The sequence below is a fragment of the Strongylocentrotus purpuratus genome, unplaced genomic scaffold (assembly GCF_000002235.5).
Source record: "Strongylocentrotus purpuratus isolate Spur 01 unplaced genomic scaffold, Spur_5.0 spur5_scaffold_6, whole genome shotgun sequence".
Lineage (NCBI taxonomy): Eukaryota > Metazoa > Echinodermata > Echinoidea > Camarodonta > Strongylocentrotidae > Strongylocentrotus > Strongylocentrotus purpuratus.
The window spans coordinates 47,802,516-47,874,604 of NW_022145612.1; the positions used below are offsets into that span (position 1 = coordinate 47,802,516).

A 72,089-nucleotide genomic window follows, 5' to 3' on the forward strand; every position below is an offset into this window, starting at 1 on the left:
ATCGAAAAGAGAGAGAGAAAGAGAAAGAGAGTAGACAATTTTTAGTTTGAGAAAAGCTTTTACGTGTTTTCCTCTTGTTTGTACATTTACAATCTACAGTCAATATTTTCACCCAAAAGAAAATCAAAATAAAGGCAATCACCGTATGATTTTTATCAAAAAATTCGTAAGTCCGCTTGAGAACAATCGTCAGAATATTTTTATTATTGTTTAGCAGTCACATGCACACACAGCCGTAATAACAACAATGGGCAAACTAAATAATATCACTCGTAGGACTACAGTGAATTACAGTGGCGTAACCGCCCTCCCTAGTCTATATAAAATAAGGCACATTTGTCGTTATCACGATAATAGTTGCCCAATAACACTCCCCAGCAACGGAACATGAACTGCCAAACTACCAAATTAACCAATCTGTTCCACACTCAACGTTAAGGTCAACCCATCTAAATATCCGTTCAAGTCATTGTTCATGAAATGAAGTCAGAAGATGTAAATTAGTCAATTCAACAGTCTAAATCTCTATTTCGTATATACATTTGGATCAGATTCAGTTATTTCTGAATATGAAAATGCCGGTTTTCCACTTTCATCTAACAAATCAATGCAACAATCGAAACACAATATTTTACCATTTTCCTACTGCAAGTCAAGAATTGATATCGCTTACCTTTTGTTTTTAATATCTCGAGATCATCAATAATATCGACACGAAGAAACACGACTCCGCCCAATTGTCACTATTAGAACTTGCGAGGTGACTGACTATATTGAACTAGTTTTACTAGCCAGCAGACACAACAGGCTGAACAATCTTATAATGGCGCCAAGTGTCACAGGAGAAATGATGATGGTTTCTGTCCTTGAATAAAGATGTGTTCCAATTATACTGGATTTTGTTCTCCTTCTTTTTGGCGACCTCGCTTCAGATCACGTGAAGGCCAAGAAACCGGTGCCCCGATCACAAATCGTTGCTCGTTTTGCCCCGCTTCATAATCTTCCAACTATGTCCTCACTAAAAAGTGACCATCCTCCACCGTCCACCGCCTTCTTGCCAATTTGATTCTCAGTCCGAAAAATCACTAATCAAAATTAAACTTATGAAAACTGTCACTCACGGAAGGTTGTCGAATTACAGAAAAAACTCGAACAGATATAGGGTGATATGGGCTAAGTTTGTCTGTGAACCACAGGAGGTGTCCGTTAGTTGTGTCATAGCTTTTATATTCCTATCCGATTGTGTGTGTGTATGTGTGTTCCTAGCTCTCAGGAAGGTATGTTGAATTCGAACGTGTGTGCGCCATTATCACCTTTACATTCACGCATTTTCAACCTTTCTCTCAACCCGTTCGAATTATACATTCACATTCGGTGGGTGAATTAAGACATTATTCTATTCTGCAATATTCCACAATCCTATATATTGACAATTTAAAACATGGAATGGAATAGATATAATGTTTACAGATTCAATCAGGCTATTATCTAATGGGAATGGTGATACCTTTCGAGCTTTTTATGAGTATTTTTTCAGACCATTTTGACATCATGCATTTAGACGGTGTATTGTGAAGGTGTTGATAGGTGCACTGGGGCAGCTAATCACATCAAAATGGTGCATTACCACCTTAGGGATGATCGCGCTAAAGGCCTCGCTCTCTCTCTCTCTCTCTCTCTCTCTCTCTTTAATTCTCCCTCTCTTTCACTCTCCTTCTTTCTTTATCTCTCTCTCTCTCTCTCTCTCTCTTCTCTCTCTCTCTTTCTCCATTTCCTCTGATTTCATTTTCTCCTTTTTTCCCCTCTTTCGCCCTTCTCCCTCTATTTCAATGTTCTTGTATTTTTTTCAAATATATATTTTGTTTTATTATTGTATGTCTGTCTCTGACTGTTTGTTTGCCTTTATGACACATTAATGCACATGAAAATGCTTGTTTAAAAAGATGATATAAAAATCAATAAATTAATTAATAATTATCGATGCCATTTCTTTCTCTCTGTCTCTCTGTCTCTCTCTCTTTCTCCATTTCCTCTTATTTTATTTTCTCCCTTTTCCCTCTCTCGCCCTTCTGCCTCTATCTCAATTTCCTTGTATTTTTTCAAATGTATATTTTGTTTTATTATTTTATGTCCGTCTCTGACTTTTTGTTTGCCTTTATGACACATTAATGCACATGAAAATGCCTGCTTGAAAAGATGATATACAAATTAATAAATCAATTAATAATTATCGATGCCATTTCTTTCTCTCTGTCTTTTAACAAAAATCTATTTACTCTCCCTCGCTTCCACTGCATGTCGTTGTCTTCCCGCCTCCCTGCCTGCCCCTTCCACCTCTCTAGTTCCCTCCTTCGCTGTTTCGCTCCCCCTCCCCCATCATTTTAACCCTCTCGCATATATTTTTTTTACATCCGCCCTGTCCATCTTTGAAGGTTGAATTATGAATATGTAGGCAAGGGGCGATTTCTTGGCGGGGGAGGGGGTCAATGCTATGCTGCGAGGAAGCGTATGGAGGCCGAGCGGAGAAGAGTGTCGACGCCCTTTTCTACATTCTAAGGATGGAGCGCAGTGACCGATAAGGGAGACACTTTGCAATTGAAAAGACTTGTTCTCACTCTCTCTCAATGTGTTGAAAGCTCACTATATATAGACAAATTTATAGCGAATTCCTAAAAAATTGGGTTGGGGACGAATCTCTTGGACAGTGTCAAGAAAGAGTGTTTCCCCATCCCCTTGCGATTACGCACTATGCATTTCAAAGTAATTGCAAGTTGCATTGTTTTAGTTGATAATTATTGTATAATCATTATCAAATCTACGCCTACATAATCATATTTTCTACAATATATATATATATATAATCATGTACCTGTCATTAGAAGGCGTGAAAGTGAGTATTTTACATTCTGGAATAATGAAAAATGTTCAAAAGACCACTTCAGAGCATTTTGGGCATTTTTCATTACTAAATATCACGAAGATAATGCCCCACCCCAGTGATCACTTTCATCATGATTTATTAGAGTATGATTCATTAGAGTTTGTATTATTATGCTTAATTCATTAACAATGTTCCTGCTGTCATGACACGTAGAAATAATTTGTTGTCGTCATGAAGATAGATAGATCGGAGATAGATGCAATTGTATTAACAGGGACTACACGAAATATATATTAGCTACTTTAAAGGGGGGGGGGTGATACTTTATGGATTGACATACGAATATCGACAGAAAATTCATTGCCGTCGAAAAATTCCATTGGAGCTCCATAAATCTCAAAGGCGAAGGTTGTCATAACATTGTAATAATTTAACATTGGTTCTCAGAAGGGTTGAAAAGGGAAATATGGACAAGATGAATTATGGAAAAATTTTCATCACTCAACAATAATTTGCCAACAATGTGAGGCATTGTAAATCTTTGCCAAATAGTAATTACCTTTGAAGTATGTGACGATCTTACCAGCTTCCTCTGAAAGACGGAGAGAGAGAGAGAGAGAGAGAGAGAAGGAAGGAGAGAAAGTGTGTGGGTGTGTGAGTGTGTGAGTAGGTGAGTGTGTGTGGGTGCGCGTTTGTGTTTGCGTGTGGATGTGGGAGTGTATTGTGTGTTGGAGAACTTGAGAGATGGAAAGGGAGTGGAGAAATGAGTATCGGATATAGAAAAAGATAGATGAATAGATGGATATAAAGATAGAAAGATGTATTGGGAGTTGTGGAGGAGTGAGCTAAAGAGTGAAAGAGTGAGAGGGGAAGAGAGAGAGAGACTGAGAGAGAGAGAGAGAGAGAGAGAGAGAATGCCATTGTTTATACAGAATACGACAACAGTTATTTTTTGCAAATACGAGAAGTACAGAGACCGGTACATGACCCCAATAATATTCTCTCAATCTTGCATAAGTTTTACTGCAATCTTTCGTAAATGTTTATCATGTACAAATAATTTTAATGTGCGAAATTCATCGTAAATCGTCAAAGTTTTGATTTGTTTATTCCTATCACATTCCTGAGGAAAAAACACTTACAATGCTTAAATTCACTCGTGCATCTTGTAAATAATCCAAGAGTGACTAAAACAATGAAAAATACACATCCCATAATGCTTTTCGAGGAGCTAAACGTCGATAGCAGATAAACGTTCCAAAGGCTTACAGCGTTGCTTGAGAAATGATTGGGGAAGAGGGCTACTGATCAACGCCCTCGTCTATACATCGCTAGCTGACGCGGTCCAGTTTGAAAATATTGCAACGCAATGACCAAGTTATTTGAGGAAGTTCTATATTTCAAGCTATTATAATTCCGAAATTGATAACACTATTCATTATTTTAAAAGTTTTGGATTAATATTCTATGCTAGCTACCAAGATAAACCGTATACTGATTGATTTTGGGTCACTTAAATCATTACCGTACACCTTTTCAATAGTTTCAAATGCTTTATTTCGCCCTTAATAGTAGATGTAAAAATAGCCAAGTTCAACCCACCTATAGGTTTTGATCATTTCATAGAAATACGGAGCCCCCCACCCCCCCCCCCCCCCCCCCTCTTCACTCCGCCCCATCAGATAATCGTTGATGAGAACGCGTAGATGGCGGAACTGACACCTATAAGTCGAGTTTATCGTAAAGACTAACGTGTCAACCAATCCAGATTGGCATTGTCGTAAAAGCTGTAGATGTAGTAAATCTTATATGGACGTAAACAGACCAGGTCAGTCGTATGCAATAGGTCTGCAGTTATAGGTGTGGGATATTCACACTGATGCTCTCATTACATAGGAGAGTAGACCCTTATTTCGATTTAAAAAATTGTTTTAAAAGCATAATAATTAGTGCAACAAATATATTCCGTGGAAAATGTGACCACCCCTTTTGGGCTTTTGAAGGGCTGGTGGTATTCTCACGGGAAAATAAACCCTATTCATGATATCAGTGTTTGAAGTCAAGAATCACGTTAAACTACAAATTTCACAATGATTGGTGTTAGTTCTTTCAAGTAAAACGGACCCCCCCCCCCCTTCAGTTAACTCTTACATCCATACTTCCGTGATCTGACCTTAGCAATAGCAATGGATGCACGTTTGAAGCACTATATTATTTAGCCATCATAGCCATTATCTTTTTTTCTCTCCAAACGACGAGCCATTGTATATGCTTATGAAAAAATGCCTATGCCCACTGCCCTCTGCACACCTAGATAGAATCTGGCCTATTTAATTTTGATCCCCACCACACCAACGCTACCTCCCCCTATACATACTTGCTACCAGCCGAAGATGGCGTGATAATTTAATTAATCAAGAACCGGCCAGATTCTGGACTACTAGATACCATACTGGTGCTCTGGATTCTGTTGTTTTTTTCCCTGTCTTGTTCAATTTAAAGTTCACTATCTAATTAAAATTATAAAATACACAGATAAAGATTTCTTTGCACGATGTTGTCGATAACACGACGAGAGAAGAACGAAACAGAACAGTGATTCAATAACAAAATGAATATTTTTTGAACAAAACAGAAATGAAAGCACGCAGTTATACATTCTTGTTGTTTCGCGTAGCATAATGTATAAACTATTCAAAAAATGCCATTATCTCTGATCCGTAGGATATTGCCATTGTTATCTTCCGACTTTGGAGAAGAAAAATGGAAGGAACGTCCAACAACATGAGGTAATGGCGTGCCCAATATTTGCCCGTAATGTGGGCGATTTCAATTTTAGCGTGCAAGCATGTCGATTGACAACACTGATGTGAAGCGTGTTTAGGTGAGCCGAAAGGGCACGAGCAGTTAGCAATAACCCATTTAAAGTCACATAATCAGAGCAGATTTGATGACTTGATAGCATTATGATTAGTCATGCATCTTGGGTTAAGTGTTCTGTTATCAATGAATCAAGAATTCCTGTTCTGATAATTTTACAAAAACGTTATTGCTAATTGCTTCTGAAAGAGCGAGATTCTTTTTATCGTTTTACCGCAAAATACTGATTTGAGTTTATGATTGTGCAATGATACATCATGTTTTATTTCAATTCTGTTTTTTTTTTTAATCACGTTATTATAATAATAGATTGGGCTTTATTAATTAGGATATCGCATACATGGATACAGAGGTCCTTGTCGACCTTTTTCAAGTTTGGATTCAGAACAATTTTTAATGGTTGAGGTCGAATTGCGACTGAGCAGAGAACTTTTGAGAAATTTCCCGTGTTGTGTTTGTGAGCCCCTCCCCGACAAAAGGAAAAGGTCCAAAGAGCACCTAAACACTGTAAAAGCCCAATTTTGTTTTGTTTGCTTGTTTTTAAAGAGATTTTTCTCATATTCAAGCCCCCTTCCCCCTCCATTTCTGCAAGAGAATCCCAGACCCGCTACTGATTGCCAATACCAAGATACCCTGAGCCGTCTGAACACATACATCGTCAGTCTTGGAGTTCGAATCCCATCACACGTATGTAATCCCTATCCTTTGATCCGCGATGATATACAAGCCAATCAGTGATAATGTTAGTCTAAACACCTTGCACTAATTGCGGATCCACCCGATCAGTCCCGATTTGTCATGAGCACTCCAAATATACACACGGTAATCTTGCGAATTCGACTGCCTACGCTAATTACAGTGGGATATCACGAGACAGGTACAAACAGCGACATCCCCCGCACCCCCCCCTCCCCCCCCCAAAAAAAAATAGCGAACGGCGAGGAGCAAAAAGTAGTGAAAAATTCGGGGGTAAATGAAGAAGTAACGAAATATAAAGAAATTAACCAAAAGGCAGCAGTGGAGAAGCAATTCAAAGTATGATACAAATTTATTCTTTAAAAAAAGGGCCCTTAAGGGTGGATTGAATTTTTTAAAATCATCGACAACAAGAGAATTTAGTAATCTAAGTAATATTCGTTGACGAATATTATTCTTAATGATCTTAAGATTTATTTCAATCATGAATATTGTAACTTTTATCTATAAGTTTTAACTGATGACATTGGTATTTAATTGCAAACGTTAAAACAGATAAGACTGCGGCTGAAAGCTTAAAACTAATTGACAATTGAAAGAAAGAGGAATAAAAGTAAAAAGAATATACTTGAAAAGGTGGAAATGGAGAAGGGTATAACTCTTGCGAGATCTTAGGAATTGCGTCATTGGGTATAGGTCAATAATATTACAAATTTCAGCATTCTATTTCCTTCCAAACACGGTGATAAATCCTATCTCTCCCTCTCTTTTATCAGGGAGTAACGATTTGTTATTTTTCGCACCTCCAAAACGACCCAATAAATCATGGTAACTTTTGATGTATCTCGACCATAAAGTTCACCGTAAATATATTCGTTTATACAGGTGCGCGGTGATCTTTTACAATCATGTAGCTCTTCCTTGCTTGATGATTTATGCTGCATGAAAAAGAAAAGGATCTCACGGCAGGTCGAAAAGTAGAGGCAGTGGTGTAGATGCGAGGGGGCGCGGGCCACTACCCCCCCCCCCCCCCCACGTAAGCTGAAGAAAAGAAAAAGGGAAAGTAAAAGGAGAGAGAGAGACACACAGAACGAGAGAGAGAGAGAGAGAGAGAGAGAGAGAGAGAGAGAGAGAGAGAGAGAGAGAGAAAGAGTTGAGGGGGAATGGAATATGGAAAATACGACAGGACCCCTCAAGCACCTCCTTTTAATTGGTGGCCATGTTTAATTTGCTTTTCTTCTGATTTATAGAAAAGGACACTTTAATCACTTTACTAACACAGTAGGCCCTATGTATATAAATAATTTATATTTGTCTCCACAATCTGTCAATTTTCAAGCAAACTAACATCATAATAATAATTTAGTCCGTCGGAGATATTTAGCATGCAGAAAATTAAATTAGTTGTTCGATCGACTGTCACAATAAATCTGCATTACTTTGAAATGTTCATTAAAATCTTCAATCGAATCAAATTGCACTTCCTTGGAAATTTGTCGTCCACGTGAACTTTTAATGCAGCATAATGACCATCCATGTTTTTCAAAGCTAATCGAGTTACATTTGTGCTTTACAATTACAGTTATTCAAATTTTGAAGGAAAAAATGGGACACAGAAAGTGATTTTAAATTCTATAAATAAAACTTGTTCACGTGTACACGTTTAAGAAAAACACCTACTATGAAACTGGCTGGCTTGTATTAGAATATTTATTAGATGTGCATCGATTTGGCCTTTAATTTTTGAACCCTCAATGCACATTAACCCACTTGACGTAAGGAGTGGTCATTGTGTCTCTTTTATCAAGACACTTCCCTTCAGGCTTGGCGCTTGAATTAATGACGTTGTATTTCGCACTGTCCCACTGTAGAAGAGGGGGAGGGGGTTGCTTTACATCATCGGTGTATAGGGGAGAGGGGTGAAATATATAGTAACAGAATACGCTTTAAAAAAAGGAAATGGCCCTGATTAAGGTGTTCAAAGCGAAAACTAACGGAAGAGATGTCTAAGATTTATGATAGGTATGATCATATTAGACATAGTCTGCAATAAACAACTTATTCACTATAAAATTCTTGATCATAGTAGGAAACAATCAAAACAGCAAACCAGATTAAAGAAAGGAGCGTAAACTGGTCCTTATGTCGTAGATAATTATGTGCAGTGCACACGCTTCTGCGCATTATTCTATTTAATTCGTTAACTATTCGTTGGCCAGCAATAGTTCCTGTTTATATCGTTATATTTAAATTTAAACGAGTATCTACGACATCTCCATTCAGCTAGGCGATAAAGACATTATTGACAATTCGATTCAGTGACACGTAATGCAAGAATGTTTTGAGAATACAGTCATGGGATTAGGTTATCTGCAAACTCATACAGATCATTAAAATGTATGTTTTATTTAGACACCCTGTAGTTACGTTCCACCGACAAAGTTCTCCTAAAGCAACTGCGGTATATTTCGAAGCATCCTCTCTACGTCAATATTTTGTCCCGGAACGTGCTCTAAGGCGCTGCATCCATGAGCATCTACCTCCTTTCAGCTTTCTTCTTCTTTTCCCGCCCAAAATATTTTAATGATGCATGTGTCTCGTCCGTTTCCTTTCCCGCACTCATCATTGGCGACATTTGGCCTTCGAGATATTGAATGAAGGCAGAAAACAATCGGAGATGTTCTATTTTGCAGGGCTGTGATTTCAATATTCATAATGTATTTCCGTTTGTAAACCTCTCTGTCTTCGTTACTTCTTTCTAGGGTAAGAAGGCGAGAGAATCCAATGTTGTCCTTACTAGGAGGTGTTAGAAGTTTAACCTGGACGATTACGATTCTGCAGTGATTTGAGCAGAGAGATACCCTTCGGATGTAGTGATAACCGCTTTTCCAAAATAAAATAGAGTGGGGGCTGCTCGTGAAAAAAACAAACACGATAGCTAGAGTAACGACTTGTACTTTTACCAATTAATATTTGTATATAAAATAAACACCGGTGATTTATTTCAATATCACAATCTCCTTTTTCAAAATTGTTTATTGCTTTCCTTGAATATGAATGGGGTGCATATTTGGACAGAGATATGGTTCAAATAGAAGGTCTGGTTTGAGGGCCTTTTATAAGGATTACTAGTATAGTCATCAGCGCCCTCTCTCGATCACAAAGAACGGGCTTTCGTGCTTGTAATGGAATGAAGAGCAGGACTCTGATTTTCAAACCATTAACAAAAATGTGTTTCAAAATTCTATTTAGAAAGTTGAGACTCGTTAAATGGTAGTTCTTACGTCAGTAGTAAGTTGTACAGAAACAATATTAGGGACTTTTAGATTTGCACAACGCAACGACAACGTGGATTGCTACGATCGACGCCCTTTTAATGCACTGCCTTTAATGGACGTCACACGTATCAGTCCACGCAAATCTAAAAGTTTCTATTACTGGGATGAGGAGAACTGACGCAGCCGGGAATGATGATTTATGCCTGGATACCACTTTCCGGTTTCTTATTTTGTAAGCAAAAACCCAACAGAAATAAGATTCCTTTGCTATGATATCAACGGTTGGCAAATGATGTAAACATTTGTAAAAGTATAATTAGCCTGCTTTCCGAAAGACAGGATATTCTCACACAGCCATCTTCCGACATAATTGAATAAAAGAAAATAAGAGGCACTTAATTACTTTCGATTCAACAATATTAAAACAGAAAGAAAATAAATTATCAAAATCTTTGGTTTGATTCAAACTAAATTCTCTGTTCAAGCATGGACCTAACATGGTTGAATGAAAGACAGTAAAATGCACATATTTTCGATACATCAATCAAAAAAAAAAAAGACGATGAATTATTAACAATTTCGTTTTGGACAGGCATTTTTTGGAGCCAGTCGCCTAAGTGGCTCCTCCCTGTAAACTCCCATTATGTAGCAATATAATGAAAAACACCTTACCCCACCCCAGTGGCAGTGAGCAAAGTGTGTGTGTGTGTGTGTGTGGGGGGGGGGGGGTGGCTAAACTATTTACGATCAGGTAGAGCAAAGATTTAGGCATTAAATTACGATCAGATGAACATCCAGGGACCCGCCTTAGGGCCCTCGGTGGGGTCTAGGGCACTGAGCCCCCGGAAGCTCAGGGGTTTCGGGCATTATTTTCATTACGGTTAGATGAGCAACCAGGGGGCAGAGGCTTCAGAAGCTCAGGGAACAATCATGCCCCCAGTATGTCAGTACGCCAGCCCATCCCGACCATCCACATCATCTCATCCTCAAATTCTCATTGCGGAGCTTGAAAATACAGAGAGAGAGAGAGAGGGAAAGAGAGAGAGAGAGAGAGAGAGAGAGAGAATGCGTATACTTTGCCCCTAGATGGCGCGATACTTTCAAAATAACCCACTGATCTATCCGATCCTTCTTGCATGCTCTCTTCAAATTATGTCAGTGTATTATTATATGCCAACTCTGAGAGTAAAGAGGAAATAATTCTGAATCGAAAATTGATAGGATGGGGAGAATAAGTTCATTTGTAGAAAGATTAATTCCAACATGTCGTCAATATCTACCTTTTCTCGATATCTATAATAAACATTGTATTCATAAATAACTAAGCTATATTTGAAAGTCTTTGTTCATACAAATTGAAGAAGACAAAAAAAAAAAAAAAAACTCTTTAAAAAACCCCGATTATTACATGTAAGTAAAATAACGATAATTGAACCTGCTAATCAATAGGCCTATGCGAGTATACATCAAAATGAATTCAGATAGACTCGCAGAGTGGCAAGTACCTATCGAGAAGAAGAGGGCGATCGAGAGAGGTGGAATATGGATAGCTGTTCTTGCATGAGCTCTGGTATGTGCATCACGCGCGTACACAGGGGGGGGGGGGGGGGGGGGGGGGGAGTTCCCCCCCTTTGGTATTTTTCTGTGTGTAAACCCCCCATAACCCCTAACCCCCCCCCCCCCCCTTTGGATTTTTTTTGTGAATAAAAGTGTCCTCTTATTCAGTGTAAGTTCATTGGATTCTGTGACAATTTGTTTTTGTATCATTACCAAAACTCAAGCTTATCTTTAAAGGTAAAGACCAGTTATGGTCATGCGATTGCACTGTGTATCGATCAGAAAAGGTTGATCATCTAGCATCTAGCATCTGCAAGGTTCTGGAATCATCAAAATGATAAGAAATTTGGCCCACTCTTCGTAAAGTTACAAGCACTATACACAGAAAGATGTATATGGGACTACCCTATATCTCTCACAGACCATGAGAGAAACAAATTTACCAAATATATGAATTAGTAGGCGGTTTCCCGGCAAATTTTGTATCATGTATTAGTATTTGTAGAAAGATTAATTCCAACATGTCGTCAATATCTACCTTTTCTCGATATCTATAATAAACATTGTATTCATAAATAACTAAGCTATATTTGAAAGTCTTTGTTCATACAAATTGAAGAAGACAAAAAAAAAAAAAAAAACTCTTTAAAAAAACCCCGATTATTACATGTAAGTAAAATAACGATAATTGAACCTGCTAATCAATAGGCCTATGCGAGTATACATCAAAATGAATTCAGATAGACTCGCAGAGTGGCAAGTACCTATCGAGAAGAAGAGGGCGATCGAGAGAGGTGGAATATGGATAGCTGTTCTTGCATGAGCTCTGGTATGTGCATCACGCGCGTACACAGGGGGGGGGGGGGGAGTTCCCCCCTTTGGTATTTTTCTGTGTGTAAACCCCCCATAACCCCTAACCCCCCCCCCCCTTTGGATTTTTTTTGTGAATAAAAGTGTCCTCTTATTCAGTGTAAGTTCATTGGATTCTGTGACAATTTGTTTTTGTATCATTACCAAAACTCAAGCTTATCTTTAAAGGTAAAGACCAGTTATGGTCATGCGATTGCACTGTGTATCGATCAGAAAAGGTTGATCATCTAGCATCTAGCATCTGCAAGGTTCTGGAATCATCAAAATGATAAGAAATTTGGCCCACTCTTCGTAAAGTTACAAGCACTATACACAGAAAGATGTATATGGGACTACCCTATATCTCTCACAGACCATGAGAGAAACAAATTTACCAAATATATGAATTAGTAGGCGGTTTCCCGGCAAATTTTGTATCATGTATTAGTCAAAACATATTCTTTCACATGATTGGTAATGAGAGCTTCCATTTCATTTTTTGAAATTGGGGCGTTTCCAATACTGGTCTTTACCTTTAAAAAGGCTTGGCACAGCACTTAAGGGTAAGGTCCAAGGAGAGAGAGAGATTTCAAGTTTTTTTTTTTTTTTTTTTTTGGGGGGGGGGGGGCAGCAGCTAAGAGAAAACATACTGATAAAGCGAGATCTTTATTGCATTTTCTTTTCTAATAAATGTCTTACTGACACAGTGTGCTGCTCCAAAATTTAGATTCGTCATCATGGTCTTACATTACAATACAGACCCAAATACAAGTCATGTACATGATGTAGGCGAATACGTCTACGCGTCTCCCCCGTCTTATCTTACTCAGTGCACGTTGTATGAAATGCAAGCAAAGAGCTAATACCCATTGTTTTTTCTTTGGGAATTCAATTCATGATGCTCTTTTGAAGGCCTACATGAATGTCAAATCCATCGATTTTGGAAGAATAGGGATCAGAAACAAGACACCATATACCCACGCACGCTTCACCCACCGAAATCACCAGCTATAAAGCCGGGAGAGCAGCGGGCTGGCGAGCACTCGTATATCCGTTCAGTAGTCATCATTTCCCGTTGTAGTATTCCTCGGTTTGATACTGTTCATGGCAAAAAAATTGCTCACAGCATCTCGAGTTATCATCACTTCGAACGTTGTACGTTCGATCAAATAAGATCATGTGAAAAAGTAGATTTTGTAGTAAAAAAAAAAAAAAGTGACATGAATTCCTGCAAGCCGAATCACGACCGCAGGAACTCGTGCACGCCAATTCAGTGGAGCATTTTCACACAGGTAGAATCCAAACAGCCAATATCAAGCGCCAGCAGAAAATTGAAGGAGACATTGTACCAGAAGTGGTACTCCAGATGAAAAAGAAGAGTATAAATGTAGAAATCAGTGTCAGGTAATGACGAAAATAGGGATAAAAATCCCCGGAAAAGGCGACAGAAAAGACCGTGGCCACTGCGTGAAAATGCTCCGCTGAAATAATCCACCAAAAAAATGTGGTGGAACAACGTGCGTATATAGCTAGCTAGCTGCCGTAGTTTAGAGATCAAGCGATCTATAGTTGCCAATCTAGTACATGTACACACCGCACTGTGAATAAACGCAAAGAGTGTATTATAATGATACTTTTCATATAATTTATCATATTTATATTTTTTAAAGTATTTTAAATACACTTAAATTATTTTTATATGAATAAAATTGGGATAATTTTTCAAAAATATGTTATATGCAAGCTATTGATGTATAATGAGAGCATAGTATCGAAACGCACAGCTAATTGGTTACTCCAAAAATATCTAGAGAATCGATCTAATTTTAGTTTTACAAAAGCGTTCGCGCGCTGTTGATGGCGCATCTAGTATAGTACTGAACTTGAACACTTCCTTATATGATTACCATCATTTGAAATACATGTGGGCTCACTATGAATGGGCATCGAATTACAAGAATATACACCCCCTATATTATGAATAAAATAAAAATCAGAATACAGGTAACACATGGAACACAGTGGCGGATCCAGGGGGGGTTGGGGGGGTTGCAACCCCCCCCCCCCCTTGGGCGGCCCAAAAAAAAAAAAAAAAAAAAAAAAAAAGGGAAAAAAAAGAAAAAAAGAAAGAAAAAAAGAAAGAAAAAAGAACGCACGCTGGATAGAAACCCTTTCAAGTGCAAATATTGTGAGAATATATTCAACTCATCTGGTAACTTAACCAAACACATGATAACTCTGGATATAACTATGTATTAAACTGTTACTTGATTTAAAAAGACGTTATCATGCACTGCTTTTTATGGTCTCCATTGTGTTAATAGATGCCAGGAAAACATCACTTACGGGGTTCAAATAAACACCCCCAAAAAAATCGGCTCGCCGCTTCGCGGCTCGTGGACGATGCTCCGCATCGTCATTATTTTGGTCAACCCCCCCCCTTAGCAAAAAGCTAGATCCGCCCCTGGAACAAACTCCCTGCGTTTCTAAGAAGCAGTGTACTTCACTCGACACTTCCACTTGACACATACAATTCTTACATTTTCCTTAGACTTAATTAGGAGCGGCGCCATAATTATATCCTTGATCTGGAAAAGGTGCTGGGAAAAGTTGCTATATAAAAAGAATTATTATTATTAAAAAAACATATACGGAGGAGTTCATGTTGAAATAGGGGCTTTATGTTCTATTTTTATTTTTGTAAAGTTTATTCATTATTTTTTTGTAGTGGGATCCAGATTAAAATAAAGTAGGCCCTACATGTTCGAATTTATTTTTTAGGGTATTTTTTAAATAAATAATAAACCAAAATTTTATATATCTGTAAAGCGCTTTGAGACGGCCTTCGGTCCTGAAAAGCGCTATATAAGAACCTAGCTATTTTTATTATTATTATAAAGTGGCATGGAAATAAACGTATGAATTTGTGATTTGTGTTTTTCCCCCTAGGCTGTTTTTTAACATATTTCTTTTTTACCTTTTTTCTTTTTTTTTAATTTTCAAAACAGGTACGAGAAAAATAATTCCCCGTGTTGGCCTTTCATATAACCTGGCTTACTTTTCAATATCTTATGATAAATTGATAGGTCCCATGTAACTAAAATTAGGTGAAAATAGGCACTGTCACGGTGCTCTTATGTGTGCGTTAGAGAAGGATGGGATATAGAACATGATTGAAAATTTACACCATTGTTTAACTGAAAATTACACCTTTGAACTAAAACTTCCTCTGGTCTTTGCTGGAAAAACAAAACAACAACAGAAAAAAAAGTTTAGGTTCCCCCCTCCTCCCCATCCACAAAAAAATTAAAAATCTCAAAACTGATTTTAAGATATGGGTTGATAACCTAAAGGTGTACCAGTAGTTAAGGAAAGAAAGTCTAAAAATATTGTATTTATATTGGCACGCCATGCATTAATTACACCGCGGATCTAGCTAGAATATTGTTTGGCTGTGAAGCAGAGCTAGGCGACTTCTTGTTTTACTTGATCAAAAACGAATATTTAGACCTTCAAAACCAAGTATCTAATTCGACCATGTTAAGACTAAAGAGAGAAACAAATACTGAAAACATCCCTGATAATGTTATCACAATGCAGGGGTATATACTCATAATAAAATAATAGTAAATAAACCTGCACTCACTCACTCACTCACTGTTTAAAAATGGTATAACAGTTTTTAAATGGTTTGTTTTCGCCTTCAGGTTTCCCTTTGTAGGTGCCACTTTTTCTTCTCCACATATTGCCCTTTTTGTTGGCGCCCCCCATTTTGGCGCCCCCCTACTTTGCAAGACGCTCCGCAAGATCTCACATTCGACATGGAAGGGGGATGGGGGGGGGGGGGGGGAGCCAGGATCACACATAATCACTTGACCTCGACGGCCCCTCGATAGGCACCTATGCCAGGGACCGAAAGCGCGCGTGCGCGACCCGATCAGCTGTGGACTAGATCAGCTGTTCATGATCAGCTGGACTTCACGGATGTCATTTCTGTAAAGCAAGATTGAAGATGTCGCGTCTTTTACTATTCTCATTGCTTTGCACCGTATTCAGTACGAATCAATGTCTTTCTGGTGAGTAATGTTCATAGGCAGATCTCAAATAGGAAATGTGTTGTAACTCCTAAATTATTTATAAATAGACAATTTTCGTAATACGTGCATGTGTATTATGAATATGAAATCTAGTTTTTAAGCATAGCCCCACTCTTATAATTGCACGTGTGTTCTTCTTCTTCTTGGTCTCCCTCCGCTTTTGTCGGAGATCAGCAACAGGATGTTGCAAGTAGATGTGTCTATAGGCACACTAATTCATTAATATTGAGAGGAAAGCGATGAGAGATGGAAAGAGATGATTTTGGGAGGCCAAGAATCTGTTTGAAAAGTTGCTGCTGTGCCTGGTTGAGTCTGTTAGACACCCTTTGCCTTTGGTGAGGTTTGTGACAGCTGCTCTATACTACACATAGGTGCATTACTATCCTGGCTGTGTATTAAAAGCTGTGCTATTGATTCTCAACATTTCAAACACCCCTGTACAAAACTCAACAGATTTCACTCAAAATCGGTACTTTAGTGACGATTGATGACACCTAATTAGCAGTAAAATATAATTTTTTCAACTCTCCGATGTTAGAAAGAATAATTGAAAAATTCAAATTGTGAGTCCACTGTTAAACTTGCCGATCAACCGCATCGGCACGATTGTGTGCATCCATGTGTTATGAGTGTATTGACTATTCATGTATTTAAATGCTGCCTATTAACACGTAGTGCAGTGCTAGAGGTCAATACCTATTAGCGTTGACTCTGCTTTGCTGGAGTGCTCCATACAGCATGCGAAGAACGCAGTGTACTCTCCATGCTGTGGAAGTAGCTTAAGTGTGTGCATTACTGCATATATTGGGATTCTGATTCTGTTCTGATCCTGGTCCTGATCCTCAAGAGGGATATATAGATGACCAATAAGAACGTTATCATTCTCGAGAGAGAGTGTTTGTTGCTTCTAGAACATTTTGTAATTGAGTCCCATCACATTGCAGTTGTGGGGAGGGACTATGATTATATTACCCCTTTGGATGGCTTCCTAGAGTCTGGTTTTGAAGGTTTCAACTGAGTCGCAGGCAACGATACTGGGAGGAAGTAAATTCCAGGCCTGTATGGTTCTTGGAAAGAAGGTGAGCCAATAAATATCCGTCTTGCATCTTATGTTAGAGAAGGAGAGATTATGATGTCCCTTGAGTATCTTCTGGGGTTGTGTGATGTATTCAGGTCTGGATATGGCTACTTGGTCTTTGATGGATTTGAAGAAGAGCGAGTGTCGAGCCACAAAACGTCGACTCTATAGCGGTTGCCATTTTAGATCACTTTTTAGGTCTGATACATGGACGTCTATTCCATATTTGCCAGTGACAAATCTAGCCCCTCTGTTGTGGACTCCCTCTAGTTTGTTTATATGTTTACTTAAGCAGGGATCTGCTAAGTATTAGAAATTTTAGGTGCTTTAAAGTTCAAGTAGATCAGTTTCATTGTCAGTTCAGTATAGGCTATATATCTATGACTATAAGCTAATGTGAAGTTTGCATTTATTGCATGAAGCTTTATGAAAGAATGACCCATACCAGACGTTCATTTCTGTATATGAAGAGGGGGATGACATACTGAAAGATGATGATAATAATTTAGTCAACAGAGTACAGTAAAGTTTAAATTTGCAGTTTAAACACGGGAGCTATGACTTTTAACTTTTTAAAGTTTATTTTGTGTTACTGTTAGTCCAGGTAGCTGTGACTGTTCCACAGTTCTCTGGTTGGGCCAAGCATTTAATGTTTATGAAATATTATTTTTGTTATTCAATGGGAATTTAGTATTTGATGTAAAAGTCAATCTATTTCTTTCAGTGATATGTTCAGCTGAGACTGTGCCTGCATGGCTTTAAAAGACAAAATATGTTGGAAAACTGCTCCGAGCAGACAGATTTTACACACCCAATTATTGTAGCATAATAAACTTAGTAAAATACATGTATTCATTTAAAGAAATTGAATTGTATATGGCTTATGTTTAGCAACATTAAAGAATGAAAGTTTGTTACCTTTATTAACTTAACTTCATTATTTATGTGGCAAAAGATTGATAAGCAATTGTAACTACAACTCCCTCAAAAAGCAGGTGTTAAAATGATCTTCAGAAACTAAACACAAGTTAGCTATAAAATATATACAGATGTTTGCCATGTCATTGATTTTTTCTTCTCTTGCTTTTTTTTTTTTTCTTTAATTAACAGATGATTCCCCCCAAGTGCAGATTAAAGACACCATATTAACAGGCACCAATCGTTATGTAGCAGCGGCCACAACTCCTGTGTATTCCTTCAGAGGGATATACTATGCTGAGCCTCCTGTAGGGGCTAGGCGGTTTTCTCCACCTGTTACTAAGAAGCTTCCCGGTGGCATATATGATGCGACCAAGTCTGGTCCATTCTGCCCTCAGAATCTTGAGACAACATCCATCGTGTTTCCACGACCATTTCCCTCACAGGAAATGAATGAGGACTGCCTGCATCTTGATGTCCACACACCCAGCCATAACCCCGGAGAGAACCTAGCAGTCATGGTGTACTTCCATGGAGGCGCCTATGTAAACGGTGCAGCGGGATACTATGATGGGTCTCCATATGCCCTGTTTCAGAATGTGGTGCTGGTGGCTGCGAACTATCGTTTAGGAGCTTTAGGTTACCTAAGTACAGGAGATGAAGCTGCTTTTGGTAACTTTGCTCTCCTAGACCAGCAGATGGCTCTTCAGTGGGTGCATAACCACATAAAGCTCTTTGGTGGTGACCCCAACCGAGTCACCATCTTTGGGGAATCTGCTGGAGCTGTCAATGTCATCCTCCACCTCCAGTCGCACTTATCACGAGGCTTCTTCCACCGAGCTATCTCGCAGAGCGGGGTGGCACACAGCCCTATCATGATGTCCAAGAATCCTCATCATGTTGCCCAGAGGCTGGCCAAGAAACTTCTTTGTCCCACTTCCAGCAACAAAGAGCTAGTGGAATGCCTGCGAACCAAGGCTGCTGATGATATCATCAAGGTCGACATGACAGACCCTGATATACCCACCTTACCTTTTGCACCTGTTGTGGATGGTTTCTTTATTGAGGAAGAGCCACTTGAAGCTCTGATGACAGGGAAGCTAACTGCTGGGCCTGAGCTGTTGATAGGTGTCAATAACCACGAGGGAGGATTCTCAAACTTAGCAAACAGGATGCATGCAAAGCTACTGACAGATTTTGATGTTCAGGCCTTCAGAAAGCTATTGCAGTTTGAGGTTAGAGTATTATCACCAGGCCACTTTCTAAACTTGTACTTTATTAATGCAGGGGGGGGGGGGGGTGATGGAGGGGAAGGGGTGATATTTCTTGATATACTTTTTACACTTAAAACAAAATAAATAGGTATTTAAGACTGTTCGGGTGTTATTCATTTACATATACTCCTATCTTTTTCACAAAATGTTTTCCCAATGATGATTTGGTCTTATCAATATTAATACTGCCCTTCCAAGCATTACCAGAAATTAAATACACCTGAGTTGAGAGGAACATGTGGACAAACCATTTCATCCAAGGATGTAAGAATTGAGCAAGAATTGAACCCAGACGTCTCATGTGAGAGTGAAGAACCTTAACCAATTGGCCTATACCACTGGGGTAATCTATATGTATTTTACGATGTATCACTAAAAATAGAGCTTTCCAGTCACATTTTGATATATCTCTCGATCGTGTACACTGTTTTATAATTGATTCTTTTTTTATTAACAGCTCCAGAAGTTCATACCAGGGGACCTGAGCGATTTGATACATAGTATTGAGCTCATGTATGGAGGCAAGCATGGTATGACTGACAAGGATGCCTTATATCAGCTTACAGAAGTCGTTGGAGATCTTATATACGTTGTGCCTGCTCTAGCTCTAGCCGAAAGTCGGACAGGTATGATCACGTAGACTTTTTTTTGGGGGGGGGGGTGAGTTGTTGGATGTTTTCTCAGCCCTGTTGAATTGTGTAGATCTTGACTGTTTTTATTGTTTTGAAAGTTTCAATCATAATATATATGTGAGTTTTAGGTTTAGACCACTTTTGGAAATGCCCCCCTCTCAAAAAATGAAATGGAAGCTCTTATTACCAATCATGTGAAAGAATATGTTTTGACTAATACGTGATGATACAAATTTTGCCAGGAAAATGCCTACTAATTTATGTATTTGGTAAACTATCATATCTATCCGGCCTAGATAGATACAGCATAGTCCCATATACATCTTCCTGTGTACAGTGCTTGTAACTTTACCAAGACTGGGCCAAATTTGTTATCATTATGATGAACCTTACAGTCCACACCAATACTTATAAGCTAGATGATCAACCTTTTCTGATTGATTCCACAATGTTTCTTTCACAATGCAATCACATGACCAGAACTGGTCTATACCTTTGATATTATGTCCTTGAGCAAGGCATTTTATCTACATTGCTTTTTTCCATGCACCCAGGTGCTCAATAGGTATCCAGTAGGATGCAAAGCTCAATGTGATTGGATTAGCATGTGCTCATTTGTAAACAAGGCAACTATAGCTAGAATGCACCCCAGGGACTAGAGAATCTGCTCTGTAAATTGAAATGTGCAGAATTGTAACTAGACCCAATGACAGGTAATGATGATACTTAGCAGTTTTGTTGGTTACTGGTAAATTGCTTTGTAAGAAACACATATATCATTGTTACTAATAAGTACTATTCATACACCTAGGCCCTGCCTGAAGGGTTTTGTTGGGGAGGGTTGTAAAATTTGTAATAATGTAGACGTAGCTGTACCTTCAAATTTTGTAATTTTGTAATTGGACTTCTGCCACATGTTAGTACATTACAAAGAGGGAAATAGATTCGGTCTAAAGCAAAGATTGATGCAGGTAGTAAAGCCTTCTGGTATGAGATAAGTTTTCATCATTTATAGTGAGAGAGAAAATTTGAATATTTGAAATGCCATTAGGTCTTAATGCATCAAAATTTAGAAATCAAATCGGCATTTTTTTCTTTGTTTCAAATTAATCATTGGCTTCATGATGATTGTTTTTTAAAATCTTTTACATCAAATATAATACTGTGAAATCCTCTAGACCTACCAATCAAATCCTTTTTTCTTTAATACACCAATGTTGCCATCATCAATTAGGCCCAACATTGTTTTATCTTGGGGCAATTCCACGGTAACGGAAGAACACTCAGACAAGATTTTTGAACTTCAGGTTCATACTAAAAGAAATGTTTTATTAGTATGTATTAAACTATGGGGAACAAAATGTGTTTCAGTCAAGTGGAAAGCTTCATCAACTTCACAAAGTTTGGATAAACACTAATTAACTGGAAAAACCATGTCCATTTTTATGTCCTTCCGTTACCGAGATAATTAATATGCACATTCTTAAACTACTTAACTATAATGACAATTTTTTGGGGGAGAATTAAAGGCACTTATATAGGTATTATAACTGTACTGTTTCACATCTTATACTAATAAAACAGTTCTTTTAGTATGAACCTGAAGTTCAAAAATCTTGTCTGAGTGTCCTTCCGTTACCGTGGAATTGCCCCTTGATCTCTGCAGCCGTGGGAGGTAAAGTGTACTTCTATGAATACCAGCACCGAATGTCATGTTCAAGAGCGCCATCTTGGGTGAGAGCTGATCATGGTGACGAGGAGGCCATCGTCGTTGGCTTTCCCTTCTTGGAGGAACATGAATTGGGACGGCTTCACTTCACCCCGGAGGAGAAAGACCTCAGTCACATCCTCATGACCTACTGGGCTAACTTTGCAAAGACTGGGTATGTATAATAATAATAATAATGATAATAGTAATGATGATGATGATAATGAAAATAAATGTTAGAATGATGATAATGACAGATTTACTCAATGATAATAATGAAAATTATATAATTAATAATGATAAAAATGATAATTAAAAAAATGATTAAAATAATGATAACGCTAATACAAAAATAGTAATGATGATAATGATGATGATGATGATTACAATGGTAGAAGTAGTAATGCTGATAATAAATAAATGATTGATTGAGATGTAATTTTTTTTCTTCTTTTCATTTAACTCTTTCCAGCAACCCCAATGGTGATGGCAATACCTCTGGTGTTACATACTGGCCAAGATACTCGGTACAGGACAAGGATTACATGAAACTGGATTTCATCCCAGAGGTTGCAAAGAACTTAAAACCAGAGAGAGTCAACTTCTGGCAACATCTCATGACCATTGCGTACAAGCAGGCAAGAAAGGATGAACTATAGAGGGAGGTAGATGGTAATGAGCATTGCTAGTAGACCAAAGATAGTCATGTCACTGAAAGTAACTCTCATTCATAGTACATATTCATGGAGCACTGAAGTAGATCCTTCCCATAGAGATCATATGTGTGATGGAATTATTTAGAGCTCCATGAATAGGCCTGTTTACTAATGTATTCACGGACCTTTAAATTTGCACACGGTTGTAAGCTCTGGCAAACAAACCGAGCGCAGTGTCTGCTACGGCCCTGCTACACACACTTTGTATACGGCGATGTGGGGAATGCGAGGAAAAAAAGGCTGATCATCGTCCTAATAAACTTCGTTTAAAACTGTTTGTTTTCCAACCTTAGGGTATATAATTAAAATAAATATAGTTTTTCTCAGTTGTACATGACAAATCTTCGATTTTATTTTCCGAAATCCGACGAAATATCGCAAAAATGGGAGGTAAGCATTGCTGTTACGGCACGTGTAACAGCGATTCACGGTACGCAGACAGACCCCATATGAATGGACTTCATTGAACTTCATTTGCTCCACATTCCCGTCAGCAAATAGACGATAGTCCTCAAACGATTTATATGCTTTGAGTTTCTTTCTGTCGTAGTCAGTTCTATTTACTATCAGGTAGTTGAAAATGTCGTATAATCCGAAATCTGGTATACTTTCAAAGTTCTCGGTGTAGCCGGTGATTTTCATTGGGTCGTCGAACGAGCACCCCGCACGCTCCAACTTCTCCCGCAGCGACCGTGCGGAGTCGAAGCTCGCAAGGTCCGGGTCTTGGGGCAAAGCGATATCGGCCACAGCAGTCGCAAGTTGAACTAGTTTCTGTTTGTTGTACCCTGATGTCGTAACTCCTCTCTTTCTTAAATAATCGGTGAGCTCCTTCACTGTCCACTGCGAAAACGGCTTGCTGGAACTACAACTCGATGTCGAAGGCGATGCCATTGTAGAAATTAGGGTGAAAAAACGTCGCGGTCGCTAGCAATGGCTTTGTATGTGTATAGCGTAGCAGGCATGGAAAAACAATGTGGCGACCGTGCCGCACCACGCAAAGCTTGCCCTACGTAGTAACAATCGCTAGGGTGCGAGGGATTATGACGTCACTCGCATATCATTAGTAAACAGGCCTATTGACCTCAGTTTATGCACACATGCGATTGTCACAACTATCTGTTTCTGTACACTATGATAGTGTAACAAACAATGATGTATGTTGCTTGTTGCATTAACAGTAATTGAATTTTTGTACTAGATAATGAGTAATGATTTATAAATATTTTATACAATATTTTTGCAATGATAATTTTATAATGTGATTTTTTCTATTCAGTGGATTATTCCAAAGATATGATTACGATATGTGTGTGATGGATAATACAACATAATGATACACTGCTTGTTACACCATTTGACATTGTGCAATCCTCCATGTTTTTATAAGCATTTGATTTTTTAGATGTTGTCAATCAAAAAGTGTGAAATGTTTTTCAAACCTCTAAAATTTTCCTTAGTATAAGGCTTTATCCATCTTCTTATGCACTTGATATGTATTTAGAAACATGGTACAGCAAACTAACTTGTATGGGAGTAAGTCAAATTCATGGAGCCCTGAAGTAGATCCATGCCATAAGAGATCTTCTGTGTGATGGAATTATTTAGAGCTCCATGAATTGACCTTAGAGCACACATTCCCTTGTCACAACTTTCTGTCTCAGTACACCATGATAGTGAGACAAATAACGATGTATGTTTCTTGTTGCATTAACAGGGATTTGATTTATTTATGAGATATTCATGATTTGTCAACCTTTTATACAATATATTTTTGCAATGATAATTTTATAATGTAATTTTTTTTATCCAGTAGATGATACCAAAGATATGTATGTGATGGATAATCTACAATGATACACTGTGTTTAACATTCTTCAACAATGTACATACCTTAATTTTTATAAACATTTGATTTTTTAGATGTCAATCAAAAAGTGTGAAATGTTTTTCAAACTTCTAAATTTTCATTAGCGAGTACAGCTTAATCCATCTTTATATGCACTTGATATGTATTCAGAAACAGGGTAGAGTAAAATACCATGTAAGAGAGTGTTTGTTTTCATGTAAACTTCAAGATGTTCATGCTGTGGATTATGTAATCATGTTTTGTTGTCCACTCAACGTTATACCTCACATCGCTTTTCTTTTCACTTTGTAATACCTCGCATCGTACAATGGACCTACTACATGGTCGTACCAGGGATGAGAGCTTAAACTCTCATCTCCCTGGTCGTACTAAGCAAGCCGCTAAATGGCGCGTCAAGTTGTGTTCCTCACAGTGTGAGATCCGTAATTCCACCGCGGGGGCTGATACCTCTTGCCTGAATATACTCGCTGCCCGGATATGAGGTGATGGTTGTCGGAATATAGGTACAGGTGTACTGACTAAAGCCACTCCCTCCCCCTCCCTCCCCCTCCCCCCGACGTGCCCACGGTGAGAACACAGGTTGCATTATGTGCACAGTATGATATATCACAATGTAATTGAACAACAAACTAACACTTCATTTTACTCTTTTACAGTGTCAGGTATCATTATGTGTTGAGAAATTAATCATTATATGGATGACGTGTATGAATATGAAAATGCTTTGTGTACATAGCCAAGTGCATGTATTATAAAGTTGCATGTGATATTAATCATATGCGTATTGGAATGACTTCATTGTAGCTTTAACTAAATGAAAGCTGTTTCTCACTAAACAATTGTAACTAAACAGCAGCTGACTAATCAATTCACCATCTTGAGGATTTACCATGCAATCAATCATGAAGGCATAATGTTTTCATGATTCATCTCTCACCATTTATTTTAAATAAATTGACATTTCCTTCCAAAAGTTTAAAGGTATTCATACTGCATATGATGTGAGCTTGATACATTGAAGTGCATCAAAGAAAATGTATTCCAATAATAATAATGATAATAAAAACAGTCCTTATAAAGCGCTTACCACCAAAGTCTCCAAATACTATTGAATAGTGCTTTCAGATTTTATATTGACCTCTCAGGAATATGAGTATTTTCTTATTTTAGAATATTTAATTCAGTACTAATTTACAAGATTAGTTTACCTATTGCATTTTTTTTCACATGTAAGATGTACAATGGAGTATATGGTAGAGAACAAAGTATTTAGTAAGCTGATTCATTTTCATTCCTGAATTAACCTTGGAATATGTGAATTGATGGTTAAAAAAATAAAAGTGTCATTGTGGATATATTACCAAACAGTGAATCATATGGTTTGCAGGTTAAGTTGCAGCCATGGCATTAATGTTCTTCGTCAAGAAAATTTGAAAATGGCAACTCTCCACCTTGGAGGTAATGGGTATCTGTGAGGATTGCCAAAAGCCAATGTGACTAATTTTTCAAAGGAAGTAGTGGAGATGGTGCACAATTGTGTGGGGGCTAGAAATCTGGTGACCAGGTGATTGTAGAGTGCATAGAATCATGTTATTCATGTTATAAATGTAATATATTTATCAATACATGTGTGAGTAAGAATTTTTAATTTAGCAAATTCCATACATATATATATATATTTAGTATGTAAATGTTTAAGCACTCATCTTGTCACAAAAGAAATATAATGTTGGTATTGATGTTGCAATAATGGGCATGGTATTTACCATTTTGTTAATGTACTGATTGGATTGCTATCTTTGTGATAAGGTATTTTATAGCACTATAATGCATGGAATAGTTCAATATTTAGACTTTAAAACATATGTGGATATTGTAGGTTCTTTGTGACATATGCTAACTACAAACTGGTCTGTTGAAAGAAACATTTCTAGTTTAGTTTTCTCTTTGAAACCATAATTAGCTAAAATTTCCTGTTGACAACCTTTATGGTTTTACTGCCAAATCAATTGCAAATTGGAACCTTCCTTGTCTCCTCTTTTTATGGTATAAGTTAACAAGTGAATGAAATTACCAGTGCTAGTATATATAAATGATATGTAGCAAAATATGTATGCTACATTTTCTCCCTTAAACAGACCAATCTATCAGAAGGTTGAACTAGAGTTAGAGTAAGAATTAATAACTCTTGTGCATGTGAATCATTCACTGGCCTCTTAAAAAGTTGTTAGCCAATTGATAAAGAAGCATCATTTTAATCTATGATTACTTTGCTATTAAGTATTAACCATCTGTTTGCTTGTTCCTAATATGGGAATGAATAAAGGGCGCTTAAGTGATTAAAAACGCCCCCATCCTTAACCTTTGTATAACCAATAGACTCCAAAGATAACTGGAGATTGATGTGTGATGTTGCACTGATATTTATTCTTATAAACTATGTCATTGTGATGTCTGAAATTGATATTTACCTTAGTATTTGTGAAAAAAATATGCACATTAGAATACATCAGAAATCTGATTGTATACTTTATGCAGAAAAATATGCGATTGATGATATCATAAAAGTGATATTGTTTAATCTCAGAAGATAATTGTGATTTATAAGACAATCAGTCTGTGCAATCTTTTACTATTAAAAGTCGAATTACTACTTGATGGTAAAATTACATATTTTAGTGTTATTTTATTCCAAATTTGGCCATACATTAAATGAATTTGAATTTGTGAATACATATACATGTATGTCAGTTTGTTGAAGTAAAGTAAATATTTTTTGTATATTAACGAGGGGGCAATGAATAATATTCTATTTGGCTTGTGCAGATCTAATACAGTGTGTAATGTGTTTTTAGAAAAATAGCGACTATTTTACAGAATGTCAAAATTATTGTATTTTTCTTTTGTTCATTCCACATGCATAAGAATGATTACGGAACATAGGCCTATGTGTATGCAAAATATATTGTTCTCGGTTGCATTTTTATGATCTTTTATTATAGCATAATCAAAGATCTAGTTCCAAACTAAAATGCTTGCATCAAGAAATATACTGATATATTTGTGGACTGGCTTGCAAATTGTTTTGTGTCATTGTGTCATTGACATCAAGTACTCCCATCTTTTCAGAACCCAACAAAGTATTTCACAATAGACCTGTTTACTTATTTTGTGCATACTTCTTGGAGACAGGTTTCCCTTCACAACTCAAAAGCTTGTCAGAGACTTGCCAGATATACGAACATTTAATGTATGCAGAGTGGATTCCATCTATAGAGATGCCATTAGGTCACTGGCGTACTGGTGGGGGGCTTGGGGGGGGGCGCCAGCCCCCCCCCCCCCCACCCAAATGAAATTCAATCATGACTTATTTTCAAAATTCCATACAAGTGATTTATAAAAGTTTGTGATATCACATGATTTTCAACAAAATGTGCGTTTCTCCATTTTTGTTGCAAACTGACACATTCCCAAATAGCCAGGAAGAGCATATGTTTGTTATAGTCACCAATGGGCCACTAACAGTAAACTAGTAGAAAATTACTTTCCAGAATCTACTGCGATATACCCACCACTCGGGCTGTGCATGCACAGATTTGCAAACGAACGTCTGATACATACATCATGTAACACTGCACGTGTACCGTTAAGGGGCGCAGTGGGGAAAATGAATTCAGACAAGGATTAAAAGTATGTACAACGAATCGTCTTCCTATCTAATAATTAATGAAACGGCAAAACTTCCGCACTTCGCGCGGGAGGGGGAGGGGGCAACTGAATTAAGACAAGGACACGAAACAAAGAAATGTCTTCTTGCTCTAATAATTTTAATGAAACGTGAAAGCTTGGAAATTGAATTCAGACAAGGACACGATACAACGAATCGTTTTCTTGCTCTAATAATTTTAATGAAACGTGAAAGCTTCCGCGCTTCGCGCGGGAGGGGGAAACTGAATTCAGACAAGGACACGAAACAATGAATCGTCTTCTTGCTCTAATAATTTTAATGAAACGTGAAAGTTTCCGCGCTTCGCGCGGGAGGGGGAAACTGAATTCAGACAAGGACACGATACAATGAATCGTCTTCTTGCTCTAATAATTTTAATGAAACGTGAAAGTTTCCGCGCTTCGCGCGGGAGGGGGAAACTGAATTCAGATAAGGACACGATACAATGAATCGTCTTCTTGCTCTAATAATTTTAATGAAACGTGAAAGTTTCCGCGCTTTGCGCGGGAGGGGGAAACTGAATTCAGACAAGGACACGATACAATGAATCGTCTTCTTGCTCTAATAATTTTAATGAAACGTGAAAGTTTCCGCGCTTCGCGCGGGAGGGGGAAACTGAATTCAGACAAGGACACGATACAATGAATTGTCTACTTTCTCTAGTAATTTAATGAAACATGAGAGGGATGGGGAAGAACTGAATTCAGACAAGGATTAAACGTCGAGAACGGTACAATATATCGTCTTTTTTCGCCAATTATTAAATGAAATGTCAAAGCTTCCGCGCGCGCGGGATGGGCGAAAACGATTTCAGACAAGGATTAGACTAGAGTAATAATTAAATGATACGTCAAAGCTTCCGTGCTTTGCGCGGGAGGGGGAAACTGAATTCAGACAAGGACACGATACAACTAATCGTCTTCTTTCTCTAATTATTAAATGAAACGTCATAGCTTCTGTGCTTGGCGCATGAGGGGCGAAACAAGAATTAAGAGTCAAGAACGTTACAACGGATCGTCTTCTTTATATAATAATTTAATGAAGTGTCTAAGCTTCTGCGCTTCGCGCGGGAGGGGGAAAACAGAAAAATAACTTAGTTCCTGGCCCAGGTTTATAGGGTTAAATTTGTAGACATTTGGACATTGCCATTAATATATTTTTCGGTAATTAATTGGTGGCTAGTTTTGTTGGTAATCGGTGGCTTCTACATTCCCCCTCCCCAACTGAAAAAGGTATGGCCACGCCCCTGATAACAACACAGTTTATACACTCAAGATAGTTTTTGCAAGTAGGCCTACTACTGGTATCGGACCACCGTCTTTGTGCATTATGCAGCAACGAAGCATATACAACGTCTCACGACGTGACATATCACTTTTCTCTAACTTCTGTGCCGGTGGACATAATGCGCCAAATGTGGTTCTCAAATTGCAAAAGATCCCTACTCTTGGAGGGGGTAGAAGAAAGCAATTTTACGTCAAATTACTCCAGGAAGTGTCTAAAATGCGTCTAATGTGGTTCTAAAATTACAAATGCTTCCTACTCTGGGAGGGGGTCAGAACCCCACCCAGACCCACCCCGGTTGGTCGCTCCGCTCCCTCACCACTGAAGCCTCGCTCTGTCGCTTCATCGTTTTACATATATTTCACCCCATGCCATGTTGTTCCCCCCCCCCCGGTAAGAAATTCCTAGATCCGCCACTGATTCCCATACCCCTTGAACTTCGGGAGCTCCACCCCTTGACCCCCTGTCGGGGCTTTGCCCCTAGACCCCACTTTGAAAAACGTTCAGCGGGGCCTGCATGTAAGAGTGGGGTGATGCGGATTTTTTTTTTTTTGTCAGCCCCCCCAAACGTTTTTGCTCATAAAAAGGGATATATTTATTAACGATATTTCTTTGTGAACAAACCACTACTCAAGCTTTCCAAGATGTTGGCGGCAGCGAAACTCGGACATCACAGGTATCAGTAGTTACAGCACACCTGTAGATTCTATTGTGCAACCTTAGAAAACGGCAGCTGCTTGAAATAATTTGTTGCCAGTTGGGACTCCAGCTCTTAAAACTCCTTCGTAACATACATGTATTTCCAAGTGACAGACAGGTTTCATGTGTACTTTTATGAGTAAAATATGTCATTAGTCATCGCTAGTCGCGTATTCTGGTAATAATTATAACCGATTGGTTAAAGTCCTATTTGAAACACCTCTCTCCCCCTCCCTTTGAATTAACATTTTTATCATGTTCCTTTAAATATTATTTGTAAACAGCAATCTGTTCGAGATTTAAAAAAAAATTATCTCTGTCTATTTTAAGCCACCACATAAAGAGTATACGTTCGGATTGCGATCGGATTTTGGAGAAACTGCAAGATAGAAAAATAAATAAATACATGTAGTACTTGTATTTGAAATATGTTAAATCGCCCTAATTTAAGTTCCTATTCATAAGTCACAACAGTCATTGTTAAATTATGGCTTATACATGTAGGAACCGCGACTAGGATTCTGAAAGATCCTACAAACACCATATAGTCTTTATCACACCTTATAATACAGTATATTCCGATCGCAGTCGGTTAATTGCTAATTTGTATGGGATTTAATGACATGTGTGTTAATATGGGCTTCAGAATAAGTATGTTTCCTTAAACCAACACTTTGTACATATTACTTTCCTGCTACCAGTTAGGAAACCAAAGATGAAGCTGACTTTTCAGCTTTGAGGATGGAGCCTCTTATCGTTGTCTTTCAAAAATCAATTGTTGGTTTGTATCTTTATATAACACGTTCAAGTTTCAAGGGGTACGTGTGCATACCTAACCAAAGTCCGCTGGGGAGATAGACTTTGCACTAATATTTGATCCAAAATATCTGATAACTGCCTGACCCGTCATGTTTGATTAAAAAAAATCGTACGTTCTGTGATTGAATCAAAGTCCGTTAGCTCTGAAAATCGAAAGATTAATTTTGAAACATCGTTAGTGAAGCTTCTTCGTCGTAATAGGTCTAGTTGATCAATTTATATAGTACTTTTCGTGACAACATGGCTGTTTCTAAGCCAATTGGAGATGTTATCACAGAAGAACTTGAATGCAGCATTTGTCTTGATAGACTCAAGTCTCCTCGCATGCTGACGTGTCTCCACAGTTTTTGTGAGCTTTGCCTAGAGGGGTTTGCTAACCTAAATTTGGATGGATTCATAAATTGTCCTACATGTCGCGAACGTACAATTGTTCCTAATGTTGGGATCACCGGGCTCAAGCCAGACTTTCGCGCTAACAAACTTCTAGAAGCACTAAACGAAGACAGAACAAGTAAGCCTGGGGCAACAATGCAACATAGTAACTGTTGTTCGTTGTGTAAAGCATCTAAAGCCTGTTTGTTCTGTGAAGAATGTGAATTAAAGATGTGCCGAGGGTGTGCCGAGTTTCATCTAAAGATGCCGATATGCCGAAATCACCAGACAGTTCCGTTGACGGATGTCTCCAGTGAAAGCGTGTCCGTAGAAAAGAGCGTAGTTATTCGCAAATGTCCTCGACATGATGAACGGTTCAAGTTTTATTGTAAGACATGCAAAACTTGCATTTGTGCCGACTGTACTGTTCTTGATCACTCCAAGGTTGATGGCCATGAATGCGTGTACTTGAAAGAAATCGTGCCACAACAACGTCGCGATGTAGCCAAACTGGTCACTCAGGTTGATGTGAAGGGCAAAGATCTGGATTCGTTTCTCACCAACATAGTTGCTACAAAGCAAGTACTTGATCAAAAAAGTAGAGATATTACCCAAGAAATCGAAATCGAAGTTGCTAAAATTAAGACAATGCTTCTTGAACGGGGCAAAAACTACATCGAAAAGAATCGAGACGATATCAATGATATCGAACAGAGAAACATATCAGCGAGAATAGCTGTCGAGGAGGTCGCAAGAGTTCTTCATCAGGTATCTTCATCAACAGATGACCTCGAGGTGGCTGAAATGCACCATGATCTCCTCGAGTCGGTTCGGAAGATGACGGGCATCGAATCAGACGCTACCACACTTGACAACTTACAAACTAAATTCAAGACCTTGACATTGAAGTGCACTCAAAACAGTTCTTCTCACCATTCGTCAATAAATCTTATCGAGGAAAAACTAGTTCTAGAGCAACAGAATGTACCACATGCAACAAAGTATTGTGCAGTAGGCAAGAAGGATGATGGTACTCTAAGTGTAGTCTATGCAAAGAGCAATGGGTATGTGCTTTGTCATAATGTCCAAAAGGAGTCAAGAACGGTTCCAATTAGAGGAAGAGGAGGTCGCTCCGCATTAAATATTTTTAATGTACGTTGCCCGTATAGTATTTTACCAAATGGACAAATATGCCGTTTAGAGGGAGATAAACTGTTCAAAGGGTCGACGTCGATTGCTCTCAATACTTCTCGTTATCCTCAACAGACTGAAGTCACAAGACACAATGACAAGATTCATCAAGGACACTCTATGGCTGTCAGCGCGAAAGGATATGTTTATGTTGCGACTGAAGTTTTGGATTGCTTGCTTCAAATAGCACCGAACAACGTTGTCTCGCCCAGCCATGGTCCCATTGGCCTCATGATTCCATTGGCGATCACAACCTGCAATACAAGCCCGTGCGAAACTATCCTCATCGCCAGCAAACCAGCTTCAGTCTCTCTCATTGACGGCCAACAGGATATTCGATGCATCTTCAGCGATAGGGAAGGAGTCGTCTGGGAGAACGCGGCATTAACATGTAGTCATGAAGGACGAGTTTACCTTCTTTCAAGTCAAGATTCCAAGATTACTCTGCGAATCTTGGACAAAGAAGGGAATCTTCATGAAACGATTTTCAGAGATAGGCCTTTGTCATCACAAAAGCCACCATCGCCAGAGCAAACCAACCGAATCAACTTCCCCCAAAACGGTGGATATTCAACTCCACAGCCACGAATGGACCCGTATCGGGACCCGTATTCGGCTCAATCTCAATTTCAATATGGCACTGGTTTCCCTAGTAGTGGATTTGGGTTCCGGTCACCTTATGATCTCCAACCAGAGGCAGCACCCGTCCATAGGCCACCTGCAACGCAATCAACAAGTCCAACTAGCTCTCCAGCAACCCAGCATACATTAGCACCCCGTTTGTCCATTGCTGTGGCGTCGAACGGAGACATTGCTGCAGTTCTAGATGAGAATGAACTTGTTCTGATCACTCTAGTGGAAATCGATGTTTGCAAGGCTTAAAAGTACTGTCATTTCTCAAAAGAAAACGTCATATATGCATTACGTAATAATAATAACAGGCATTTCTATAGCGCCATCTATCTAGATAATTATATTACGAGGCACATTTATTATTACCCCGGCTTTAGCCTAGCAGCCGTTTATACAGCGCTCCAGCATTTCAATTTCAATTTCAAGGAATTAATTCCTGCCAGGTACCCATTTACATCACCTGGGTTGAGTGTGGCAAATGTAGATCAATGTCTTGCCAAAGGACATTAGTGCCGCGGCGGGACTCGAACCGCAGACCTTGCGATCGACAGTCCGGCGACGTATCCACTCGACCACGACACCTCTTCAGTATAATTTTGCTAACTTAAAAAGGAAGATAGTGATAATTATTGTTGCCCATTTCATATATTTGTATATTATGTATATGTGGTGAATATCATTTAAACCTGTCATTTGCCATTACAGACTGTATATTCAAAAGACTGATATTTTTTCTTAAATATAAGTTAGGTTCAAAGACTCTCACTTGTTCATACCAACAGGATGTCATTCTTTCAATTTCCAAAGAGAACTCCCCATCAATTTTTTGGTATTGTTTGTACCCTGCATAATTAATATTTCAACAAGATTATTTTGCCAATTAAGTAACTTACACATATTTTATTTCTCAATTATTATAATATTTCAATTTATTGATTATATAAACAAAGAGTCTTGTGTCGGTTGATGGAAATTTGAGAAAATATTGACAATGGCTTATGGCCAAAAATTCGTGTAATTATGATCTTTCCCTCACGGGTGGTGGTTGTTTTTTTATTCTTACTTTTTATTACGTTTACTTTTGTATGTATCCTACTTTGAATTGTTTTAATTAACAAATATTTTATCAACAATTTCTTGTAGTGTTTCACTCCCGATTTACTGATACCGTCGTATGAGTTCTGCTTCCGATGAATTATCGAACTCCATTAAAAAAGATAATCGCATTATTATGATAAACTGTGTGTATAGGTAAAAATGAAAAGAGTATTGTGCTGAGATCTGTGAATTATGGCTACTCTTCGGTTGGCGATGGTTAAGCGGGAGGCTACAATTTGATTAAAAAGAATGTTCGTTCATGTCGTTGAAAACTGAATGTAAAAGAAAATATAAACTAAATAATTATAGCAGAGGTAGACTAAACTGGGACTGAAATTCGGTTTGGAAATTGTTATGCTGCTGTGATGTTTAGCTTACCTCTGACATATCAATTTATCAATCTAGGTATCAAATATGTTAAAGAAATCATGATACACTAAATTGTTCTTATTTGAATTAATTTATGTAGCAATTATTTCCGCATGCATTATACATATGATAACTTTGCCCATTTCTTTGAGTTCGGGAACATCAGCTTGTTTAACCAATCTTGTAACTTAGCTTCAATCTTTTATCATTTGTGTACTCTATCTTTCTATACATCTTCATTTTATTTCACCTGCGTGTACCGATTTCATCTTTATTTCTTCATTCTAATTATCAAACTAGAAACCTTCATAATTATCTTTGGTTTAGAAATCACTATCTCCATTATTCTTCTTGGGCTACCTACTTCGTTATTGTTGCAATAAACCTGTAAAATTATTTCTGTTTTAATCAAAACAAATGGCAATTGAGAATGAAACTTGTAAATCACATGTAAATATTCAAAATATTTGTTCGATTTTCAATATATTTTAAGGCGTTATCAATGTACTATTATGCCATGCACTTTTTACTCTGTAAAATGACCAACTTAAGTTCTTATTTGTATGTTCGATGATAAACCAAACCAAACCAATACCATACCGTGTCCGTATGAAATCATTATAATTGTTGAAACGATATTTTAGAGTTCCTTTTTATGACTCACATTGTATTCTATTTGAAGAATGTATTCATGAATTACTATACATTCATGCCAGTATATCAATTTCACATTCATCGACCTTTACTCTAAAATTAGTTTGATAGATTATTGACCCACTTGCACCTATATAGAGGCACAAAGTTAAACATTATAAATAGAATTATGCCCATTTGTTATTGGCTGTTAAAGGGTAATTAACCTCAAACCAAATGATTACTTCAGTTTTTAGGCCATTTAAAACATTATCTGAAAAATATATAACATCATAACATACATTTGTCGAAAGGGAGGACGTAACTCTTTTTCAGAATCCTTCGTCTTTCGCGGCTCGAGAATTTTCAGAACGTCGCCATTGTGTTCGCGCACGGCCCGTTCTATGGCGTATTGCATGGATTCGACTGCTATTGCGTACGTGCGTTTCTCTGCTGTAAAGTGTAAAATGATCATTGCAGATCACATCGTTTTTCCTTTTGTTTTAGAGGAACAATCAGAGGCGGCCCTCCCGGGGGGCAGGGGGGCACAGTGCCCCCCCCCACTTTTTCAGATACCCCAGAAGTGCCCCTTTTTACATAGGAAAAGTGCCCCTTTTATTTTGTAAGAAGTGGCCCCTTTTACATAAGACGGGTGCCCCTTTTACTTTGACAAGTGCCCCTATTACTTACTAAAAGTACCCCTTCCCCCTTTTCACCTCTGACGAGTGCCCTTTTTATTTTTGACACGTGCCCCTTTTCCTTCGACATGTTCCCATTTTCCTTTGTAATAAGTGTCCATTTTCCATTCTCATGAATCTTGAAATTATCTTGAATAAGTGCCCTTTTTAATCTCTAGTAAGTGCCTCTTTTCAGGCACGAGAAGTACCCCTTTTCATTTTTAATAAGTGCCCCCTTCACCTCTCATAATTGCCCTATTCAAAACTGAGAGATGCTCCTTTTACTTTGACAACTTCCCCTTCTTTCCTTTGCAAGAAGTGCCCCTTCTCCTTTTAATAACTACCCCTTTTTTAACTCGGATGAGCACACCTTTCATTTTAACATGTGCCCCTCTTATTTTCCTATAAGTGCCCCTTTTCCTTATGATAAGTGCCCCCATTAAAAACAAAAGAGCTCCTTCCCCTTCTCATAACTGCCCCTTTTAAAAATCTGAACGGTGCCCCCTTTCCATTCAACAAATGCACATTTTCCTTTATTATAAGTGCCCCTTTTACACTTTCATAAGTGCCCCTTTTCATATCTGGTCAGTGCTTCTTTTCAACTCTGATAATTCCCCTTTTAATAATGATACGTGCCCCTTTTCTTTTCTAATAAGGGACCTATCCCCTTTTCACCTCTTATAAATGCCCCTATCAAAATCTGATGGGTGCCCATTTTCCGTCAACAAATGCCTATTTCCCATTTTCGTAAACGCCTCTTTTTCATTACTGGTGTGTGCCTCTTTTCAGGTGAAAAAATGCTTCATTTTCACCTCTTAAAATTACCCTTTGTACTTTGACACGTGCTCCTTTTCTTTTCTAATAAGTGTCTTATCCCTTTCGATAATTGTCCCCTTTTCATGTAATCATTAAACGTGCCCCTTATTTAAAGCGACTGAGAGCAATTTCCCCCAAAGTGCGCTCGCTCGCATTTAAAGATGATTATGTTACTTATCAAAGGTCTTTTCAGTTTTCCGTTATGAGAATGTGCTTATAACCCCATCACGATTGGCTTTTTTCCTCTTTATAAGATTTAATTTTTCGCACTGCGACCTCACAGATCTTTAAAATTTTTCTCGCTCGCTTCGCTCGCTCGTAAATGCATATTCAGACATCACACCCAACTATAAAGTATGATGCTTAAGCGATATCTTGTATGATGTATGAAGAGAAACAAATATTGAAATCATCCCTGATAATGTAACACAATGTAGGGGTATATACCAATGTCTAAAAAATTGTATATTTTCGATTTCCCCCTGTAGGTGCCCTTTTTTCCAGAAAGTGCCCTTTTTTGTTGCTCCCCCCCCCCCCCCCCCCCCCCCACTTTGGAAGTCGCTCGGCCGCCCCTGGGAACAATTATTACAAACACTTGACTTGGCAGTACACGATGTTTGACGTGTATTGCATTTAACGCGAGCGCCGCGCGCTACATCAATTCTCATTGCGATACGTCATAACCCGGAAGTTCTGAAGGAAAATTTCGACAAAATGGCAGCTTCCTTGGGGAACAGACCACGTCGTAAATATTAGGAAATGGGATCTCTTTATTGTACTTGCAAGACGATATTATGTGGCCTTTTTATTATAAAGGTTTTTATATCAAATGAAACGTTGTTTTACTCTCTATTTTATGATAATGCTTCATAGTCAAGAGGTTAATTCCCCTTTAATGACACATGACCCTATCACCATTCAAATTGATTTTTAATATACCTCTTTATTAAATATTAGACCTATATATACATATATATATATATATACACATATTTCATTTTATATTTAAACTATAAATAATTATATGTATAATTAAAAGATGCAAACTTAATAGGCTTTTTCATTTTTGGTTTACTGTGCTTTTTGTGAATGCGACCTAGCTTTTCCATGATATTTTATACGTTGTTAGCTGTAGGGCCTTACTCTTTAACCTTCTGAAAGTGACAATTTATTCAGAATATCCCTGAAGAAAAAAAAAAAAACTTATACAAAATATTTTTTTTGTAAACCGCATCCGTTTCACAAAACTTGATATCGATAACAAGTTGCAATAAGCTACTAAAATCGTCGCATTGATTGGCTAAAAGAAAATTTGTCATGCAATTCTAGTATTTGTAACAAGTTGTAACAAAACAGATCCCATGTGCCTTTAATTTGGGAGGTTTAAAATTAGAAACTGAGGGGTATTAGCGCTACATTAAATGTATACTACATTCTTATGTTAGATTGGCTTCAGTAAAAGGGGGAGATGTGAGTTGGTCTAGCGGTGATGTCCGCGGTACTTCCGGTCAGATCTCAGTCACGTCTTTCGGACGGTCCCCAGACGTAACTAATCATTCTTATTATAAACGTCTGTAATTTTTTAGATGTCAATCAAAAAGTGTGATTTTTTTCTTCTTCAAACCTTTAAATCTTCATTAGCGAGTACAGCTCAATCCATCTTTATATGCACTTGATATGTATTCAGAGTAAAATAACTTATAAGAGAACATTTGTTCATATAAACTTGAAGATGGGCTACGACCATGCTGTGGATCATGTAATCAGTTTTTGTTGACCACTCTACGTTATACCTCACGTCGCTTTTCTTTTCACTTTTTAAAAACTCGCGTCGTACCATGGACCTATTACATGGTCGTACCAGTGATGAGAGTTTAATTCTCATCCCCCTGGTCGTACTAAGCAAGCCGCTATATGGCGCTTCAAGCCGTGTAATATCCATAGTTTCCACCACGGGGGGCTGATACCTCTTGCCTGAATATCCTCGCTGCCCGGATATGAGGTGATGGTTGTCGGAATATTGGTACAGGTGTATATTGAAAATTATCAGAAACTGAAGCCACTCCCTCCCCCTCCCTCCCCCTCCCCCCGACGTGCCCACGGTGAGAACACAGGTTGCATTATGTGCACAGTGTGATGTGTCACAATGTAATTGAACAACAAACTTACACTTCAATTAACTGTTTTACAGTGTCAGGTATCAGTGTGTGTTTAGAAATAAATCATTATGGATGACGTGTATGAATATGAAACCGATCATGTGTCGTTTTACTATGATGGTGTAAGGATATAGAGTGCTTTGTGTCCATAGCCAAGTGTATTATAAAGTAGCATGTGTTTACTTTGTAGCATTCTTTATTGCATTCATTCAGTATAAATGAAAAAAAATCATACATCTACATTGATATACAGTGCGTCCCAAAAAAAACTATACACTTTTGAAATGGCTGCTGAATAAATAATATATGATTCTGGGGGGAAAAGTTTTATATGTATGGAAAGCTCATAAACTCAACTTTTTTTTTGCATCTGTGACTTGAATAAAAACCTTCACCCCACATTTAAGTTATTGTAAGATTAGTTGAACATCTCATTGATTTACTTAATAACCAGATGGGGATTATGTAAATTGATTTTTCAAATACGGTTTGTTGACAAAAAGAATGTCACAGATAGTGTTGGCTACTTATTCTTCAGGTTAGATGGGTGATAGATTGAGTGATACATTGTTGATTAGATTGGTAGCTGAATGTTGATTATCTAATGAATTGTCAAGATATGCACAAGCACACCCAGTCAGAGAGAGAGAGAGAGAGAGAAAGAGAGGGGGCATACATGTCCTCTTGACCCTTATCCCATCTACCCAACAAAGTCCTACCCTACATTTCACCTCCCCTGCACCATGTACCATCACCCCGTCCTGACTTCCATGAACACACCACTGAGTCTACCATGGAAACTTACATTGTTATACGGTAATAACAAATGCAATTCCTGTTCACTCATGCATAAAATGTTAATCCCATAAACCACAAATTTCATTCAGCAATCCCAAACTCATCACAATTGATCATAAATTGGTCATATCATCCTCAATTCCGTAGGCTCCAAAGGATTTACCTCTCACAAATTGGAAGGCTACTTCCTGCACAACCTAATTTTCATACCCTTTGCAAAAGTGAGCAGTGTTCACCCAAGCATGAATTATTTTCGGACCTTTTGGTGTCATATAAAAGTTGAGTTTATGAGCTTTCCATACATATAAAACTTTTCCCCCCAGAATCATATATTATTTATTCAGCAGCCATTTCAAAAGTGTATAGTTTTTATTGGGACGCACTGTACATAACATATTAAAATGTAAAGAAAATTGTACAGCCCTGATATATACATAATATAGTTAAATACACAGTACATAATGTCTTCAAATTAATTATACTGAATGAATATCATAGATCGAAGCCTTCCCCTCCCCTCCCCCTCCCCCTGACAAACAACAAACATATTAATAATATATGAGTATTGAATTTGAGGTATTAATAAGGTAATAATTAATGTATTGTAGCTTTAACTAAATGAAAGCTGTTACTAACTAAACAATTGTAATTACTCAGCTGTCTAATCAATAATATTCACCGTCCAGTAGGATTTACCATTCAACCAATCAGACAGATATAAAAGTTTTCATGAAAAAATATCCCTCACCATTTATTCTATAAATTCACATTTCCCTCCAAATAATTGAAAGTCATCATACTGCATAGGATGTGAGCTTGATACGTTGAAGTGCATCAAAGAAAGTCTATTCCAAACACTAATGAATAGTGCTTTCATATTTTATATTGAATTCTCAGGAGTGTGAGTATTTTTTTATTTTAGAATCATTTCATTCAGTACTAATGTTATGATATTAGTTTCCGGAGTACTTTTTGTTCACATGTAAGATGTATAGGAAAAGATGGAGAATATGGTAGAAGACATAGTATTTAGTAAACTGATTAATTTTTATTTCTTGGTTTGCTTAAATTTGGTTGTTTAGAAGGACTCCCATAAGAAATAGCAGTGGACACCGCCTCAAAGCATTTGTATGTGCAGCGGTCATCTTTAACAAAATTAATATCAAATATCAAATAAAATGCCCTCCCCCCTCCACATTTTTGAAAAATTTACGAGAAACTTTTTAATTTTACACGGACTTGTGCATGCTTCTTTTTTCTTCTTCTCCGCAGACGTTTTATTCAATCTAGAATCTGATGGGCTGATGCGATGCGTTTCCACAACAAATCGTATGTTAGATTGGTCTCCATCCTAGTTTGGGCTACAGTGGGTACCCTGGTATACATCGCTCAGAATACAATTAACGAAGCATACAGAAGAGACAGGTGGGTGAACAACATTTCCCCCCATTAAAGTCATTTCTTTTCAAAGAATTAGCTAGCACTGTTTCTAATATTGAGATTCATCCAGTTATTGAGTTAAGGAGATTAACTTAAGGAGATTAACTTGCTAAAAACCAGACCACACCTCAAAGTAGTCCTAAATTATTCATAAAATTCACATGTCGCTCTAAAGAAAAATTGAAAGTACTTAAATGTTTCACATATTTCTATCAATTACAGTTGGAAATCAATGTCTAAGACACATCTACTGTTCATAGTGCAAATCTTATTTAAGCCTGTGCTATCAATTGGAGCTCTCCTGGCTAACTCCGCCTTGATTTTGGGCCAAGTATGGGTTGCCCCGCCCCTAGAGTCGAGTTATGTCAGAACCGCCGTGAAGAACCTCTGTCACTTTGAGTGTGATTATGAGAAATGCACTTAATGGGACCTCTCCATGATTCAATGATCGAATGAAGATTTTAAATGTTTTTGTGACATTTGCCAACTACAAGATGTTCTTCTGATTAGAAAATCTCATTAAAAGAAGGTTGGAGAGTTTTTTTTTTAATACTTTTTTTCTTTGTGAATAGTTTCATGAATTTTGTTGTGGACCTAATCATTTTTTTAACTGATTCAATTTTGCAGATTTGCTGGTGATGACTTAGCTGAATCACACCAAGTTGTCTTAGAACGTGACCTTTTATTCCTGGGAAAAGAGCATCAATTGAATTATCCTTTTGATGTTCAGGAGCAGAAAACAAGACTGAAGCATCCTTATCCATTCATCACAATTGCTCCAAATAATTCAGAACTGTCTTTCAGGATAGATAAAAAGTTTAAATTTTCTGTAAGTACAAGTTTGGTTCGATATATCTCATAAATCAGAAATGGTATTCTTCTTTATATTGCTAATTTGCTATGATGATAAGTGAACGAATTCCTCTTTGTAGTATGAGATACAATATTTGGAAGTATTAAAGGATCAACCTCTTAATATATTATACTTTTCTTTTTATTTAAAAAACCCAAATATTGATGGCAAACGAAAGTCAATAACACCCGAATCTTTTAATACACTATTGCCCTGTATCAGAAGCCTTTTATAGAAGAGTTACGAGAACCCATGATTAGAAACCATTTATCTCCACTTTTGCACAACACTTCTGATGGAGTGTCATAAGCAACTGTGTGTTGTAAATGGAAAGCTACTGAACTCCCTTCAAAATGGGACGTCAATGTCAGAGTTCTGTCTATGAAGGGACTCTGCTTCATGTACACCATATCAGAAAACTACCAGAAAACAATGAACTTGCTAGAAGAAAAAAAATCTAGGTGATAGGAAAAGAAAAGCCCTCTTGTAATGTTTAGGGGAATTTATGTTGAGTTTTTTACCGGTATAGTGGAATTAACAGTTTTGTTCTTGAGATTTTATTGTGGGCTACCTTATAGTCTTATACAAGAAGAGTGTCTACGATGAACTCTTATTTGTCCATCCCTTTGATCATTTAACAGCATTCTTAACTCCAACCCTACACCTTTGACCAAATAAAGCCCAGAACAATAATCGCTGGAGTAAAAAGTCGTATCACTTCATAAGGTTGTGCTTATTGCAGGGGGGAGTTAATTATGTGCTGGATCTCGGAAGTATCGAGTTTCAACATTATTTTTCATCATGATTGCACGAATAAGCTCATTTAATATTTCATAAACCTCTGTTTCTTCAAACAGTCTTGTCCGTATTCGTTACAAGGCAAACTACAGGAGTCCCAATGGGCTTCCCAGTACTATCAACCAGCCGTAAAGATGATTATGACAGATGGCAATATTAATCAGGAAGAATACAAACGTTTGAAAACATACCATATGCCATTTGGATTCTTTGATGAAAATGAGCTCAAGTTTGAAGGTGAGAGTGCTGTGGGAGGGGGGGGGGGGACTGAACCGTGTAGTGATGTAAATATATGTAAAGAAAATGTTCTTAACAAAAAAAAACAAAAAAAAGCAAAAAAAAATTGCACTGGAAACTGAATTTAAATGGTTTTTAAAAACTTTTTTTGTTTACTGTTATTTCTTTATTACCAATTTACCCATGTAAAGATGTATCAGTCCAATGTATGTTTGTCCCATACGTCCTACCAATATCAAGGATAATATCAAGATACCTCTTCTAGTACTATATCTTAGATCAGACCAAATAACAAGGAAACTGGCACTTGTGATGTTAATATATTTATTCTCAATATTCTGGAACAGCAAATATTCAAATACCTGTGACTTGTACATTGATATCAGCTAAATTCTCTTATTCCAGCTTTGTAATGGGTTTTATGTCCGTACTTAAAATGATCATGGATAATGCTAAAAATAACCAAATTGTGCTGACAATGCTTTCAATTTTTATCTTTTTTCATCAGAGCTCTCCAAAACATTGAAACTGTTTTCGGAGGAGGAATCCGTTCTTGGTTTCGGGAATCATCAGAGACCTCGATGCGTGAGCTGTGCAATCGTGGGAAATGGAGGAATCCTGAATGGATCTGGCCTGGGCAAGGAAATAGACAACCATGACATGGTGTTCAGGTAAAAATCGTACCGGTGTCTCGATGTCAATGTTTTGTTTTGGAACGAAGTACATTTGGCTCATGTGAAATTAGCCTGTGTAAGAGGACTATTTCTATGAACTTTATTGCTGCTGGAAATGCATCTGATATGTTGTTAAAGGACTTTATTCTGCAGTGTTCAGATATACGGTGTTATAATTTAGAAAAGAGCTATTGAAATGTTTATAACCCATGAAATGTCCCTGTAAAACTACCGTTGATGAAGTATTACTATCTTATCATTAGCGTTCAGAAATTTATCCCTATAGCCTCATGATAGTCACTCATCAAGGTGCAATTTGTTGTTACCCTTTTCCCTTTATTTGTAGAGTGTTTCAAACAAACCCCCTCGTCTTACCCAACACTTGCAAAGATATTCTTTTGCACACAAAAAAGGGCAAAAGAATAGTATTAATAATAATAATAATAATAATAATCTAATAGTCCACTCCAAATTTTATTAAACCGAAACGGAAATTCTTTTTGCCCAATTGATTGTGAGCCCGGCAGCCACTGAGCAGCGCCAGATCGACGTTGGTCTATCCCTAAAAGAGGCGTGTTCCCCGCATTCCAGAGGGCGTTCAAAATACGTACCCGCTGGCGGACGGTGCTAGCTGCCTATTGACACCAACAGAATACGGCTCTTACGCAGATGGCATGTTCCGAATGCATACATGTGCCGAAGTAATGCCAATCGCAGTTCGGCTCTAAGATTCGGCTGCTGTTTCCGCCCACTTTCGTGACGTCGCGATCGTCAGCGATCAGCTGGCTTGGCGAAGGCAGGCCAGGCCGCCGCGCGTACTTTGATTGACAGCTGTATGCAAATTAGAAGTCAATCTTCGGAACCAAGATGGCGATGACTAGAGCAGCGATAACTACACTGGCGGGAACGTGCCACTTTAATGTTGAACACCAAACAAGGTAGCAACAACTCCCATCTTTTAACGTCTTTTGGTATGACGCGGCCGGGGTTCGAACCCACGACCTCCCGGTTGTGAGGCGGACGCTCTACTGACTGAGCCAACACTCCGGTGACTCCATTATTGTTGTCTATGATCATGTGCTTGATTTAACCTAAATCCGCGGTAACACAAGATATTTGTAGATGATGGATGCATTTAGGAAATTTAACACTTAGTTGTGATTTTCAAAAAATGTACAGGCATTCTTTACCTCACCATTAACTGAGTGTTTGTTACTTACCTTACTAGGTGTATCCAAATACTAGCGAATTCAAGATCTTTATCTAGTATGTTACCTTTGAATGAAATCTAGAACTGAAGTTGAAATTCCTCCATTTTATTTCAGAGTTAACCATTGTCACAGGAGAGGCTATGAGCATGATGTTGGTACTCGGACAACTCATTATGTATTCTTTGACAGATCCCTCATCCATATGCAACAGGCTGATATACCAACAGACAAGGTAGACAATTAGTTGAACGTCGATCACAAGCTCTGGCGACAATTATTGCTCCGCAAATAATGTCCTACTCTAAACTGAAACGTAACTTCAAACCTGGACCACACCCTTTTAGTAACCTTAGTAAGAAGCTGCATCTTTGATTAAGTTTGATAATTGACATTAGCATTTTTGCAATAAATGTTAACTTACATGTATTTTAATGGTCAATGTAAGTTCACCGAAATGTTTGTTTTGTTTTGTTTGTAGTATATTTCATATAATCATTGCTTTATTCTTACAGGGTATCAAGTGGGTCTTCCTGCCTTGTAGATTAAACGACTATCACTACATCTCAGAGGTCGTCAAGGGAACTAATCCTAAACAGAAGCTGAAAGCTCAAGCTGCAGACGTCAGACTACTGCACCCAGACTTTGTCAGATATGTTCACAAAGTGTGAGTACTCTTTCAGCCCTTAAAGGTATAGACCAGTTCTGGTCATGCGATTGCATTGTGAAAGAAACGCTGTGGAATCGATCAGAAAAGGTTGATCATCTAGCATATCAGTATTGGTGTGTACTGCAGGGTTTTGGAATCATCAACATGATAGGAAATTTGGCCCAGTCTTGAAAAAGTTACAAGCACCTGTACACAGAAAGATGTATATGGGACTACGCGATATCTATCCAGTTCGGATCGATATGATAATTTACCAAATATATCAATTAGTAGGCGGTTTCCCGAAAAAATTGTATCATCACGTATTAGTCAAAACATATTCTTTCACGTGATTGGTAATGAGAGCTTCCATTCCATTTTTTGAGAGGGGGGGGGGCGTTTCCGAAACTGGTCTATACCTTTAAGACAATGATTGATCAACATCAATCTATTGTTTCTCAGCACACTGCTAAACAAACCGGTTTTTGGCCATTTGAGGTTATGTATTCTTCTGTTTTGTCTATTTTTTTTTACCGGACTGTTAAGAAAGCATGTTTATGCTTGTAAGTAAGCAACCAGGGGACTGACAGCTTGAAATCCTCTCCGATGGACTTGGTAATGAGGATTTAATGCCTAACCAAAGGAAATTAGTTCATCGACTTGGTTTCAAATCCAGAACCTCCCAGTTACATGACCACTGCTCGACCATTGAGCCATCGCGCCTGATATGTTTTCAGTCTGATATTGGTCTCTTCGGTGCATTGACTAGGATAGTAATCATTATCAATCATGCTACTAGTCAGGACATAATTTTGTATATGATTTAAATATTGTACATACCATTTAAATACTGCAACTGTCTCTCGTACTCTCTGGAATTTACTTATAGAGGGGATATGATAAACTATTTGCATCAGTAGAAATATTTGTTATTGCTTTTTTCTTCTTGACTGTGAAGTAGAAGTTGTGGGTCCAAATCCTAATGGTACCAAGGTCCATAGACAAGGAATTTGATCTACTCACGTTTCAGTCAACTCATATGAAGTAAATGATTCTTTGCACATAATGCCCCCCTCCCCCTTCTCCCATCAGTGAAAAGGAAAAGAAATAATGAGAAAGAAATAGAGAGGTACAAGAGGAAATAACAGAAATAAAGAATATCATGATACAATCCCTCTTTTACACTCTCTTCAATCAATGGCCTAATAGTTCTCCCGCATTTATTAATTCAAGCAAAACCCATGCCAACAACCCCCCCCCCCCCCAAAAAAAAAAAAAAAAATGCCACTGTATATACATATCACCTATATACATGCTCCCCCTTCGTTTGATGTTTTCAGCTGGATGCGGACTGAGTCTTTCCGTCCAAGTACGGGTGCTGTGATGTTCATGACGGCTCTCCATTCTGGATGTGATTCTCTCAGTGTTTATGGCATGGGATTTAATCACAAGTACACATCGTACTACTACGATCAAACCTTCACTATTTACAAGAATTTGAAACAATGGCACGATTTTGCAAGAGAGATTGAGATCATGAAGAAATTGGACAAAGCTGGTATTATTAAGTGGTACAAGAGAGATGTGCCTGAATTTTATTCGTAGCCAATTGCTGGCAAGACGCACTGTTTTTGTCCCATGATACATTTTTCTCTATTTTTTAATGGAATTTGTATGAGCTGACTGAAATCCTACCAAAAGGAGATAAGATATTATGTTTGTGAATGTAGAAAGAAATTTTATTCTTTGGACATTTATTTGTCTCACAAGGTGGTAGGGAGACAACAATTCCCCACATGTATACAATTTGTATGTATTGTGAGAAAGATAGAAGTACTTTTTTATTACTTTTGATATATATTATGTACTGAATTTTAACATATTCACCTTCACCTAAAATCTAAATTGTACCAATCATAAGTACCATGAGCTGTACATAACCATACAGTATTTTGAACGGGGGGGGGGGGGGGGTGGTACTGTTATGAAATTGGTTCCTACTAATTCCATTTTTTTTAAACTATTCTTATTCATACCTCTTATATTGATGTCATCAATGGAATCATTGTAGAACCGAAGAGAGAAGAATGCCACATTCAAAGTCGCATTATGCCGTAGCAACATTGGAGTTGACAAAAACGCCACTTCTTTGACGATCAGCCATGCATGAAGTTTCCCGTCTTCTTTTGTGCATGGCCGATCGTCAACGAAATTGAGTTAAGTCTTTTATCAACTCTGTTTGTTGCTACGGCAGGCAGCTAGTGAAAACGAAATCGTTTAATAAAATGATGGAAATGCAACCATTACTTTAAAAAAAAAACAGAACTTTGTTATTCCTTGTAGGGATGAGTCATGTCGGGACTTTATAAACCGGGTCCCGACGGCCTCGCACCGATCGGGACCCGGTGTCCCGAAATCAGCTCGCAGGATTTGTCACTTGCCTCTATAAAAAGCGCATATCATCAGTATGTCCCTTAAAACTTCCTGGCTCATTTTTCCTGATTGAGGTGTCATCATTTTATGAAAGGGAGGAAACTGAACTTTCTAGAAATGTGATGTTCTCTTTGAAATTCAGATACCGTTCGCCAAATGACTTTTTGGTACCCTTTCTTCAAATTGTTTTTAATAACTCATGCGTGAAATATGCATCATTATGAGTTGCATCAAATGAAAGAGAAGGTTCTAAGCTTTACAAATATGTGTCATTTATTGATTCTAATTGTGATTAAGTTATGGTAAAACATCGATAGTTCTCGGTTTCGTTTTTTTTCTGGGACGCACTGTACATCTACATTTTATTTCACCGGCGTGTATAGATTTATGTCTATTTCTTCATTTTTTTAATTAAACTAGAAACCTTCATATCTTTGGTTTAGAAATCACTCAATTCGTCCTCGTGTGCTACCTACTCCGTCATTGTTGCAATAAACATGTAAATCATTCATTCTTAAATTTCTTTTTTTACTCAAACAAATGGCAATTTTATGTTGACAATGAAACTTGTAAATCGCATGTAAGTATTCAATATACATGTACTTATTCAGTTTTCAATATTATTGTTAAAGTCTATCGATGTACTTTTATGCCATGTACTTTTTACTCTGTAAATTGACCAACTTCAGCTCTTATCTGTATATTCGATGATTGAATTAATTTTAATAAACCAAACCAAGAATACCATGCATGTCCGTATTAAATCATTGTAATCAATAAAACAATATTTTGGAGTTGAATCTGGGTTACCTTTTTATGACTCACATTGTATTCTATTTTAAGAAACTGTTTAGGAATTACTATACACTAATATTTACATTATATCAATTTCACATCTATCGATCTTTATTATAAAATTAGTTTTTATAGTTTATTGACATACTTGCACCTGTAGGGCTATATACAGGCACTAGTTAAACATTAATAGAAGTAGGCATATTTGTTTTTGGCTCTTAATGACGAACTGGATTTTTAATCTATCTTTATTACAAATTAGACCTTTATATATTTCATTTGACTTCATTTAATATGAAATATAAATAAATATATATAAACATGTATTATAGGACGCAAACTCAATAGGCTCGTTTCATTTTTGTTGTACCGTGCTTTTTGTTAATGAGACCAGGCTTTGCCATGATTTTTGTCCATGTTGCTAGCTGTATGACCTTACTCTAAAACATTCTGAAAAAATGATAATTCAAGTTGAACTTGATAATTTATTCAGAATATCCCTGAAGAAAAAAAAACTTATACACAATGATAACAAAAAAACCCGGATCCGTTCCACAAAACTTGATATCAATAACAATTTGCAATAACTATTACAAGCTATTGAATTCGTTGCATTTGATTGGCTGAGAGAGAAATTGTCAAACAATTCTATTATTTGTAAGAAGTTTTAACAAAACAAATCACATGTGCCTACGAGCCCCTCTGCACTATTTATAGCTACTTGCGCCCTCTATATAGCAAACGATGCCTGAATCGGTGACCATTGATTCCCCATGATCTCCTTTTTCTTATGTTTATTGAGAGCTGATTTGATGAGATAACCACCTGCCATTAGCCCTGCAGGGAGGTCTAATCCCTTCTGGCTGCGTTCGATGGGCTTTAAATTTGGAAGGTCTAAAATTTGAAACCGAGGCCCATTATATTATAGCGCTAACGTTTTATTAGGGGAGATGTGAATTGGTCTAGCGGTGATGTCCAGACGTAAATCCCCAAACGTAAATATATAAACGTCTGTAAAAATCATAGTGACACACATTATCCCCCCCCCCCCGCCGCCCAACCAGCACCACCACATTCTGTCTACGATTGTACATGTAATGTGCAGTAAATCTGCATAACATACAGGGAACCCTGGCATATGAGTCCTTCTCCTTGCATGCAGGGGCGGCCGAGCGACTTCCAAAGTGGTGGGGGGCACCAACAAAAAGGGGCACTTTCTGGAGAAAAAGGGGCACCTACAATGGAAAATCTTAAAGTGAAAATATACAATTTTTTAGACATTGGTATGTACCCCTACATTGTGATTACTTTATCAGGGATGATTTCAATATTTGTTTCTCTTTATACATCATACAATATATTGCATTGTACTTTGCAGTTGGGTGTGATGTCTGAATATTCATTTGCGAGCGAGCGAGGAATTTTTTTAAAGATTTGTGAGGTCACACAGTGCGAAAAAGTACATCTTATAAAGAGGGAAAAACAATCCTGATGGGGTTATAAGCACATTCTCATAACGGAAGACTGAAATGACCTTTGATAAGTAACATAAATAAATAATTTATAAATGCGAGCGAATTTTGGGGGAAATTGCTCTTAGTCACTTTTAATTAGGGGCACGTTAAATGATGAGAGGAAAAGGGGACACTTATCGAAAGGGATAGATTAAGAAACTTATTAGAAAAGAAAAGGAGCACGTGTCAAAGTACAAAGGGTAATTATCAGAGGTGAAAATGAGGCACTTCTTACACCTGGAAAGAGGCACTCACCAGGGATGATAAAAGGTACTTCTGAGAATGGGAAATGGGCATTTGTTGACGGAAATAGAGCACCTATCAGATTTTGATAGGGGCATTTATAAGAGGTGAAAAGGGGATAGGTCCCTTATTAGAAAGGACAAGGGGCACGTATCATTGTTAAAAGGGATATTACCAGATGTGAACAGGGGCACTTATGAGAATAAAAAAGGGGCACTTATATTAAAGGAAAATTTGTATTTAACAAAAAAGGGGGGCACCGATCAGATTTTAATAAAGGCATTGGTCGGAGGTGTAATGGCGCTTTTATGAGAAGGGGAAGTAGCTTTAATTAAGTAGCTTTAAGAAAAATAGTCACATGTCAAAATAAACGGGGCACTTATCAGCGATGAAAAGGGGTAATTATGAGAAGGGGGGTGGCACTAATAAGAAGGAAAAAAGGCGTTTACTAGAAAGGAAAAGAGGCACATGTCAAAATAAAAGGGGCAGTTATTAGAGGTGAAAAGGGGCACTCATCAGAGATGAAAAGAGAAATTATCGGACGGTGAAGGGGGCACTTATCTGAAGTGAAAAGGAATAACTTCTCGTACCTGAAAAGAGTCATTTACCATAGGTGAAAAGGGGCATTTATGAGAAGGGGAAGGCGCTCTTTTTTAATTTAATGGGGGCACTTATCATAAGGAAAAGGGGCACGTGTTAAAATTAAAGGTGCGCTTATCTGAGTTAGAAAGGGGTAGTTATTAAAAGGGGAAGGGGCACTTGTCAAAGTAAAAGGGGCACCTCTCAGATTATTTTACAAGGGCAATTATCAGAGGTGAAGGGGGCACTTATCAAAAATGAAAAGGGCACTTCTCGTGCCTGAAACGGGGCATTTACTAGAGATTAATATAGGCACTTATGAGAATGGAAAAATGGACACTTATTGCAAAGGAAAAAGGCAAAAATTTTCGAAGAAAAAGGGGCACGTGTAAAAAAAAAGGGCACTTATCAGAGATGAAAAGGGGAGGGGCATTTTTATAATGAAATAGGGGCACTTTTCAAAGTAAAAGGGGCACTTTTCCCATGTAAAAAGGGGCACTTTTTCGTCTGTAAAAAGGGGCACTTTTGGGGTACTTGAAAAATGGGGGGGGGGGCACTGAGACTCCCTGCCCCCCGGCAGTGCCGCCCCTGCTTGCATGATCTAACTATAGAGCTCTATCCAGCTCTGTATATAAATCAAGGAGTCACTACCACTCCGGAACTCCTATATATATATATAGGGGTGGAACTTGTTCTGAGTACAGTGTCCTCCCACCTCAGTCTAGCTACGGTGGTACGCGCCCGCTAGCTAAGCTGATCTGATCTTGTGCAATGCAGCAAAGCATGGAGAGTCATAGACCGAATTTTCCGTCTCTTTCGTTCGTTAGCCTCTTTCTGGGGTAGGGTCGGCCGGCTCTCTCTTTAGAGACGGAAACCGTCTATACACATTCCCTTGATAACGCCACGGCCATTTCAGGTCGTAGCGTTTTGCCCCCAAAATCCCCAAATTATTGCATTGTACATGTTCCAAGCTGCATTCTACGTGTTTCAAAATTTCTATCTTTCGGTAATTGTATTGTTTTGACTACACACTCCCATTATTTAAGTTATTGCATTGTATTATGTTCCAAGCTGCATTCTATGTGTTCCAAAATTTCTATCTTTGGGTAATTGTATTGTTTTGCCTACACACTCCCATCATTCAAATTATTGCATTGTACATGTTCCAAGCTGCATTCTAGGTGTTCCAAAATTTCTATCTTTGGGTAATTGTATTGTTTTGCCTACACACTCCCATCATTGAGATTATTGCATTGTACATGTTTCAAGCTGCATTCTACGTGTTCCAAAATTTCTATCTTTAGGGGATAATATTGTTTTGCCTACACACTCCCATCATTCAAATTATTGTATTGTACCAGGGGCGGATCTAGCTTTTTGCTAAGGGGGGGGGGTTGACCAAAATAATGACGATGCGGAGCATCGTCCACGAGCCGCGAAGCGGCGATCCGATTTTTTTTGGGGTGTTTATTTGAACCCCGTAAGTGATGTTTTCCTGGCATCTATTAACACAATGGAGACCATAAAAAGCAGTGCATGATAACGTCTTTTTAAATCAAGTAACAGTTAAATACACAGTTATATCCAGAGTTATCATGTGTTTGGTTAAGTTACCAGATGAGTTGAAAATCTTCTCAAAATATTTGCACTTGAAAGGGTTTCTCTCCAGCGTGCGTTCTTTTTTCTTTCTTTTTTTTTCACTTCGGCGGTGGCCCGTGTCCTCAAAAAAGCTGATGGGGGGGGGGGGGGGGCAAGGGACTCTGTGACATTTGTTCGCCCAACCCCCCCCCCCCCCTCCCCCCAAAAAGAAATAATAATAATAATAATAATAATAATAATAATAATAATAATAATAATAAATGAAATAAATACATAGAAATAGAATAAAATAAAATTACAAGTTTAAAAAAAAAGATAAGATTTAAAAAAATGGTCCCCGGATTTTTTTTTTTTTTGGGGGGGGGTTGCAACCCCCCCAACCCCCCTCTAGATCCGCTTCTGTGTACATGTTCCAAGCTGCATTCTACGCGTTCTAAAATTTCTATCTTTAGGGGATAATATTGTTTTGCCTACACACTCCCATCATTCAAATTATTACATTGTACATGTTCCAAGCTGCATTCTAGGTGTTCCAAAATTTCTATCTTTGGGTAATTGTATTGTTTTGCCTATACACTCCCTCATTCAAATTATTGCATTGTACATGTTCCAAGCGGCATTCTACGTCTTCCAAATATATCTTTGGGTAGCCTATAATCTAGGCGGAGTGCCGAGCTTTTTTCTTTGCTGCTAGACTAACCTTAAGCAGAACGTCTGATACGGCGAGACTACGAACCGTGAGCCGCGAAGCGGCTCACGGTTACTCACGATTTGTAGTCTCGTCGTATCAGACGTTCTGCTTAGGGTTAGTCTAGCAGCAAAGAAAAAGCTCGGCACTCCGCCTAGATTATAGGCTAATCTTTGGGTAATTGTAATGTTTTGCCTACACACTCTCATCATTCAAATTATTGCATTGTACATGTTCCAAGCTGCATTCTACGTGTTCCAAAATTTCTATCTTTAGGGGATAATATTGTTTTGCCTACACACTCCCATCATTCAAATTATTGCAGTGTACATGTTCCAAGCTGCATTCTACGTGTTCCAAAATTTCTATCTTTGGGTAATTGTATTGTTTTGTCTACATACCACTCAGGCGCGGATCCAGGATTTTCCAATAGGGGGGGGGGGGGCCGGAAATTTAAAAATTGCGCAGACCGTTTTTGTCCAACTCAATATACCAATACTGACAAGGTCATAATAGAAGCACCATGCCGGTACATCGGGGGGGGGGGGGGCTACAGCCCCTTGCCCGAAAAAGTAATTTTCTGGTTTCACAATTCGGCTAGTGAGCGAAGCGAGCGACCAAAAATTTGAGCATAATATGTATTTTGTGAAAGTATTATTTGTCACCAAAATAAATGAGAAAAGATTTTTTTTTTAAATCATATTCGGGCAGCTAGCTGTTCCCCCCCCCCCCCCCCCATTACTGGCGAAGCGCATAAGCTTTGATGCTTCATTAAATTATGAGAGAAAGAAGATGATTCGTTGTTCCATTCTCGATTCTTAATCCTTGTTTGAATTCAGTTTTCTTTAAATTATTAGAGAAAGAAGACGATTCTTAGTACCATTCTCGTCTCTTAATCCTTGTTGAATTTAGCTTTCCCCCTTCAGCACGAGGCGTGGAAGCTTTGACGTTTTATTAAATTATTAGAGAAAGAAGATGATTCGTTGTTCCATTCTCGACTCTTAATCCTTGTTTGAATTTATTTTTCATAAAATTATTAGAGAAAAAGGTCTAGCGACGCCCCTGTGCGTACCCTAGATAACACTGAGCGGGTGGGGAAGAGAAAAGTCGGGTGAGAAAGGGGGAAAGAAAATGAAATGGCGCTAAGTGACAGTAACGACGAATAAGGGAAAACTGTAATCCGGAGATTTGGGGGTCATTCCTGAAGGCTTGGCAAACGTTATTGAATAGAGGGGGCCGGGCCGGCCGCATAAAATCTCGAGCCGCGGATTCAAAGTTAAACGTTAAAAACAGCCCCTGCGCTACAAAGGTCATCACTCTTTAGTGAGAAATTTGAAAAGGGCACAATATGTTGGATCTCTTTTAAATAGAAGCTATATACTCAACAGTCAGATTTTAAATAAACGGTAGGGCGCTTCACAACTCTTATTTTGCCCTTCATTTGGATTCAGCTCACAACCAACTCGCTTGTGTTTGTATTTGAACTCATGTTGGTAGTAATCATGGACAGGGGAGGCAATCCTGGATTCGATACGGGGACACGTCCCCCAGGAAATTTAGTAATATAGCTAGAAAGAAATCTAGCGGAAAGAACGTACATATTGAGCTTAGGGATTTTCTAGAATACATGATTTCAGCATTCAACATTGCAAAATCTCGCTTGGTCGCTACGTACACCCCGGTCCTCGCCCGATAACACAAAACTATGATATGACGCTCCCGGGCCGTGATTTATCCATGGTTGGTGTAATAGATCTGTTTTTTCTTTCATTTCTACTAACCTAATTATGTGCTATCACAATCATGATTGTTTCATTTCCCCTTTAAAGCAGGCGCGTAGCTAGGGGCGGTAGGGGCAGTAAGAGGACATAGGACAAAAAAGGAGCAGACAAAGCAACATTTTTGGAAATTCTGACAAGTCGAGAACGGTACAACGAATCGTCTCCTTTCTCTAATAATAAATGAAATGTCAAAGCTTCCGCGCTTCGCTCGCTCGGGGGCAACTGAATTCAGACAAGGATTGAGAGTCGAGAATGAAACAACGAATCGTCTTCTTTCACTAATAATTTAATGAAAACTAAATTCAAACAAGGATTAAGAGTCGAGAATGGAACAACGAATCATCTTCTTTCTCTAATAATTTAATAAAACGTCAAAGCTTCCACGCCTCGTGCTGAAGGGGGAAAGCTGAATTCAAACAAGGATTAAGAGACGAGAATGGAACAAAGAATCGTCTTCTTTCTCTAATGATTTAAAGAAAACTGAATTCAAACAAGGATTAAGAATCGAGAATGGAACAACGAATCATCTTCTTTCTCTCATAATTTAATGAAGCGTCAGAAGTTTACGCGCGGGCGGGGAAAATTGAATTTAGACAAGGATTGAGAGTCGAGAATGGAACAACGAATCATCTTCTATCTCTAATAATTTAATAAAACGTCAAAGCTTATGCGCTTCGCCAGTAATGGGAGGGAGGAACAGCGAGCTGCCCGAATATGATTTTTTTTTTTTTTTTTTTTATCTTTTCTCATTTATTTTGGTGACAAATAACACTTTCACAAAATACAATTTATGCTCAAATTTTTGCTCGCTCGCTTCGCTCTCTAGCCGAATTGTGAAACCAGAAAATTACTTTTTCGTGCAAGGGCTATATAGCCCCCCCCCCCCCGATGTTCCGGTATCGTGCTTCCATTATGACCTTGTCAGTATTGATATATTGAGTTGGACAAAAACGGTCCCCCCCCCCCCCTATTGGAAAATCCTGGATCCGCGCCTGAGTGATGTGTAGACAAAACAATACAATTACCCAAAGATAGAAATTTTGGAACACGTAGAATGCAGCTTGGAACATGTACATTGCAATAATTTGAATAATGGGAGTGTGTAGGCAAAACAATATTATCCCGTAAAGATAGACATTTTCGAACACGTAGAATGCAGCTTGGAACATGTACAATGCAATAATTTGAATGATGGGAGTGTGTAGGCAAAACAATATTATCCCCTAAAGATAGAAATTTTGGAACACGTAGAATGCAGCTTGGAACATGTACAATGCAATAATTTGAATGATGGGAGTGTGTAGGCAAAACATACAATTACCCAAAGATAGAAATTTTGGAACACGTAGAATGCAGCTTGGAACATGTACAATGCAATAATTTGAATATAATTCGAGATATATCTCACTAAAGGCTATTATACTCTCAAACAAATCTACACCATTAAACTTCAAGCTCACTCACACATGATAATGCGACACTTTCGAAGCTACTTATTATTTCGAGTTCATGTATATACAAACGGCAACAGTTTCAATATAAAATGTAAGTTCTTCTCACTTAAATCATTGGTCTGGAAACAATTATTTGCCCATTGTTGTATATTGTATAACATTTTCACTAACGATGAATTTACATTGTAATGCAATTTTCAAGTATCTTAGATTTATTTAGGAGAATAGAAGATTGATATTGTTTAAGTTGTTCGATAACATCACTAAATTTGATTTGATTGGAGATAATATCTCAGCAAAGGCTATAAAGTCTCAAACAAATCTACACCATTAAACTTCAAGCTCAATCACACATGATATATTGCGACACTTTCAAGGCTACTTATTATTTCAAGTTCATGTGTATACAAGCGGCAACAGCTTCAATATTAAATGAAGTTCTTCTCACTTAAATCATCGGTCTTGAAACAACAATATTTGCCCATTGTTGTATATTATACAACATTTTCCATAACGATGAATATACATAGTAATGTAATTTTCAGGAAGACCATACTTGTCACTTGTTATATTTGTTATATGATGCTAAAGCAAATCGTTACGCTTATCGATAGGATAATGTGAATAACGTGTCGAATAATAACATCATTACGTGCTATTATTAACCGGACTAGACATGTAAACAACAATTTAAACATGCATACACTTTTGCCAGCAAGCAAGTTTTTCAACGAAGAATACAAAATGTGAACAACGTTTTACATTTTAGTCAGGACAGATTAGAAGATGCTTTAATGTCCTATAGTTGAACTGTAACAATTGTCTTCTAAAGTCTTCCATATATAAATTTAAAGGAGGTCAATAATCATTATGAAGGTTGACACATCAATATATATTGTGCATACATGTAACAATTTGAAAATATTTTTTCTTTGGGGGGGGGGGGGGTGGGGTGTGGGCAATTCAGAAAGGGACCGATATGTGAAAAATTGGGTACTATAGGATTTCCCGGCCAAATTCGCGAGTTTGTCATTTAAATTCATTTGTCTTGCGTTCAAATTCGACGGTTTTAGTGCTGTCGGGTATATCTCGGGTTTATATTCCTTTTTCTAGATTTCAAATCTATGAAGTTTCCGTTAGAATCTATGTATGTTTCATTCCAATTAATGAACAAATTTCTTCTTTCGCTATTTGGTCATTCGATTTAGCGCAACACGATTTTCTGACATCGCGACGGTGTAGGCCTACTTTTAGCATTCTAATTCATTTGTAGCATTCAAATTAGCACTTTGTGCACTAAAATTAATGGTCAATATACATTTCTCGTTGTTTAAACACTTTTTATAGCTCATTCTTTTTCTTTCAAGATCGTTTTTTCATGTGTATTTCATCCTATTTTATTTTCTTGCATTCTCTTTATATACTTTTAGATTTATCAGATATTCATCAGCCTTTAAGTTTGATTGTTAAAAAAAAGACTTACTGTACATTTACGGACTTGATGGTCTCAATATTTGTGTAAATTTTCATGTAAGGAAGTTGTTTGTCTTGTGTTTCATCATAAATTTATCACAATTTCATTATGGAGGAAGGGTACAATATTGTGACTGGGGTAGGTGTTTTCGTGTCCCCACTTTTCCGGGGTATATGAACATGTCCGTTCAGAGATGCCATATCCCTTGTTTCGCCCCTTAGGAGTTATAGAATAAGATCTGTGGTACAAAAATGAATATTCAGCTTGCTCTTTTAAAAAGTCCCTTCCTGCCTACTTACTAACATTTACCTAATATATATTTACAACCCTTCGTAATGCACACTAGATACCGACAAAATAAAATTGAAGTGTGAAAAAAAGTATATTGCTTGTAATTTTTAAACTATAGTTTTGCTAAAGAATGTGATTTTGTAATACAACAAACCTGTGAGGGGGTAGCATAGAGCTATATAATAAGACTTATCATATAGCTCTATGGGGGTAGTCACTTCCGTCACCTCCTCCCCGTTCACTGGCGTACTGATGGGGGGGACCAGTAACCCCCCCCCCCCAATAAAATCAAACATGGTTTATTTCTAATTTGATACCAGCAATTTACAAATGCTGCTAAAATGGCATCATATTCCCCTGGAATCCCGGGGCTCTACCCCCTGGACCCTTCCGAGGGCCCTAAGGCGGCCCCTAGATGCTCATCCGTCTGATCGTAATTTCATGCCTTAAAACCCTGAGATTCTGGGGGCGCCGCCCCCTAGGCCTCACTCCAAATTAGTGACCTGCCAGTATCACAAATAAACCTTATCAAAATGCTCATCTGACCGTAATTAAATGCCTAAAGAACTCCTGAGCTTCATGGGGCTCCGCCCATGACTCCCGCCGGGGCTTTGCCCCTGGACCCCACGCCAATTTAAGCTTTTTGCTTCGCTCGCTTTGCTCTACCTGATCGTAAATACTTGAGCCCCCCCCCCCCCCACACACACACACCCAAACGTTTCTGCTCATTACGCCACTGGCCCCTCTTGCTCACTATGTTCCCTCGTCCCTCGCATTTCGTCCCCCCCCCCCGGTCATGAAAAGAAATCGCCGCCCCTGATTAAGATTGTAGAAGCCCTAATTGATTGGAGAGCCAGCCAGCTAGCTTAAATATATCCTCTTTTCTGTCGTCGTGTATTTCTTTGTTTTTCCTTTGATCTATCCTCTTCTCTTTCTTTATGGATTTCCCTGTTTTTCCTGCTTCATATCCTCTCCCCCGCGCCCCCCCCCCCCGCCCTCTCCGGGGTCGGAATGACCGCATGCGTGTTACCAAAATGTCCGGTAAAGGGGTACTTTTCACGCACCAAAGTCCGGCTCGTACATACACAAAATTGACTTTACACACCGGACTTAGGGGGTGTTTTCAAAAGGAGGGAACACGCATATTATGCGTACCCTAAATAACACTGAGTGGGGGGGGGGGGGGGTCCTCTCCGCTCTCCTTATGTATTTCTTTGTTTTCCCTTTTCTATTATCTTCAATTCCCTGGGTGTACGTGCTTTATACACATGTACCATATTGCTGCTGGTGATTGTAAGCGGTGTGCGTTGATGACTCTTTCACCAGAGTACTTCTAGGAATTTTTTCCGCAAAAATAGCCAAACAGTTGTGTAAAAAAAATATGCGCGTCCAGGCCGCGTCTTATTTTTTTGTACCACGGCGAGCCCAGATTCCAGTATGAACTCATTTTCATACATAACAAGCTGCGAAAGCTTGCAAAGAGGTCACAAACAATTGGACTATTATTGCTTTGCTTCACTATTTATAAAGGAAAACAAACTAAATAAACTGAGATTCCAACCTTTACGTCAACTCCAAAGTTCTATTAGTAACACGCTGTCTTTACCGATTGAAATGACGATGAGTTGATGACAGATTGATTTGTATAACTAGATTTGTAATACTTGTTTTGAACAAGTATAGGTGGGCTGTTTCAATTAAAATTTAAAGGGCACATTTGTAATAGCTTATTGTCTCAGCTTCAACATACTCGAAGCTCAGCAAAAATGAAGCTAAAACGACAAATATATTGCTCGCGAAAGACGGGAATGAAGAATCCAGTTTTGAGAAAAAGTCATGTCCCATAGAGAATACACGCAAAATGTGAAAAATTGACATGCCTCCTTTAATCGCAAAAATACGCCATGATGCCTTTGTCAAAATGAAGAATAATAGAACTGCATTTGTAGAAAATTGTCTCAGCTAGAACATATCAAAATTTGGAAGAAAATCAATCAATATTTACAGAGATACAATCAATTTTCCATAAATATGCTGACGTCATAATATGCAAATTGGAATTTTGAGTTCGGAGGCCATTTTGATGACGTCAGAAGTTAATTGAGGGTCCAATGGGACATGAAAAAATATCTCCGAATCATACTCTATTAAAATATGAAACAAAATTGGGGTCACCTTGCATCCTAAAGAGCTACAATGGATTTTGTATAGGCATGTTTTTGCCCATATATGCTATGTATTACAAGAGCTCGCGCGAACGGAATTTTTTGTTAAACGGTCGATCATTCCGTTATTAATAGTCATAAAGAGACAAACATGCGCCCACAGCCCACCTGATTAGTATCACCCTATTAACCACCTTACCGGATTCCACGTGCGCACGCGCTGGCTTCCTATGCGAATGCGCATTCGCCGGTTTCCCTCGCAAGCTCAATCTGGGCTCGCCTTGGTAAGAAAAATAAGACGCGTCCAGGCGTCCAGGGTCTTGTCTTTTTGTGCATGCTACGTGTCTTCAAAACAATTGTATCATCTAACTTGAAGTATAATATAATGACTGGGCTTTCTGAGAGCAAGTTTGACCTGGCCGGGCCGGGGGCGGGGGGGGGGGGGGGGGCGTAACATCTAGGCCACGGAAGGTCCATTCAACGCAAAAGTTTTACTGGATAATCACTTGCATTTAAATAATAGCGCTACAAATTTGCTACTCTTCTGAATTATAATTCATGCAAATTTGGTATTCTATTTTTAAATATTCATTGAGAGAGAGAGAGAGAGAGAGAGAGAGAGAGAGAGAGAGAGGGGGGTTGAGTACCGTATACGAGAGGAAAGTTAAAAGGTGAGGAGAAGCATGAAGGACAACCACCCCGATGACAATTACCCCCCCCCCCCCCGAAACTTACCACCCTTTTCATTATAGGGGAAGTCAGTCTCCACAAGACTCTTCACAAGTATACATGAAGTATTAGTGATAATCAATACTATGGAAAACAACATTACACAAAATAATTGTATGATACTTTAAATATGAATATTTTATATGAATTCGTGCATCCTGGAACATTAAGAAAAGCGAAAATTATGCACGCTAGATAATTATTAATATACATGTAAAGGGAGAGAGAGAGAGAAAGAGAGAGGGGGAGGGGGGAGGCGGTAAATAGAGAGTGGAACAAGGAAAACAAAAGTGGTGGGGGTAAACAGATGTGAGCACTGATACGAGAGGAAAGATAAAAGGTGAACAAAATAGAGTCGGTAGTGAGAACGAGAGAGAGAGAGAGAGAGAGAGAAGATAAAAAGAAAGAGAGAAAAGTAATGGTATACTGACATAAACATAGAGAAGGGAGAGCCCGAGAGGGATGAATTAAAAGATAGATGAAACTGGAGGAAGACCAGGGTTTGTGTGAGAGAGAGAGACTGGAGATATGCACACTTTAAGTCGATTTTTAAGTTGTAGAACGCATTTCGCCAGTGGACTGATTTCGCCGTGATATACACGGCGATATATGCGTCCGACCCAAGACACATATCGCCGAAGACGGACGTGGATCGCCAACCAATTTTCGGCGTTCTGTGTCTTAGGACACAGAACGTCACCCGGTCACTCTGGCCCCTGACACCGGTGAAACACCGAAGCGCCGTGAGCAACTTGTATGGTGGATATGTGCGCTATATAAATATCAAGTAGTATTATTATTAATATTATGTAATGCTATAGGATATGGAATAGCAATTTACTCTTTAGGGACTTTTGAAACATGTAGTTGATTTCACAGTTGATTTCACTTTGTTGTTTTCACTGTTGATTTCACATTGTTGTTTTCACTGTCCGCAGTGCCAACGGCTGTGTATTATTATACATGGACCTGGGAAGCGGGGGTGCTGGGGGTGCTGCAGCAACCCCGGAATTTCTCCAGGGGGGGGGGGCACAGCACCCCCTGCAATTTTTATTCAGCGGCTGGCTGAGTCGTTGCGAAAATAATTTCGCAGTTTATATATCTCAGCGGCCCCGGTGAAAAAAAAATCGTTCCCAGGGCCCTGTATTATTACTCATATCTCTTCATCGCCTCTACAAGGCTATTTGAATAAACAACAGCTTTAATTGTTAGTCTTCCTGGAATAAGTTTCAATTGATGTTTAGAAATTTCTGTTTGCACCCAGTAGACCCCGCTGGTTCGAGGACAAAAGAAAATTCTGACTTTTTCAATAACAAGATCGAAAACATGATAATAATTTACTGGGTGAAAAGTCATTAGTTTTTTTCACAGCAATAAACATCATAGTCGTGGTTAATTTTTGTACGTGGCACTACGTGGTAATGACATATCAGATAGTTTCATTAACACCAGGTTTACAATTTTAAAGAAAATTGAATTTAAATCCTTGACCATGATCTCTCATTCTTTCTCTCTCACTCTATTTCTCTCTCTCTTTCTCTTTCTCTCTCTCTCTCTTTCTTACAATACAATTCAGAAAATGCATGTGCCCTTTTGACCCCCCCTCCCCTCGGAGCTTCGTCACTGACTCTTTTTCCGGACCGTAAGTCTTACAATTTAACACGTTTAAATGTACAGGTAACCTTGCACAAGTCGAAACCTCTTAGGACCACATAAATATATTAGACTAATAAGAGGTAAACAACATATGTTTTGCATTATCTGGTTGAAAAAGTTATATCAATTTATTCAAGGTTAACTACAAAACAGATGTGTAGTATAAATTAGGAATAGGTTAAAGATGACTCCCCCCCCCCTCTAAAAATAAAAATAAGTGCCGTATGTAGACAAACCCCCAAAAATGTATAGACTCCTTATGAAAAAAAAGTTAGTGTGGAGCCCCGCACATATGCAGGATCCCAAACTATTTTGTTCATAGGCGGTCATGATTATAATTCTTTAGGGTTTGTATATGTTGAGGGCCTACGTTCAAATTTCAAAATTGTTGGGTTCAGAGCTCAATGTGGGGGCCATCTGTATAAGAATCTTTTTTTTAGAAGTCCTACATGACACCGGCCGCTTAAAATCTCGAGCCGCGGATTCAAAGTTAAACGTTAAGAACAGCCCCTGCGGTCATCACTCTTTAGTGAGAAATTTGAAAAAGGGCACAATATTTTGGATGTTTTACGGTAGGGCCGCTTCACAACTCTTAATTTTGCCCTTCATTTGGATTCAGCTCATACCAAATCGCTTGTGCTTGTATTTGAACTCATGTTGGTAGTAATCATGGACATGGACAGCGAGCTGCCCGAATATGAGTTTTTGATATCTTTTCTTGTTTATTTTGGTGATAAATAACACTTTCACAAAATACATATTACGCTCAAATTGTTGCTCGCTCACTAGCCGAATTGTGAAACCAGAAAATTACTTTTTCGGGCAAGAGGCTATACCCCCCCCCCCCCGCCCCCCCCCCCCCCCAGAGATAAAAATGTCAAAAATTGTACCGGTATGGTGCTTCTAAAATGACCTTGAATAAACGGTCTGCGCAATTTTCAAATTTCCGCCCCCCCCCCCCCCCCCCCCCCATTGGAAAATCCTGGATCCGCGCCTGAAACAATATAAAGGGGATATTTCTGAATAAATATAAGCATTATCACACTTTGAGACAGCCACAGATAAGTGAAGAATGGTTGATAAAGATTTGATTTCCATTTATTTGATGTAAATCACAAACATTTAGCAAAAAAATTGTCCCTCATACAAATGCATTTCCCCGCCAGTGAATGGTGTATTCCTGGCCTTAACAGCTGGATTGCCTCTTTGAAGAGTGTGCAGCTGCGCGATCATATTTTGAGAACCATTGTCGCGAATGAGTTAAGAGGCTATGCGCTATGCGCTAACGTTATAACGAACGAAAGAGACGGACAATTCGGTGTAAGAGAGTCAATGCTAACTGTTAGGAGTCAAGGAAGCACCAAGTCGGCAAATACAGCTTTAGTGCCGAAATTCGAATGTAAGCTCGATCGACATTCCGCCCCTCCCAGTTGTGGATCGCATCCATCATGCTTGTATCAGTTGATATCTGAGTTTGAACGTGCTATTACTGAATTGGACTTGAACTCTGTTGAAACTTGAAGGTCAGAATCCGACGTCAGTCCCGAATACTTCGTTTTGTGTTAGGGGAAATGGTTGGGTCTACAAAAAAAAAATCGATGTGTTTTTAAACAAGTTTGTATTCTGAGATCTATCCTTCATCAACAAATCAACATAGATCTAGTCTAGCTAGGCCTATAGCTGGCTATATCGTCATCCGAGTCACTGGGGACAAACTTGACCGTAGGCCTACCCTTTTTCCCAGCAATCTTTCTAAAGGATTCACGGTTGGGAGGTTGTCAAAAGAAATCAGATCTAGATCTATTGTAATTGTCCACGATGCGAAAAGGTGCGAAGTTCACACAGAACATTCCTACGTGGGGGATTTCTTTCCACCACACATAGGCCTATTTGAATTGATGCAAAAAATACTGGCTAGGACACTATTTCAAACGACATAAAATTCTGTATTCTTAGTCTCTTTTCTATCATTCAATATGATAAATAAAATGACTCAAAACACTATAAAACTGTCTAGATCTAGATCTATATAGACTATTCCTCGTGGTGTAAGTCCCCCTTACGTGTTAAGATCATCACATTTCTCATAGAGGGGGACTCGGATCACGAGGAGTATATTAGTCGTGGTGTAAGTCCCCTTCTATGGGAAATTTGATGATTTTAACACGTAAGGGGGACTTACACCACGAGGAATATATAGTCGGTTTTATAGTGTTTTTTAGTCGGATTCTTTTGATTTATTGATAAACTTTAACAGCGAATATTAATTTAACATCTCTAGGTAACTGTCTGAAAGTGGCAGTGTGGTCTTGAAGAGGAGGGAAATGAGAGGTAGATAATATCAACGGGTTAATTGCCGTCTTGTATTAATTTCGGAGGGGGGACTCGTATGTTTTTTATACATATTTTTTAATCCCAAACCTTTTACTGCAGAGTGCAGACCTGTAAAATCTTAAGTTGCTTAAATTTGGTTGTGTAGAAGGATTCCCATAATATAAGCACAGGGAGCCCGGCATCATAAAATTTGTATGTGCGGCGACTATCTTATCAAAATAACAATTATAAAATAACATGCCACATGGAACCCCTCCTCATTTAAAAAAAAAATTCAATTTTTGTTGTGGCCTTATGCTTGCTTCTTTTTATTTTTCTCTGTAGACGTTTTATTCAATCTGGAATCTGATGGGCTGATGCGATGCGTTTCCACAACAAAGCGTTTGTTAAACTGGTCTCCATCCTAGTTGGGGCTACAGTGGGTACTCTGGTATACATGGTTCAGAATACAGATAACGAAGCATACAGAAGAGACAGGTGGGTGAACAACATTTTCCCCCTTTAAATTCATTTTTATGCCTGAGTTACGAAGTAGCCAGAGGCATTATGTTTTCTGGTTGTCCGTCCGTCCGTCCGTCCATACGTCCATCCGTACGTCCCGTTCTTGTGATCGCGTTATCTCAAGAACCAATTGATGGATTCCTGCCAAAATTAGGTCATGTATGTATCTTGCAGAGCCAATGAATTGATTAGATTTTGAGGTCACGAGGTCAAAGGTCAAAGGTCACAGGGCTCATTATGTATGCATAAATAGCTGGTGATTACATCATTAAAACCCATGGACAGATTACCATCAGACACAGGACATGTATGTATCTTGCTGAGCTAATGAACTGATTAGATTTGGGGGTCATGAGGTCAAAGATTAAAGGGTCATACATGTATATAAAAAATAGCTTGTAATCTTGATATTCTGAGAACCTCTTTTTAATGGATTACTATTAAACTTGAATTTGAAAATTTGCTTCTGTTTTGGTATGTGAAATCGTAGTTGGCGGAGGCATCTTTTTCGACTGCGTGTAGTCGAAGTTTCATCTAGTTTCTCATAGAATTAGCACTGTTTCTAATATTGAGATTCATCCAGTTATAGAGTTAAGGAGATAAACTTCTATACATTACGGTCAGTTTTATTGTTTTATCTTGCCAATCAGTGTTTTCGAAAAGCCAGAAGGATGTTAACTCTATTCTAAGATATATTTGTGTTAAGGCCCGTCTGGCTTTCGGCAGACCCTGCTCTTGGAGGCACAAAGTACCAAAAGTCATGTCACTTGTTTGCAATTGTAAAAATTACTGATACAATTAGTGGATGTTAATATATCCACGAAAGTTATGTAATCCACATTCTTATATACACAGTCAATGCATTTCATGAAAACCAGGAGGTGAGATTATTCTTCAGTAGAGGTGAAAGGAAAGGAGTCTGGATGAATCGGGAGGAGGGTGAACTTGGCATTTCAGGGGTTATTAGGTTTCAAAAGTGCAAGTTGCTACAGACTAGACCTCAAAGTAGCCCTTAAAAGGCCTAAAAGTTTCGTAAAATTCACATCTCTAAATTTTGTGTGGGTAAAGTACTTAAATATTTTCATTAAATTGTTATCAAATAAAGTTGAAAAATAATGTCTAAGACACACATACATGTAGTGCAAAACTAATTTTAGTCTGTGCTATCAATTGGAGCTCTCCTGGCTAACTTTGCCTTGATTTTGGGCCAAGCATAAGTTGCCCCTAGATCCTCCATGAAGAACCTCACTTTGAGAGTGATTATGCACTTAGTGGGATCTCTCCATGATTCAATGATCTAATGAAGATTTTAGATGTTTTTGTGAAATTTGCCAACTACAAGATGTTCAACTAGAGGATTGGAGAGTTCATGTTTTTGTTTTCCTTTCTTTTTTCTTCCTTTCTTTTTTCTTCTTAATTTTCTTTTTGTGAATAGTTCCGTGGTTTCTTTTGTGGACCTAATCATTCTTTTGGTTTAATTTTGCAGATTTGCCAGTGATGAATTCGCTGAATCACACCAAGTTGACTTAGAACATGAGCTTTCATTCCTGGGAAAAGAGCATCAATTTAATCATCCTTTTGAGGTTCAGGAGCAGAAAACAAGACTGAATCATCCTCATCCATTCATCACAATTGCTCCAAATAATTTAGAACTGACTTTCAGGAAAGATGAACAGTTTAAATTTTCTGTAAGTACATGTTTGTTTTGACATTTCTCATTAGTCAGTAATGGTATCCTTCTTTGTTCTTTATATTACTAATTTGCTATGATGATAAGTGAATGAATTTCCCTTAGTAGTCTGAGATTTAAAAAAATTGGTATTAAAGGATCAACCTCATTATACCTTTTTTTAATTATTTTTTATAATTTCCAAAAAACAACAAAATATTGATAGCAATCGAAAGTCAACACCCAAGTCTTGTCATACACTATTACCCTGTATTAGAGTCCTTCATAGAAGAGTTACGAAAAACCCATGATTTGAACACCATTTTTTTCCACTTTTGCACAACATTTATGTTTGAGTGTCAGTAGCAACTGTGTATAGTACATGTATATTGATCTGCCTTCACAATGGGATGTCAGTGTCAGGATTCTGTCTATGAAGGGACTCTGCTTCATGTACACCAGGTTGATAAGCGCTCTGCCAAAAGATTACTCATACTACCAGAAAACTACCATACATGTACTTGCCCGAAAAAGGGTCCTATTTTATGCAACATTCAGGTAATAGTAGCCCCAGTGATAACTGGTGCTTATCTACTGTAGGTGATAGGAAAAGAAACGCCCTCGTGTAATGTTTAGGGGGAATTTATGTTAAGCTATGTACCGGTATATGGGAATAAACAATTTTGTTCTTGAGATTTTAATTTGGGCTACCTGTACATTGTTGCATGACTGAATGATAAACGCTTACTGAAGAATTAGCAAAACTACAGTGTACCACATTAGAGGTTGTACGACCAAACGTATGCAGCAACTGCTCAGAGGTTAGTTTCATACGTAACAGAATAAACCATCAACTCAACACTGTGCCTATCCTTAAACCTTGGCCCGAACCCAACCGGAAACTCGATCACACTTGTTTTTGTTCAATCATGAATGGTGCATTGATGTATGTCACAAGGCTGTGATTGGTGGAGGTAGAATAAGGCACTTGCAAGATGGCCACTTCTACATGACCAGGTAGGTGTTTCACAAAGATCCTAAGTCGAAATTATCTCTAAGTTGGACTTAAAAGTTATGGAAAGCCATTAGCATCCTTGAAAATATGTTGTAAAATCTATTTTAAAAGGCATAAAATGTTGATTCAAATCATTCATATTTTCCATTATCATGGGAGATTTCATGTTCTTGATGTGGAATTTATGGAAAGCCTAAAATACTTGATTTTTCGCTTTTGAATATATTTAATTTTAAGGCTATAAATGGCTCTCCATAACTTTTGAGTTCAACTTAGAGTTAAGTTCGACTTAGAATCTTTGTGAAACACTCCCCTGTGTCTATAATGAACTCTTATCTGTCCATCCATCTGATCATTCAACATGGTGGCAGCGGTGGGATAATGAATGTTATAAGATGATGACGTGGATCCTTATCAAATGATTGGTTGAAAGCGTACACGTGACCAGGCATTTATTTTGTCTAACGCCTAATTTGGATAATGACCGGTCATTATCAAAATCATGTTATAAAACAATTTTGATAAAACAAATAAAACATAATCTTATAAAACAAATAATACACATAATTTTGTTCGGGCATTAGTAAAAGTACCCATACTCGGTACCTTCAAAACAGTCCAAACGTACCTCGTGCGGGTAATTCTAATACTAATGTCCTCACTGCTGTCTGCTGTGTATTATTTGTATAATAACAAATATTCTCGAATGGGTTAATGATCTCAGTGGAAGCTCTTGATAGTTACATATTCAAGATAAAATACACGTAGCTCTCATATATAGGTCATAAATTGGTTCAATAACCAAATTGCAAGTTTGCAACTCTAGTTACCACTGCCATGCTAAAGATTGGTTTAACTGTCCATAACTCTGAAAATGACAGGATTTTGTTGTGTAATACACATGTACATGTATAAAGAGTGTTTTCCTTCTTCACATAAATGACAGGGTATGATAGAAATATTACATAAGTCTCAGATACATGTATGTTCATTGGTCAGATTTCATTTCTTTGACACGTGAAAACAGATGACAATGATTACAATGAAGATTAAGATTTTAACACTTTTTATGTACCGGTAGATAAAAAATGTGTAAAGTTTGAAAAAGCCACAATTAAGGTTAAGTCAGTAATGTTGACTCAAGTACTTTAGAACAGAACAGTTGTGTAAATGGTCAAAGGTTACATTTACATTAAATATGCACTCAGCAACACATACTATTAAAGGTAATACAAAGTTTTGGGAAATTTTGAAAATTGGGTGGATAGTGATTCTTTACAATTTTGATGTATTTGGATGCCCCTGTGGATGTATAATAAGCACTAGAAAATTTAGTCCCTAAAACACTTCTGATTTCGAGAAAAATGGAATATAAAAATTTACCGGTGCTCCCGGTAAATTTTGATCAATTTGAAATAGCGCCTACGGCCGTACAATGGTAGCTGCGACCGTGAAAATCTCAGAATATGTAGTTGAGATATATACTTTCCAACGGGAATAGCTAATTGGTAGATTTTAGGCAAGAAACAATATTTTATAGCTTAATTAATATCTTGACCTGGAGAGGGAGCTATACAACATAAAGAGCTTATTAGTTATAATCTCATAATTTTAGACTCGATTTCAACTGCGACAACGATTACTGAATATTGTAGGATCGCATATGCTTCCAATATGTTCATTTGAACCAAATTCATGACCCCATACCAAAACTTTGTATTACCTTTAAGTATTATATCTTTTGAACAATTTCTTCGAAGAAATTCTTCTTCTGTCTTGTTGAACATTTTAAGCATTGAGTCAATGTTTTAGTGGTAGCATTTCCAATATGTTTAGTGGCTAACAGGAAGGGTACATGTAGTTAATGCAAGCATTAGTAGTAGGGAGATGTTGTGGTACTATATTGATGGCATGAATGGTGTACTGATGCGTGTAAAAAGGCTGCGATTGGTGGAGGGGTTCCTGAATAAATCACTTTTAAGATGGCCACTTATACAAGAAGAGTGTCTACAATAAACTCCATTCCTTTGATCATTCAACAGCATCCCTTACTCCAACCCTATACCTTTCACCAAATAAAGCCCAGAGCAATTGTCGCTGGAACAAAGGTCGTATCAGGTCATAAGGTTGTGCATATTGCATGGGGAGAGTTAATTATGTGCTGGAACTTGGAAGTATCAAGTTTCAACATTATTTTTCATCATGATTGCATGAATAAGCTCATTTAATATTTCATATGTACTTCTGTTTCTTCAAACAGTCCTGTCCGTATTCATTGCAAGGCAAACTACAGGAGTCCCAATGGGCTTCCCAGTACTATCAACCAAACATAAAGATGATTATGACAGATGCCAATATCAACCAGGAAGAATACCAACGCTTAAAAGCATACAATATGCCATTTGGATTCTTTTATAAAAATGAGCTCAAGTTTGAAGGTGAGAGTGCTGTGGCCAAATGGAGAACGAAACGTGTAGTGGTTTGAATATATATAGAGAAAATTTTCTGTAACAAAAATTCAAAAAAATTGGCCAATTTGTACTGGAAACTGAATTTAAATGTTTGTTTAGCTTTTTTTCTTTCTTCCTGTTATTTATTTATTACCACTTTGCCCATGTAAAGTTTCATTAGTCGAAGGTATTTTTGTCTCATACATTCCTACCAACACCATCAAAGTGTGTAGTATATCAGATGAAACTATAAAGTTGATACCTCTTCTTGTACTATATATCAAATATCGGACCAAATGACAAGGAAAATAGAACTTGTTAATGTAAATATTTATTATTTTTCTTTATTCTCATTACCTGGGACAGGAAATATTGAAATACTTCTGACTTGTACATTGAATTCAGCTAAATTCTCTTATTCTAGCTTTGTAATTGCTTTTATGTCTGTACTTGAATTGAACATGGATAATGCTCAAATAACCAAATTGTCTTGACAATGCTTTTGACTTTGTCGTTATCTTCAGAGCTCTCCAGTACATTAAAACTATTTTCGGAGGAGGAATCTGTTCTAGGTTTCGGGAATCATCAGAGACCTCCATGCGTAAGCTGTGCTGTCGTAGGAAATGGAGGAATCCTGAATGGATCTGGCCTAGGCAGAGAAATAGACAACCATGGCATGGTGTTCAGGTAAAAATCATAACAGTGTCTGGATTTTAATGTTTTGTATATGCAATGAAGTACATTTAGTTCATGAAATTAGTCTGTGCAAGAGGAGTTATCTATGACCTTTATTGCTGCTGGAAATACATGTGATATGCTATACAGTAGTCTTGTGGGTGCACCATGTGAGAGAGAGAGAGAGAGAGAGAGGGTTGAGGAGTCCTCATGTAATATTTCTCCAATATTCACAGGTATTATGATTTAGAAAAGAAACTATTAAAATGTTTATAATGTATGAAATGCCTTTGATGAAGTATTACTATCTTAATTTCTTATCATCAAATGTATCTGAAGCCTTATATAATCACTCATGTAGGTGTAGTTTGTTGTTTCTTTCCCTCCCACCCCCCCCCCTTTATTTTAGAATATTTAAAACAAACCCTCTGGTATTACCCAACAAAGATATTCTTTTGCATTAAAAGGCAAAAAATAGT

At 38.0% G+C, this 72,089-nt stretch overlaps 3 protein-coding genes and 1 long non-coding RNA gene across 4 annotated transcripts in view; all 4 read left to right on the forward strand.

Moving 5' to 3' along the window:
* Positions 1-16,079: 16,079 nt before the first annotated feature.
* Positions 16,080-22,661, forward strand: LOC577639 (carboxylesterase 5A). The gene is made up of 5 exons (XM_777855.5): positions 16,080-16,217; positions 18,427-19,469; positions 19,966-20,134; positions 21,807-22,023; positions 22,321-22,661. The coding sequence occupies exons 1-5, from the start codon at positions 16,154-16,156 to the stop codon at positions 22,505-22,507; spliced, it is 1,680 nt and encodes a 559-aa protein (XP_782948.3). The 5' UTR covers positions 16,080-16,153; the 3' UTR covers positions 22,508-22,661.
* Positions 22,662-41,496: 18,835 nt separating this feature from the next.
* Positions 41,497-43,671, forward strand: LOC115919539. Its single transcript, XR_004061894.1, has 3 exons — positions 41,497-41,975; positions 42,857-43,034; positions 43,543-43,671. It is a non-coding gene; the product is annotated as an uncharacterized LOC115919539 (long non-coding RNA).
* A 1,369-nt stretch (positions 43,672-45,040) lies between these two features.
* Positions 45,041-47,170, forward strand: LOC100888653 (alpha-N-acetylgalactosaminide alpha-2,6-sialyltransferase 2-like). The gene is made up of 3 exons (XM_031000039.1): positions 45,041-45,151; positions 45,432-45,583; positions 46,906-47,170. The coding sequence occupies exons 1-3, from the start codon at positions 45,122-45,124 to the stop codon at positions 47,168-47,170; spliced, it is 447 nt and encodes a 148-aa protein (XP_030855899.1). The 5' UTR covers positions 45,041-45,121.
* A 17,093-nt stretch (positions 47,171-64,263) lies between these two features.
* LOC115929913 (alpha-N-acetylgalactosaminide alpha-2,6-sialyltransferase 2-like) overlaps positions 64,264-72,089 on the forward strand; it is a 29,371-nt gene continuing 21,545 nt past the window's right edge. Inside the window, exons 1-5 of the mRNA XM_031000040.1 lie at positions 64,264-64,489; positions 65,625-65,777; positions 67,288-67,489; positions 70,746-70,923; positions 71,460-71,622. Coding sequence (XP_030855900.1) covers positions 65,662-65,777; positions 67,288-67,489; positions 70,746-70,923; positions 71,460-71,622 — 659 coding nt within the window. The 5' untranslated portion in view covers positions 64,264-64,489; positions 65,625-65,661. The remainder of the gene's footprint in view (positions 64,490-65,624; positions 65,778-67,287; positions 67,490-70,745; positions 70,924-71,459; positions 71,623-72,089) is intronic.

Excerpts from the sequence above, each read along its gene's own strand:
- LOC577639 (XM_777855.5), top strand. The coding sequence starts at position 16,154 with ATGTCGCGTCTTTTACTATTCTCATTGCTTTGCACCGTATTCAGTACG. Across the intron at positions 16,218-18,426 it reads TACGAATCAATGTCTTTCTG|ATGATTCCCCCCAAGTGCAG; the intron begins GTGAGTAATGTT and ends TTTAATTAACAG. Across the intron at positions 20,135-21,806 it reads TCTAGCCGAAAGTCGGACAG|CCGTGGGAGGTAAAGTGTAC; the intron begins GTATGATCACGT and ends TGATCTCTGCAG.
- LOC100888653 (XM_031000039.1), top strand. The coding sequence starts at position 45,122 with ATGCAACAGGCTGATATACCAACAGACAAG. Across the intron at positions 45,152-45,431 it reads CTGATATACCAACAGACAAG|GGTATCAAGTGGGTCTTCCT; the intron begins GTAGACAATTAG and ends TTATTCTTACAG. Across the intron at positions 45,584-46,905 it reads GTCAGATATGTTCACAAAGT|CTGGATGCGGACTGAGTCTT; the intron begins GTGAGTACTCTT and ends TGATGTTTTCAG.